Consider the following 72,089-nt stretch of genomic DNA (forward strand, 5'->3'; position numbering starts at 1 on the left):
CACATGTGTGCCCTTGTGTGCAATGAACTAAACAGACCTATCCCAAACTTTTTGAGCCTTTTTCTCAAGAGAATTATTGTCTTTTGGCACCTCAAAATACTCTTCTCAAGGCAAACTTAGTGGTGGATGAATTGGTTCCAAGAACCTAAACAAAAACCCCCAAACCACCTAAATACTAGTAGGATGGAAACCGAATGACTTGTGTTTTGGTTGCACTTCTACACATGATTGAGCCACCACCACACACCAGCTCCCTTCTCTTCCAATCCCCAAGAGCCCCTCCAGTAATCATGGTGAATCTTGACTCAAAGCCACCCCAAATAGAGCTAAAATTGATTGGCTTTTTGTGCAAAACACCACTCGACAACCACCTCCATTTCACCCTTTTTTTTTATTTGCACATACATCATCACATGACAGCCATCCCTCTATCTTCTACCACTTGAAAAATCCTTCAAGAAGTGTTATTGAACCTACTCAAATGAGCCATGGAGATCAAACAAAGGGATGCATCAAATAAATTGAAAAACTTTCTAGATTGTTCAGAATCTTACACGGCGACATCATGGCATGGTATCATGCCTTGGTTTTAATTTTTTTTCTTTCTTCTTTTTGCACCACGGTAGCCCTGCACCTATAGGGTCATTGTAGCACCTGACTTGATGAGACCATGGTGATTTTAGGGCACTATTCACGTATGCACAAGGTGACACAAAGCTAGAAGCTTGCACTCATCACCACCACTGCCTACTCGACCAATCACAAAACTCTCCTCCAGCTAAGGTTGGCGTCCCCCTCCCCTCTTGAGCACTATAAAAACCCCCTCCACTCCCTCTCATTTACTCCACACTTATTCTCCAAACTCTTTTTGAGTTTTTGAGAGCTCTTCTCCCTTTAGAGTGCAAGTGAGTGGAAACCAAGTACTCTTGAGTATTCTTGGGAAGTGTTTTAGAGTTCTTGTGTTGGGAGTTTCAAAGGGCCACGAAAATTGTAAGTTTTCTTGCCCTAGATCTTAGTTTGCATATTATGTGTTGCTTTTAAGTGTTGAAGTGATTTTTGGATAAGTTTAGAAAAAAGGTTACCATACTTAATTCAAAACTGAGTTCATTAAGGATGGATTAAGTGTTTAAATTGTTTTAAGTGAGAATTTTAGCTATGACATGTTTTAGCATATTTTGATATGATGTATAAATGTCTTAGAATGATTTTTGAAAGTTTGATTTTGAGGTTAGAAGTATGACATGATAGGTTTTAATTCTATATTATGTTGATCATCAAAGCATGCACGGTTTGATTAAATCATGCTTAACTTATGGAGTATTGATTTATTTCACCTAGGCTTGAAATATGAGCAATTAGAAAATTTTGTGATTGGGATAAGAAGGAAAATGCATGATTTAATTTCAGTCTTTGAAACCTTTATTGTTGAAAAAGATTAAGAGATATCATGCATGCTTAAGGACTAGTTTAATAGAAATTAAGGTTTTTAGCCATGATTAAGTATTGGGATGAACTTGTTCACTTAAGATTAAACTTTTAACATGTCTTTAGGGATGATAGTGATTATTTGTAATTAAAAAAATCAAATATGCATTTATTCATAGGGATCAATAGTTGAAATTACATTTAAGCATCAACTAGAGTGCATGCCACGAGTTGAGTGTATTTGGACTAGTACCACTTTGCATTTTTGGAATTTTAAAGGCATAGATAGATGGTTTTAGAATATGGAAAATATGAGGTCTATGAAGTTTGGTTAAACTTGAAGTTCTTTTGCAAATAGTGAAAAATTAGGGCTGTAGTGGTAATTTTTGAAAGTTTAGGGGTATTTTTGTAAATAATTATTTTTAAATCCTTTTGATTATGAACATCTTCCGTAATAATTCAAATCCTAACTTAATACGACTTTGATTACAGCAGCTACTTTTTTTCGAACTCTAGTAGTTTGTAAGTTGATCTCTAACTTAAACCTCGATAAGTTATTTATGATTTATTGATAAATGTCACATTCATATTATAATTGTCATTTTGAGTATAAAATATCATGTATTGAGGACATGACTACTTGCATACATGACATGTGGCATTTTTCACCATTTTAACATATTGCATATAAATGTCATTTTCATATAAAAGCTTGCTACATATATGCATATGTCATGAACTATATTTTTCAAGTATATCATGAAAATAATCTTGTCATGACTCCAAAGGTTAGGATGAGAAATTATCGTAGCGGAATTCTTTTGTCCACTCTGGAGTGAGAAAAAATAGAGTGGTAACTCTTGGGTTGATGAAGAACAGTCAACAGACTTCGAATGAGTTCTTTTAAAGAATACCAGAGCGAAGTCAAATGTTATTACATCTAAAACTGGTCGGTGTACAATGATATTATGATGATGTTTATGTTATGTTACCAATATATTGAGAACTAGTCTGTAGACAACGTAGTCTCAACGTGAATTGTACTACGGTCATCAGTATGTGCTCATAGTGCTTATAGGAAACTATGACGATACCATATATTATGATGTTAATTTTATGATTAAATGAGAATTACTAATAATGATGAAATGTTATGAGGAAATTATGTTTCTGACTGTTGAAGTGAAAATGTTCTCTATAAGAAAATATGTATTTCAGTTTTTTGAAAATGTTGAGGAATTTGGATGGGAGATACATACTGATTTCTCTGCATCGCATGCATTTCATATTTATTATTCATCATACATAATTTATCGTTGTGCATGTTGGTTGTCTAACTTACTGAAATTTCAAATAAATCTCATCCCTTGTAAACCTATTATCATTCTAGAAGTTGTGTCAGAACTTGACGAGGATGGATCAGATGGACCAGTGAATCTGATTGATTTAAGAGAAGCCGGACCTCGACAAAATATTAGACCTCATCTTGATGTTTATAGCAGTGTTTTGAATTTCGTACCGTACCGTCCGGTACGGCCGAAATTTTTCGTACCGGCCGCTGGGCCGGTACAGGTACCCTATATGTTACGTATCGGCCTAAATACCGGCCGTCCGGCCTCAATTTTGGCCTATACCGGCCTATATTTTGGCTGGTACCGGCCGATATTTCGGCCTTCAATTTTTTTTTTCATTTTTTCAAACTATAAGCTTATTTTTTGACCCTCAATTCAGACTAGACTATTTATAATATATATATATATTTATATATAATTTATTCACATATAGACTATTATTTTAGAATTTAATTTATATATATAATTTATTCATATATCGACTATTCCGAAACGGTACCAATATCGAAATATTTCGTTCCAGTGCCTTGACCAGTACGGCTTTCGATACGGTATTCAAAACATTAATTTATAGCCCTAACCTTCCGTGCTTTAGAGAGTATGAAACAATTGATTTAGCCATGGAGACTTTTTAGCAAGAATATTTGTACTAAAATTATGCCACTTATTATTTGAACTAATGATGGTTATGAATGATATTGAGATGTTTTAGTTTATTCTGACATAAGTTTTATTTAATTACCCTTATCCTGCTGCGGTTATTACATACTGCTAGATGCATTTATAGGATATATTGCATATTAACTATCATGAACAGATGTATGTAACCTTGAGAAAAATAATAATTGGAAAATGAAAAATACTAGTTTGTCCCTTACTTTGCTCCCTCATTTTGACCGCTTGTGTATTTAAATTTTTTTACTTAATGATTAAGAAATTGATTTTTAGTGTATTGATGTATTTTTTTTTATTTTTTAAAAATATTTAAATATGTTAAAAAATATGAAAAGAAAAATGAGAAAAAAATAAAAACATACATTTGACCTAACGGTCAAATTGAGCGGGCTACTCTAGGCGGTAGAGTAACCTGACTCTTTTTTAATATAAGGAAAAAACTACTTTGCCTCTTAATTGTACTGCTCAATTTGACCGCTTGTCAATTTTTTATTTATTTAGTGATTAAAAAAGTGATTTTAAATGTATTGGAGTATTTTTTTAAAAAATATTTAAATATAATAAAAAAATGTGCAAAAGAAAAATGAAAAAAAAAATTAAAAAGTGAAAAGCGGTCGAGTGGGCTACTCTGGGCAGTAGAGTAGCTCGAGAGGGTACATTTGGTTACTTAATCTATCTCAACTCATTATTACAACTTTTTCAAATTTCAATATAAAATATAATAAATAATTTAACTTTTTTAAATTTTAAAATAATAATAATATTAAAAAATAATATTTTAATAATATTTTATTATTTCAACTTAATTTAACTCAATTCATCTCAACATCCAAACGCATAGTAAATATAAAACTCCCACAAAACCAAGGTGGGAAGAAAGAAGAAATCTAGAGAAAATGAAGACTATTCCTCTGCTTTTGATGGGTTGCGGTGGAGTTGGGCGGCAGCTCCTACAGCATATTGTCTCCTGCCGATCTCTTCACGCCAATCTGGTCACCATTACTTAGAGAAAATCATTTATTTGGTGTCGTGATTTCTTTGTGTATTCAGAATCAAGTCCATTTCGTTTTCGAAGTGATTTTGTTAATGTAGAATAATATCCCAATGTTCGTATTGTTAACATGGAAAGGATTTTGCTTCTAAAAAGAATAGTGCAAATCTTCTTTCTGCGTGTTGCAGATGCTGGAAAACACCAATAGTTTAATAAACTACCTTCAAGGTTATTATATTGATGCTTGGATGTAGACAAACCTGAGTACGTTTAATTACTTATCACCCAGGATGGCTAAACTGTTGGCTGATTTGATATAGCGATATATGTGTGTGTGTGTGGTATTTTTGTATGTATGTATGTATTTATGTATGTCTATGTGAATGCATGTATCATTATTAGGTTGCTTTAATAGACCAGGTTTGGTTGGCAGGGAGTTTACTTGAGAGTTGTGGGGTATGTGATAGTAAGTCGTTGATTGTTGTGTCGGATGAGTTGTCAATGGAGTTGGATGACGAGTTTCTATTGGAAGTTTGCCGAGTGAAGTTGAATGGTTCTTCTCTCTTGACACTCTGTAATTCTGGTAATTCGATTACTTATCTTTGTGTACTGAAGTGGATGTATTATGACTGTGTGTCTCTCTAATACTTATTGTCTTATCTTTGCTAAAGGTCAGTTTCAAGCACTCACCAATTCAGGCTCAACAAGGAAAGTTATAGACATTGCAGCCGTTCTGGGTAAATCATTAGGTATGTGGCTTTTGAAGCTCTAGTGCTTTTGTTTTCATATTTCATCTTTACTCATGCTTAATTTCAGAAATTGGATTCTGGCAATAGAGATGTTCACGCTTTCTGCCTTGAATATATGACCTTATGTTGCTATTACCTGTAAAAGGTCTGGCTTTAGTCGATTGCTCTGCAAGTTCAGAGACTATTGGAGTATTAAAACAAGTGGTTGATTTGGGCTGTTGCATTGTCCTGGCAAATAAAAAGCCTCTTACTTCTACCATGGTAATTAACTCTTGTAGGTTTGGTAGATTGAAGCACTCATTTCTCATGTTTACCAAGAGAAACCATCCACATGTTCAATTCTTAGTAATATTTTTTAAAACAAGAGTGCCATTGTTGTCTCTTCATTCTTCCCATTCTATGATCACCATTCGTGTTATATGAATTTGTCTCTGAGATACCCAGTAACACGTGAAGTGTCTGAAAGGAACCTTTTACTTGCTGGGCTACAGGAGGATTATGACAAACTAGTTTCACACCCGCGTCGAATTCGGCATGAGTCAACTGTAAGTCATTATTTTGCTTGATGCATCATGGAGCCTTGTTTTCGTTATGGGTAATAGATTTAAAATATGCCATGTACCCAAGAACGAGAAGTGTCTTGGATATAAAGCTGGACTTTTAATAATTTTATCTTTGTTTTTGACTACTTGTTAATATTGCTGTCTAGTTGTCGTTGAGTTAAAACTCGACCATTCTTCTCTGGTCAGTATGATGATGCTGCAATTGCTTCCAATATTCTTATTAATAATGCACGGGCAATTATTAAGTTTTAATATATTCCCCCACTTCTCTCATAGTCGTGAGAAGCTTGATATACTTGTCAATTTATACACAGAGTGGGGGGAAGTGTAAGAGGGAAGTAAACGATCATGTTGACTAGATATGCTGGTCATTGGAATTTAGACCACAATAGCTCACAAGAACAACCCGAAAGTCGAAGTTGTAAGAGATGCAAAGAAAGTGGGCACAAAGATGAGTTTCAAATGTTGGGCTTGATGCTGGAGTCTTAGTTGTTGTAGCTTTTTGTACAAAAGAGATGGCCACCAACACCACCAAAATTGCCAGAAAGAGGGAAACCGGTTTTGGAACCTTTCATGACCACCCAATCAGATGGGTTTAGAAGAAGCTGCAACAGTTGTTTCAAGTAGCATCAACGACTTAAAAAATGGCATTTGGCTATCCCTCTCCAAGATGACAATGAAACAAAAAATGACACCTTAATTAGAAGAGCAAGATCTGTAGAGAAATAAGCAGAAGTGCAACAGACTTCTTCTACTTAAGCTGAATGACCTAGAAACAGAACAGTCTGGAAACTGAACAATGTTTAAGGGAGTAAATTAATGCTGAGATGGTTATCCAATTGTTTTAACAACCTGGAAACCTAATAGTTTTGATAACTTGGAAAATGAACAGATTTAAGGTAAAATTGAACTTAATAAAATCAAAAGTGTTAACTGAGACTGCAAGTGCAAGAGCCAGCTAATGAAGTGGTAATAAAGGGTACAAGCTGACAGAATGTGTAAAAGACGGGTTAATAAAGTGAAAATAAAGGGTGAAAGTGTAAATGTGGCTGTATTATAATTAGGGAATAATAAAATAATTATAAAATTAAATTAAAATAGTCAAATGCTGAGGTGGCGCAATATTTTACAAAGTGGATGCTTTAGCTTTTATTTATTGTAATAGATATCCTGACTATATATAGATATGTGATTGTACACATCTATGTATGCATTATTGCATTAGCTTCTTAAGTTTACATTTTCCCCGGATAGTCTAATTTAAGGGAACATTGGCCTGGTTTGTTTTCGCAGATGAGATGAGTTGAGTAGTGTTGTGAAAACAAACGAGGCCTGAGCTTAAAATGTCATTTCTACCTCATTTTGCAAATTCACCCGAAATTGAAATCCTAATATTACTTTCTAATAATATTAAAAAGAAAACTATGGCTCTTTAATATAATAAAGAGCAGTTTCTATTTTAGGACACTACTTTGAAAATGCGTTCAAGAAAATCACATCTTATTAATTTTTTTCTCAAAACACCCTCTCAATATGTTCTAACGATATAAAGGACCAAAAAAATGTAAATACACAAAATGACATCCCAACTAGGGTTGTAAATGAACCAGTTCGTATGATTGCTCATTTGATACTCGCTCGGTTAAACTCGAACCGAGCTTTGACTCATGAAAAAAGAAAAGCTTGATCATGAAACTAGAAACCTGCTTAATTAGTAAATGATGTATACCCGATTAAACTCGACTCGATTAAGGCTTGTTAAGTCCTTCTCATTTATGCCTGAGCTACATTCTTAAATATATAGAAATGCATGTATAAATATTAAATTTAATAATATAAGTACAGTAACCTTTATAATTAAATATGTATCATACAACCTAATTACTTATGCCTAGTCATTTATGCCTATATATTGAATATAGTCCATAGTTATATGTCGTTAGTTAAGTACTGTAATTAAATTATAGTAGCCGTTTTATAATATGTATAATGCCTAACTAGTAGTTTCATATACTACTGCGTAGGAACCATATAAGAAATGTTGATATATGCTATTGTATAATGTGTATACTATCGTACACGTACCATGTCACCATTGCAAAACTAATATATACAGATATAATATATATATTACTAATAAGTAACTTTTGTAGACATAAAATATGGGTTTTAAAAATAAATATTGACCAGTTGCATATTGTAATGGATAAATTATATTAAATTCTTATGATTATACTATAGTCTAAAACTTACATATGAATTTTTTTTTCTCATTCATGTAATTTTTGTTATTGTTATCCCATTTGTAATTATTTAGATAGAATTTAGAAAGGTGTAAGGCATTTTTTTTTTCCAAATTTTTATTCATTCATAAAACTTTTACAATCTTATAATTCAATTAGGGGGTCAATACAATGGTAGTAAAAATTTTATTATATTTAATCAGTCTTTTTTGTAATTTTGTATTTTTAATTATTCAATTTCATTAAAAAATAAATAAAAATATTTTAAGACTAATAATACAAAGATTGAGAAGTAACTTGACTCGGCTTGAGGTCATTAAAGAGTAAGAGCAAAGATTAAAAAAAATAACTCAAATTGGGCTCGTGTTTTGATCAACTCGGCTTGGCTTGGTGAGCTCCCAGCTTGAGATTGAGCTCAAGCTCAAGCTCGAGTTATTTGAGTCAAGCTCGACTCAATAACCCAAAATATCTACTCAGATCAGATCGATTATAACCATAATCCCAACTCAACTGTCTCACCATCATCAACCCCATCTCTACCGTGTTTCATGACCCCGTCACCATCACTCCATCTATGCCACATGGCATATTTGTAATAGATTCATAGGGTGCATGGGTTTTCATGCCAGCATCATATTATGCACTAGTCTTTTTATAAGTATGATGCACTAGTTCATATGCAGTCTCAGTGAATTCATTAGGAAGTAGTTAGGATGTGTTGACATGGAAGCTCCTAGTCAAGAATTAGAAATAGATACATGAAAATCATGAAAGTTGAGTTCGTTGAAGTCTATGGTAATTGCCCATGACATTAGTGAGTCAAAGAAGAAGTGTCTAAGTTCATCCAATGAGTGTTCCTTGCCTGCAAAATTCTAATCTTTCTTTTCCTTCCAAATGCACAAAAGTAGATGTATGTGGACCATCTTTCATATTGCTACAATTTGCGAGAAGCCATATAGACCTCTCCATCTGACAAGGAGATTGACACCCTCCCTCATAACCCATGCTAACCCCACTCTATTGAAGAGATCATCCCATTGGACCATAGCCACCTCAAAGTGGAAGTAAACGATCCATTGTCTCTCCACTTCTCCTACCGTGCAACATTAGTCAATTACTATGATTTTTCTTTTTCTTAGTTTGTCCATTCTCAAAATCTTCCTTAAAAAAGCAGTCCGAATGAAGAAAGTGGCCTTAGAGGTGCCTTACTCCAAACACTCCAAGGAGAAGGATTATGGTGCTGACTAGTGATGACTTCATAGAATGAGCTGACAGAGAATTTCCCATTTTTAGAAGGTATTCAAAACATGTTATCACTTCCTCCAGTCCTAACTCTCGTAGAATATAATAGATTAAAGAAGTCAGAGAATACACCAATTTGCTAATCTTGGGTTGCCCTAAGAAAATTGACATTCAACTGTGAGAACCTCCTGAAACTCCCAATAACTCAGCCGTTGAGGCTTCTTGGTCACATGCTATCTTGTACATAGCTGGAAAAAGAGTTTTACAACATTGTCTCCACACCATATATCATGCCATCTAACCTTGGAGCCATTACGCATCAAAAATATGATATGTCAATTGAAGACCCCCCATCTTCTAATTTCTTCCACAACCCCACACCATATGCCCCATTTTCCATATTAGAGGACCCCCCAATGCTCCATCATACTTGAAGTCAATCACCACTCTCCATAATGCATCCTTCTCTTGGTGCTAATGCCACAACATTTCCCTAGAAGTGTCTGGTTGAATATCCTCTAAATTTGAACCCTCGACCCACCACCAAATATTGGATCTCATACCTTCCCCCAATTGGCTAGGTGGAATTTGAATTCCTCGCTTAATCCACTCCACAAAATCACGTTGAAGTTTCTCAATACATTTCGCCACAATTGTGAGTAAAGGAAAAAGAGAAAGGAAATAGGTGGACGGATTGGAGAGAGTAAGCCAACCACCTCTCGATAGGTACGCCATCAACCCCAAGGGGTTGGCCCAAGTGGTGAAGGCCTTGGTCTTGGGGTATCACTCTCTTCAAGGTCTAAGGTTTAACATCTCATGGGTACAAACAATCCTTTGGGCCCAGTTCCATGTAGGAAAACTTTTGAGGGTGCGGTGCATGAGACCGGGGTTTATTCTGCAGGGGTGGGTCCGAAGGGCACTGCTTTGGAGAGGTTCCCCGACATCAAAAAAAAAAAAAAAAAGGTACGCCATCTTCCACCTGCCAACCTATTTTGATTTGCTTAATCACGTTGTCCCATGTGGCCTTAGCTTTGAATTGTGCTCCCAAAGGAAGACCAAGGTACTTCATAGGAAGAGAAGATACGTTGCATCCCAATATGTTAGCCAAGCTCCTTATATTGTGGACACTACCGATCGGAACCAACTCTAACTTCGCAAAGTTTACTTTCAAGCGAAAGACAGCATCAAGACATAGAAGAAGTGCCCTCATGTGATTATGATTCACATCACTAAATATCAACGAGTCATCTGCAGACAACAAATGGGAAATATTGAAAGTACTGCTGTTAGTATCTCCCACAAAGAAACTCAAAAGAAAGCCACCTCCAACTGCTATTGACAACATTTTACTAAAAGTTTCCATGACCATAACAAATAATAAAGTGGACAAAGGATCCCCCTGTCTCAAACCCTAGGAGCTGTTGAAGAAGCCAATTGGTGTTCCATTTGTATACTTCTGTGCTTAGGTATCACCCTTGTTTGGTTATTAATTAAGTTTAGCTCATTTTATAGTGCAAAAAGAAAAAAAACAGTGAGCACCCAGCACCCTTATACTATGTATCTTAACATTCTTTTGCCCCAACTCTTCCCCTATGCTTGGAGCTTATGTGGGCTTTCAAACACTAGATGCATTGACTGTCTGAACATAGGTGCTTTCTGTAATCGACCATTGGTGTTCCCTTGTTCCACGTTTTAATGACATATACGTCAAATTGATGATGCCATTTTTGTTGTTATATTAACTTGCTGTGCTCTTTTTCTGTTTAGTGATTTGAAGATGCTTTGCGGTGTGGTAGATGTTTATAGCAAGTTCGTGTCTATGTGGACTTGAAGTTAGATGATCTGTAGTCTTTACTGTCTGGACCAATTGGGATTTGCTTCCCTATGAATGAGAGTTGGTAGGTGAAGTCAGGGCTCAATTCTGTATACATGCTTGATTATATTCGCATAGATAGGCTGTGACAGTTTGGCTATGACTCCGATAATGAGGATACATGTGTAAGTGCTAGTCGTATGCTTGAATGCTGACTTAATTATTCACATGGATGTTTTGTTTGTGATTTCTTTTGTTCATTTTGTATTTCTCTGCTACTTTGAGTTTTATATTTCGTACAGCCTCATCTTTATAGATTTAGTATATCATTGCTTCATCTGCAGGGAATTGATCACGATGATTTCAGTTCCTGAGTTTTGTTTCCACTTTGCCACTTTAATCATTAATGAGATCAGTTCTATTATGCTACTTTCTGGTAGAAGGTGGTGATTTAAATGGATTCTTCAGTATGATTGGCATATGCTTGATTTATTAATATTATGCTATTGGGTGTTTGATCTGGCTACTGGTGGCTTCCTTATTGGTCTTGCTAAGCAAATGTCATCCATGTGTTCTGATTTATCAAATTCAGAATATAGTGACATCTGCAGTGAAATGGCTTAAGCAATGTCCTCTTATTTGGTTTCAATTTTCTTGCTAGGTTGGTGCTGGTCTTCCGGTCATTGTATCCATAAATCGTGTAATTTCATCCGGAGATGCTGTCCACCGCATTGTTGGGAGTTTGAGTGGTACACATAAAGCATGTTAACTCATTGCTCGTCTTCTGTAAATCACCTCCGAGGATTGTTTGCATTTGTATTCTGGGTATCACGTGCATATGAACAATGCTACTGATATCTCATATGTTTGTTGTAGGTACATTGGGGTATGTAATGAGTGAGGTAGAAGATGGAAAGCCATTGAGCCAAGTTGTTAAAGTTGCTAAAAGCTTGGGGTTTACTGAACCAGGTTTCTATGATCTTTTGCTTTGCTGTAAAAACACATTCATGGCCTATGAATTTTGTGGCCAACTCACAGTAGGCAGTCTAGGAATAAATAGTTTCCACTTTCTACTTGCAAACAGGGTAGTAATTTTAATCCTGGATGTGCTTTTTTTTCCATTGTTGGTTTGTCTTGATGCTAACATTCAATACGAACATTACATTTTCTTTTCAGAATTTTGCAGTTGTAATATCACTTATGATCCATTCATTACTCTAACGCTGTATTCTTCACACTATATATAGAGGATGGGATTGGACACGAGATCTCATGCCTTGCATTGATGGCAATGAAAGTTATGCAGATTACCTTTAAGGGATATTTGTAGAGAAGCATCTAATATCCCACTTGCTTGGGTGTACCAGCATGATTTTTGGGCTTAAAGTTGTGTTATGTCCCTTTTGAGTATTCTTTGGAATGTAAAGAACCTATTCATATAATTTAATGATGTATTTTTTACTTAGAAGACACTTCCATTCGGTTGTGGCAGTGGATTGTTATAATTCCTAGTGTTTCTGTTTTTTCTGTTCTTTTAATCTTTCTTTGGTTAGTAAGATTCTTGAATGATTTAAAAGAAAACACATGCTTGCAGGTATCCCTACGAAATTCACTTATTGAATTAGTGTGATTTGTCATGTTATTTCATGAGACTTCTACTCTTCTTTGTCTCGAGAAGTTGGTGCTTTGCATTAAGAAGTTAAGTCTTAGATATTTAGTATGCCAGTATGATTATCTCTGATTGGATATCCTTGTTGTAGATCCTCGTGATGACCTTAGTGGAATGGATGTTGCAAGAAAGGTTAGGACTGTTTTTTTTTTTTTTTTGTGCCTGATATTATTGTTTTTACATTCTATTTATTACGAAATTTCTAGGCTTCTGGCTTTGATGTCATTTGTTCTAGGAGTATGCTGACTGTTAGACCTTGAATAAGGCTGACAGAGGGACAGTACATAGTGGATGGTTACTTTGCATATTCATTTTAATTTTTGGATTTTACTATATGAGATAATCTCTCACAATTTGGAACAATCATGGCGAGAAGAATGTCTCAGATCTTGATGAAGAATAAACAAGATAAAGTGATCATGTGTTTATGTTGCATTTGTCAAATGTGAATTCAATATGTCCACAATCGTTTTTTTATGAATAAATGTGTGCACAATCGTTTGACTGATGCTATCCATTTATCCAATCGAGAGTTTAAATTCTGGAACTAGTGCCTGCCCATGGTTATAACTTTTTTGTACCTATTCTTAATTATTATTTCTACTTACAGCCCTCCATCATATAACTATTGAAGTTATGGGGAGTCATTTTAAGTGATGGAGGGTCATATAATGGGCAACAGATATAATCTGCAAAGCAGATCTTTCCTGTACGTGGTTTCCATTATAGAAGCATAATTCATACGATATCCTCTTAAGTTTTTCCTTTCGGTGTCATAATGCAGGCTTTGATCCTTGCTCGACTTCTTGGTTGGCGGATTAACTTGGATAGCATTAAGGTAATAAGGTTAATGCAATATTGCTCTCATCTTTACGTGTTTTTAAATTAAAAAGAAAACTCAAATTAACAATTTGGTAATATATATATGTTTTTTCAGATTGAGAGCTTGTTCCCTAAAGAAATGGGACCCAAGGCAATGTCTGTTGAAGACTTCCTGGACTCTGGCCTGTTATTGCTTGATAAGGATATCCAAGAAAGAGTTACAAAGGCTTCTTTCAATGGAAATGTGCTACGCTATGTCTGTGTAATTGAGGGATCAAGGTAATTTTTCTATGCATCTTTGCTGTTGCTCAGAAATTTAATATGTTGAATATATCCCGAGTAATTCACTTTATGAAGGATATGGCTCAAATATTTAGATTGCCGTAGTAGAATACTTCTCACACATGATGGAACAATGAGAACATTTTTTTTTCAGTTAGATGTGTCTGAGATTATTGTCTGGGGAGGAATGGCTGAAGATGACACAGTATTATGATGGACTAAAGCAGTGGTAACATCATTATAAGAGGGAGACGTAGCTACTCTGGAACATTTTAGTTGAGTCATGCTTTGTGATGCTTCTAGTCTCTCCATAAAGTATAGACTAGACTGTAAATGTGACATTTTTTCCAGTTAAAATGCAACACAACCCCTCAACTTCTGTTCGGTGGCACTTAAACCCCTTGAAATAAGGGATTTGGTCCTGAAACTTTGGATATTTGTGCAATAGGTCCTTCCAATTATGCATCATTCTGAGTGGTAGCCAAAAATTTTGCAAGATATTTATGCAGTTATAATGTAGGATTGGGCATAAGGAAAAATAGATCTTAGTTTAAAAAAACATTTTCATTGATGTCCATGGTGTCCTAGTTTGCCTCCCTCACCAATCCCACCATTTTTCAGGCTTGCCACAACAACCAGCTACTGGTGTAATCAACTATGGCGAGAAAATCCACTCAAATTCCTTTGAATTGTGGACATCTAAGTTTTTTCATCACATAATTCCTTCGCAAACAAAACAATGCAGGGGTTGCTCAAGAATTACCAATCAATCTCTCAAATGCAAATTTGGGCGGGCTTGGATGTAATAAGCTGGAGTTGGGGAGTTGGGGGTTGGGAGGTGGGGGAGGCGGATGCTTATGTTCATCCCCTCCAGTTTTGGCTCATTCCTTGTCAAGCTTAAACCTTAACATTTCTTGTCTTTTGTTCAATTCTTTTTTTTTTCTAAATCAATCTGTCAAATGAATTTCAGTTTTTTTTTGTGGTGGTGGTGGGGAGGCAGACAATTATGTCACCCCCTCCAAATCTAGCTCTTACCTTGTCGAGCTTCACTTGTGCACCCAACCTTAACGCCTCCTTGCCTTTCCTTCAGGTTTTATTTTTTGTCAATGGATCACCCAAATGCAGGGGCAAAGCTGGGGTGGGGTAGGATATAATAGGCTGGAGTTTTTTTTTTTTTTTTTTTTTTTTTTTTGGGGGGGGGGAGGCAGACACTTTTGTTCCTCCCCTCCACCTCCAGATCTGGCTCTTCACTAGGGGATTCAACCTTAACACTTCCGGTCATAAGCAAAGCAACCATTTGTCCCAGCCCCTCCACAATGCATTGGCGAGCATCATCGAGGTTGATGACCTCCAAGTGCTCAGTGATGAAGCAAAACGCACACGGAAACAATGGTTACCCGAGGTTTATCAGCTTAACCAACGGTATACTTGGTAAAACAAACATCATAGGGAGAAGCAGAGATATAGTTATTCCTCTATTCTTTTTTAACATGTTAAGCTTAAATCGTGAGGAATGCATGCATATCTTCACAATTGGTAACCCAAAAGCAAGGCATCACCAACCTACTACGCATCAATATTTCAAAGGTAACAAACCAAATCGCACACAGCATGCTCATGGTCATTAATCACACCATTGTAAGCATTGTCGCAGAGGAGAACCTACCTCGGCAGTGAGTTTTCACTGAGTTGGTCGTTGGCGGGCTGGCTTCAAGTGGTCCGATGACTACCTCAGGCGCCTTAGTGAGTCTAAGGCCTTGTTTGGATTCAAAAACCATCTCAACTCATCTCATTTCAACTCATCTAATCATTACAACTTTTATAAAATATAACAAACAATTCAAAATTTTCAAATCTCAAAACAAAAATAATATTAAAAAATTATATTCTAACAATATTTTATTCAACTTTCAACTCTCATCTCATCTCATCTCAACTCACTATCCAAACCTCCCCTAAGACTTTGAGAAAATGGTTGCTCAGTTTTGAACACAGATCAGTTGAGAGGGAGAGAAAAATGGAAGAGAAATTTTTTAGTGATCTCGGGGAAAGGCTTTGAAACAGAGAAGAAAGTGGTGACGGTGAGAGAAAAGGAGAGGATGCAGTCACGGCGACTACTTACCCAAGCAGTGAGTAACAGCTGTGCTTGGTCGTCGGTATGTCGATTTTCTTGCTATTCGACAGTGACTTCGGGCGTCCAAGTGTGTGTGAGTGTGTCTCTTTGATGAGCTAAGGTCTTCTTTTCTGGAAATGAGGGTTAGGGCAGACAAGAGTGTGAGAGAAAGAACTAAGGAAGAAGGCTTTTTGTTACATAAGCAAAGTGCTAAGAGGCGTGGGGTAAAAAGGAGGGAAAATGACTTCATGAGTGCACTGCCCTCTCATTGCTGGTTGGTCTGCTGATAAGTGAGCATCCGGCTGCCTAGGTGTACGTCAGATGAAGGGTGTGGCAGGCACGGACAAGACATTGTGCAATTTAGGAGCTCGGCCAAGGAGAAGGCAAACTCAATCTGCCGCTCGTGAATGTTGTCAAACATCGTGCTTCTCGTAAAACGTCGCTGTTGAGGTTGAGATTTCCATGAGAGTGTCCACATGCTTCCGAGCATTTTTGCTTGGCTTCTCCATACAGTGTAGGGTTGACTCTGAGCTTTAGCTTGGATGGAAGGTAGGGAGAGGAACACATCTTGGGTACCTTGCTTGGATTCGTATCGCTTTGCCCGTGGAACATGTTTCGAACTCCAGCTTGCTTACCTTTGCCCGCCCAAAGCTTTGCTCTCCCTTGAGTTGCCCGCCTTCATGCATTGCTCGCTCAGTGCTAATCTCAAATACCCCTTGCTCACCCTTGTCATTGCTTGCCCAGAAGTGATGCTGGCTTACTTCACTTGCCCAATATTATTGCTCGCTTACCCTTACTTGAGCCTTTGCTCGCTTAGTGCTGTGTTCGCTTAAGTCCTTGCCTGCCCAAGGCTTTGCTCGTGCTTCTCGTCCAGTGTGGCCTTCCCCGGCATCCGAGATTACGAGTTTCTGCAAGGTTATGTTGCGGGAGCGTGGGGAGTTCCTACCTATGATGGGCACACTTCTCACATTTTTCTTTAAAGTAGAAAAGTTCTATGAATATGTTCTTACCATGGTGAAAGGTGTCATCTTCCTTGGATGCTTGTTTGATTAGTTTACATCTAGATGGTATATAAAATGTAACAAATATATTTGGGATCCAGTTGTTCTAAAGAAAACGGATATATTTACATTGTGAAAAGCATGATGAAGTAGCTTCCATGAACATTTCCTGATTATTGAGTTTTATCAAATAGGATCGGCTCCACCTTTTGTGTACAAGTACGCTCATTGCTAGCTTATAAAAAAAGTGTGATCATGTCTTCTTGCATGCGCATGGCATTATAATCAAATTTGTGAGAATTGATGTGCTCTGGCTCTAATTTTGTAAATACATGCTTTCGTATTTATTAACTTTTGTTTTTTGGGTAGGTGTGAAGTAGGCATTCAAGAGCTTCCTAAGGACTCTCCCTTGGGAAGGCTGAGAGGAAGCGACAATGTGGTATGTCCTGTGTTTTTTCTCTTCATAGTTCTATCTTTTACTAGTTCACTAAAAGGCATCCTGAAGTAATAATAGGAGGCATTTTTTTTATGATAAGGAGGCAAAAGCCATAAATGTCGTCTTATTTTCCTTGGGACTTGCAAACTGAAATAGGGGTGGATAATGGGTCCATGAATGAAATATTCAATTTTTCTTGTATGTAACATCTTGATAGATCTTGGGATCTTCCTCAAATATAGTGAAGGTTCAAAAGGTTGATTAATTCAGACATCTAAACCTTTTTGGGAACCAGTGAAATTTATAGTCACTACCGATGGGGCAGGTAGGATTCACATTGTTCCTGGTCATGGCTGAATTTTACGAGATTATAAGCAGGTTTCCAGGATTTGATCCCTTTCAATTTCAGAACATGTTTTAGGAAAGAATGTCTGTAAGAGCGACGAGATGGAGGTCTCCCTTGTTGGAGAGCAAGGCCTTGTTATATTAGCATAGATTTCCTTAGCTTAAAGCATTGAAGAAAGAGATCAAAGGATATATCAAGAATTTCTTTGGGAATATTTTCAAAAGGGCCCTTCACTTGGATGGGCTGTAGACTTATTCCACACTAGGAGTTCCCTTAGCTTATCTGATGCATGTTTCTGACAGGTGGAGTTCCCTTAGGCTTATTACTCTCTGGGTACAAAGGCCATGCCTTGTTGAGGTTCCACGTAAAAAAGGGAAATTGAAAAATATCCGTTGAGATAGCTAAAGATTAGGCCAAGCAGTGCAGGACTGCTCTGAAATTTCAAGCCGGCCTAGGGGATGTCTTGCTAAACAATTCGTGATGGTTGTATGGTGTTTAGGTGAAGGGACGTTTCTAGAATATGGTTGTAAGGGGTTACCGATCAAAAAGAATATGTAAGGGGTTGTTTTAATTCACAACTCTCTACAGACAACTGACAGATATGGCAGTATAGAAGATTGGAGACAGAAGAAAAGAAAATGTGGAAACAATAAGAGTTAACTCGGTACCTTTGCCTCAGTATTCAACAGTCAATATCTCTTTGATCAATATCATAATTCCATTGATCAAAGCAGTAATACTCTTGGACCTCTTGGCGTTTGAACACCCTCTCCTGCCACTCTCTCTCCTTTTATTTAGTGTCTTGTGTCTGGAGTTTCCTGGAGAAGTTACAAATTTAATCATGACTGCAATAATTGTTCTGAAAATACCTCATCACCACAGGTTGACTCACTAAAAAATGAGCAGCACAATGATTGTCCCAAGTGCAGGAGGGTGTCGCATAATAAATTAGGAATAAAATTCCTAGATCGTTTCCTTGGGGAAAGTTGCTTAAAATCAAACTCGTATAAAATGATGAAAATATTCACAAAGAGAAAATAAAAGTGGTGATATGTACAATGCATGGAAGAGTGCAACGGAAATGAAAAGGGCACTGGTAGTGGACCAGATTCATATTTTTAGATTTTTGAGTGTTGCAAGGAAAAGTAAAAGACTAAGATGCAAAACAGTAAACTAATAACTAAACTCGCTGAAATTAATTAACCAAGAAGAAACTTACTAAACTTATTTAATTAACAGCACATTAAACAATAAATCCGAAACTAATTAAACACCAAATTATAAAGCAAGCTAACTAATCTAACTTTAACCAACTAATGAGGCAAAACAGAAAATTATATCTAAATTACCCACCTACTAACCAACGAAAATTGCCAAACTAATTGCAAGACTCAAAATTAACAACTAAATCTAACAAATTGAAATTAAACAATCAAGAAACCAACTAAGCTAAACAATCTTAATTAACAGAGAATTAATTAACAAAATTGAAATTAATTAAGCCCTAATTAACCCTTAATCAATCTAATGTCTAATGGAACTAAGAGATTAACAAAACTAAGCTAGATTAGAAAATAATTGATAAAATACAAGCTGGAAATTGAAAAACCCTAAAATCAAGATTCTAGGGTTCATCCTTATATTCAAATCACAAAATTTTCAAAATCAATCCATAACAATTGTAATACCTGTTAAAAAAAAGCTTAAAGTAGCAAGGAAAACAACTAACATCAAAGTTAAACAAGCAAGAAATAGAATACCCAAAACCGAATGGTTCTAAGCCAAAAATCTAAAAAATACACCATAAAATTGACACTAAAACTAAATAGAAAGTTAGGGAATGGAAAGAGCAAGTAAGATGGTTGGAGATGGAGACGACAAGCAATGGAGGAAGGCTGGACAACAGCGGTTTGGACCCCTCGAGGAGCTCTTCAAAGCTGGCGGTGCTTCCGAACAACCCTACGTGCATCCATTTTCCTCTCAGCATGCGTGTGTTTTATTTTTTTTCTTCTTAATGTCTTATGCTGTGCGTTTTGGAGAGGAGAGGGATGCTGAGACTTTTTTTTGTCTTTTTTTTTTTTTTTTTTTCTCTCTCTTTAAGCATCAGTGCATGTCTTGGTCTATATGAAAAGGTAGAAACCAGAAAAAAATTAAAAGGAAGAATAAAATATCAAAGATGTGTTGTGCATGTGAAAAAATATTGCACAATTAAATCACAAGTTATAAAATTAAGCATAAACCATGCTATCAACCAATTTAAATCACAACTTAGATTTATGCTTCTTAACCATTTTTCCATCTAAAACTAATAATAATGTCATGAAATAATTGAAATATATTGGTTCTAGATGTATAAAATATGCAATAATTCAGCTCAATCACACTTCTCAACTAGCATTTTGCTAATATCCCTGAACAAAATAATGAAAATTAATTGAGATAAATATTGCATAAAGATTGACATCCAAACAGAAGTAATCAAGCACAATTCTGAATTCTCACAAAATGTGACACGACTACTCAACCCCGGGAGCTATATCCACCAAGACTACCTCAACACATAAAATTGGGGCAAATGTCTTAGAACTCAAATGTGTGTAACTAAACTGGTTGTGTTCCTCATTACTAGCCATGATTTTTCCTAGGAGTTTTTAACCTTGAGATTAATCATTATTGATTCTAACTACCTTAAAACCCAAAGGACTAGCAGTTTTCACGCCAACTCTGTTTAAAGGTTGAACACTCAACCCCTAAAGTTTTGGGTAACTGTTTCTAGCCCTTTACTTAGGAAAGCTCCCTGAGCCGCCTTCATCCTTTTTTTTTTTCTTTTCAATTTTTTTTTTTGCAAATGGCTTGGTAGTCCTGTAGTTTACTTCTCATGTATTAAATCAGTGAACAGTAAATGAAGAACACTACAAGTGTAAGCATGTGCAAAATGTCCTTCAAAATTTGCCATTCGTTCTACATAAATCTTACCAAGTCTCATCTCAATAAGTATAGCATCCCGGTATTGTAAGCCACACATCAACAAAATATGATGCATCAGAAATCATGCTCTATGCTCAGGCTTGAAAATAAATCTTCTAAAAAATAATTCCGCTCAACCACTCCACCAAAATGCTCAAATTTCACAAAATGCTAGAAATAGAGTGTCAGTCATTTGTGTATCAGTGCACATCACATTAATGCAAAAATTGTGTTATCCTGTGCACACACGCTCCACCCCTTGACTAATGAGAGACATGGTCCTCAATGAATCGAATGAAAGAAAACAAAGTGTACATGAATAAGTAAGCAAAATAGACAACCTAGCATGTGATATAAAATCAAAACAAAACAACAAATATAGGTAAGACAAAATGCAATTAAAGAAAGCCGTAAGGGGGAAAAAGATAAAAAAACTTCCCCGGCATCTTGCACAAGCAAGATCTCTTCATTAGGATCAAAGGGAGTCATAAACGACTTGAGACGTTGTCCATTGACAGTGAAGCTATTGCCATTATTTAGATTGACAATGTCTAACGCTTCGTGAGAATGAACCTCTTTTACAACATAAGGTCCACTCCATCGGGATTTCAACTTACAGGGAAAAAGATGCAATCTTGAATTGCAGAGGAGCACTTTCTAATCAGGGACAGGATGTTTGTCTTAAATCTTCTTGTCATGCAAAGCCTTCATTCGCTCATTTGCCAAGCAGGAATTGTCGTAGGCCTCCCTCCTTGCTTCATCAAACTCTGAAATCTGCAACTTTCTTAAATCTTTGGCAGCATTAAGTGAAAAGTTAATTTGCTTAATAGCCCATAAAGCACGATGTTGAATCTCAACAGGTAAATGTCAAGTCCGACCGTAAACCAATCTATAAGGTGACATTCCTAAATTAGTTTTGAATGCAGTCCTATTAGCCCAGAGAGCATCAAGCAATTTTTCAGACCAATCCTTCGAGTGGGACGGAATGTTTTTTCGAGAATGAGCTTGATCTCTCTATTGGGCAATTTAGCTTGACCATTAGTCTGGGGGTGATATGGAGTAGAGACCTTGTGGGTCACTCCATATTTCTGCATAAGCGTTTGAAAATGTTGTTACAAAAATGCGAACCTCCATTACTAATGATTGCCTTGAGCATGCCAAAATGTGCAAACAATTCTTTCGAGAAACGGATGACAACCTTATGATCATTTGTTCTACAAGGTATGGCCTCTACCCATTTTGAAACATAATGCACAACAACTAAAATGTAGGAATTCCCAAATGAATTTGGAAATGGTCCCATAAAGTTAATCCCCCAACAATCAAATATCTCAAGTTTAAGGATAGGGGAAAGGGGCATCGTGTTACGTGTTGTGATTTTTCCAAGTTTCCGACAAGGCTCACAGGCCTTGTAGAAAGACTCCACTCTCTAAAAATGGTGGGCCAGTAGAGAGTCCATTTTGCAGAATTTTGGCAACAGTTTTCTTAGCTGCAAAATGGCATCCACAGGCCCAGTATGGCAAAAGTGGAAAATAGAGGTAAACTCATCATTAAGAATACATCGACGCACCAACTGATCAACATAATACTTAAAAAGATAAGGAGTGTTGAAGTAATAAAATCGTACCTCTGCAAGGAACTTATGCTTGTCCTGAGCTGTCCAATGCTTCGGTATCCGGTTAATGACAAGGTAATTCACAATGTCCGTGAGCCATGGAGTGCACGACACTGCAAAAAGATGTTCATAAGGCAAATCATCATTCAAGGAAGGAGTCGGGCAGCTGTAGTCATGATAGGTGATTGGCTACCACATTCTCGACTCCCTTCTTATCCCGAATAGTAATGTCGAATTCTTGGAGCAAAAGAATCCAATGAATCAGCCAGAGTTGGCATTCTTCTTTGCCAACAAATACTTAATAGCAGAATGATCAGTAAAAATGATAACAGGGGACCCAATAATGTAAGAACGAAATTTATCTAAGGCAAACAAAACAGCTAACAACTCCTTATAGGTGGTGGTATAATTTTTCTGTGCATCATTCAAAATATGACTTGCATAATAAATGACCGAAGGCTTGTCCACTCTTTGGCCAAGAACGGCACCAAGGGTGAAATCACTAGCGTCGGTCATAATCTCAAACAGCAAGTCCCATCAAAGAGATTGCATAATAGGGGCAACTGTTAAGTGATCTTTTAGGGTCTCAAAAGCATGCTGGCACTCATCAGTCCAAACAAAATATTCGCATTTAATCTCTAAAAAAAAATCTAGGTCGGTTTGTTATAGAGGGAGGCCTACGACAAATCTCGCTTGGCAAAGGAGTGAATGAATGCCTTGCGTGATAAGAAGATCCATGACAAACATCTTGTCTCTAATCAGAAAATGCTTCTCTACAATTCAAGACTACATCTTTTTCTTGGGAAGCTGAAATCCCGATGGAGTGGACCTTACGTTGTAAAGGAGGTCCATTCTCACGGCGCAGTAGACATTGTCAATCCGAAGAATGACAATAGCTTCATTGTCAATGGACGTCTCAAGCCGTTTATAAATCCCTTCGATCCCAATGAAGAGAACTTGCTTGTGCAAGATCCTGGATAATTTTTTTGATCTTTTTCCCCTTTACGGCTTTCTTTAATTGCTTTTTGTCTTTTATCTATATTCGTTGTTTTGCTTTGATTTTATATCACATGCTAGATTGTCTGTTTTGCTTACTTATTATTCCTGTGCATTTTGTTTTCCTTCGTTTGATTCATTGAGGACCATGTCTCTCACTAGTTAGGGGGTGGAGCGTGTGTGCAGAAGATAACACAATTTTTGCATTAATGTGATGTGCACTGATACACAAATGATTGATACACACGATTTCTAGCATTTTGTGAAATTTGAGCATCTTGGTGGAGTGGTTGAGCGGAATTATTTTTGTGAAGATTTATTTTCAAGCCTAAGCATAGAGCATGGTTTCTAGCATCATATTTTGTTGATGTGTGGCTTGAAACACCGGGATGCTATACTTATTGAGATGAGACTTGGTAAGATTTATATAGAACGAAGGGCAAGTTTTGAAAGACATTTTGCACATGCTTACACTTGTAGTGTTCCTCATTTACTGTTCACTGATTTAACATAGGAGAAGTAAACTGCAGGATTACCGAGCCATTTTCAATAAAAAGAAAAAAGTGAAAAAGAAAAAAATAAGGATGAAGGCGGCTTAGGGAGCTTTCTTAAGTAAAGGGCTAGAAACAGTTACCCAAAATTTTGGGGGTTGAGTGTTCAACCTTTAAACAGAGTTGGCATGAAAACTGCTAGTCCCTTGGGCTTTGAGGTAGTTAGAATCAGCAATGATTAATCTTAAGGTTGAAAAATCCTAGGACAAATCATGGATAGTAATGAGGAACACACAACCAGTTTAGCTACACACACATATGAGTTCTGAGACATTTGCCCATAGCTCCTGGGGTTGAGTAGTCATGTGTCACCTATTGTCAGAATTCAGAATTGTGTTTAATTGCTTATGTTTGGATTTTATCTTTATGCAATATTCATCTCAATTAATTTTCACTATTTTGTTCAGGGATTAGCAAAATACTAGTTGGGGAGTGATTGAGCTGAATTATTGCATATTTTATACATCTAGAACCAATATATTTCATAACATTATTATTGGTTTTAGATGGAAAAATGGTTAAGACTTGAGAGGCATAAATCCAAGTTGTGATTTAAATTGGTTGAATGCATGATTTATGCTTAATTTTATAATTTGTGACTTAATTGGGCAATATTTCTTCACATGCACAACACATCTTTGATATTTTATTCTTGCTTTTAATGTTTTCTGGTTTCTACTTTTTCATCTAGGCCAAGACATGCAATGATGCTTAAAGAGAAAAAAAGACAAAAAAAAGGCTCAGCACCTCTCCTTTCCAAAACGCACAGCATAAGACATTAAGAAGAAAAAAATAAAACACCTCTTAGCCCAAGTGGTGAAGGCCTTGGTCTTGGGATATCACTCCCTTCAAGGTCCAAGGTTCAACACCCCATGGGTGCAAACAATCATTTGGGGCCACACTTCCTGGTGAAAAGCATGTGATTTAACTAGTTTCGTGTATGGAAACTTTCGAGGGTGCGGTGCACGGGACCGGAGTTTACTCTGCAGGGGTAGGTCCGAAAGGCCCTGCCTTGGAGATGTTCCCCAACATAAAAAAAAACACACACACACACACACTGAGAGGAAAACGGACGCACACAGGGTTGTTCTTCAGAAGCGTCGTAGGTGGGAAAAACACAAGCAGCGCCACCAGCTTTGAAGAGCTCCTCGAGGGGTCCAAACTGCCGCTGTCCAGCCATCCTCCGTTGCCTGTCGTCTCCATCTCCAGCCATCTTACTTGCTCTTTCCATTCCCTAACTTTCTATTTAGTTTTAGTTTGAATTTTATGGTGTATTTTTGAGATTTTTGGCTTAGAACCATTCGGTTTTGGGTATTCTATTTCCTGCTTGTTTAACTTTGATGTTAGTTATTTTCCTTGCTCCTTTAAGCTTCCATTTAACAGGTATTACCATTTTTATGGATTGATTTTGAGAATTTTGTGATTTGAATATAAGGATGAACCCTAGAATCTTGATTTTATGGCTTTTCAATTTCCAGCTCGTATTTTATCAATTATTTTCTAATGTAGCTTAGTTCTTAGCTTAGTTTTGTTAATCTCTTAGTTCCATTAGACATTAGATTGATCAAGGGTTAATTAGGCTAACATTCTGGACTGTAAAGTATCTTCTCTACCCATGAAATATCTTGGGTTACCTTTGGGGGATCCTCAATCTGTGTCTATTTGGGATGGGGTGATTAAGAAGATCGAAAGGAGACCAGCTGGTTGGAAAAAGCTATATTTGTCCAAAGGGGGAAGAGTTTAAAAGCACCTTGTCTAATTTACCCACTTATTACTTCTCTCTTTTCCCTATTCCAGCGGGGGTGGTAAAAAAATTGAGAGGGTTTTTAGAAATTTCTTATGGGATGGTATTGGGGAGGAACGTAAATCTCACTTGGTGAGTTGGAATAAGGTTTGTACTCCAATGTCTTGTGGAGGTTTGGGTGTGCGGAATTTAAAGCTTTTTAATAAAGCTCTCCTGGGGAAGTGGCTTTCGAGGTACAACAATGAGAGAAATGCATTGTGGAGACAAATTGTAGATGCTAAATATGGAAGGATGTAGGGGAATTGGTGTTCTAATGAAATAAAGGGGTATTTGGGGTGGAATTATGGAAGTCCATTCTTTTGGGATGTGGGGATTTTGTCAAAAACATTAATTTCAAAGTGGGGATTGGGACTAATATTTTCTTTTGGCACGTTGTTTGGTGTAGTGTTTTACCTCTTAAATTAGCATTTCCTAGTCTTTTCAGGATTGCTAAAAACAAAGGGGCTACTGTGGCTGTTTCATATTTGTTTCCTAACAACATGCTGAATTGGAATGTGGAATTTACTATAGATTTACAGGACTGGGAAGTGAGTGAAGCTACTGATTTCTATGTAAAACTTTATGATTCGAAGATTGATCTAATCAGGGAGGATATGATGCAGTGGGTTCATGATAATAAGTCCTTATTCTCTGTGAATTCCTATTACAAGGTGTTAAATAGTCATGGTAATAAAACATACCCCTGGAAATGCATTTGGAAAGCTAGAGTGCCTAGTAAAGTTGTATTTTGTTGCTGGTTGGTGTCGCTAGAGAAAGTTTTAACTACTGATAATTTGAGGAAAATGGGTTTATATGTGATGGATTGATGCTTTATGCGTAAAAAAGATGGGAAATCTGTTAACCACCTATTTCTTCATTGCGAAATGGTGACTGCCTTATGGAATGAGTTATTTGCAAGGGTAGGCATTGCTTGGGTGATGCCTTTTCATGTGGTGGATTTCTTGGCTAGTTGGCAAGGTGCTGCGGGATGTGGAGGCAATAAAGCTAAGTGGAGGATGATTCCTTCGTGTTTGTTCTGGTGTCTATGGCTTGAGAGAAATGGGAGGTGCTTCGAAGATTGTGAACGCACAATGGGGAATTTAGGTTTTTTTTTTTTCTTTAGCACATTAAACTTTTGGGTGAACAATCTAGTGAGGGATATGAATATTTGTAATGCTTTATTTTAATTCTATTTACTTTAGTTTGTATTTAGGTGTATTCTCTTGTATACTTCATGTGTACTTGGGCTATGCCTATTTACTTGGAATAAAATCTCTTATTACCTATAAAAAAAAAAAGGTTAATTAGGGCTTAATTAATTTCGGTTTTGTTAATTAATTTTCTGTTAATTAAGATTGTTTAGCTTAGTTGGTTACTTGATTGTTTAATTTCAATTTGTTAGATTTAGTTGTTAATTTTGAGTCTTGCAATTAGTTTTGCAATTTTCATTGGTTAGTAGGTGGGTAATTTAGATGTAATTTTCTGTTTTGCCTCATTAGTTGGTTAATGTTAGATTAGTTAGCTTGCTTTATAATTTGGTGTTTAATTAGTTTTAGATTTAATGTTTAATGTGCTATTTATTAAATTAGTTTAGTAAGTTGCTTCTTGGTTAATAAATTTCAGTGAGTTTAGTTTAGTTAGTTATTAGTTTTTTGTTTTGCATCTTAGTATTTTACTTTTCCTTACAACACTCAAAAATATGAATCCGGTCCACGACCAGTGCTCTTTTCATTCCCGTTGCACTCTTCCATTCATTGCACATATCACCATTTTTATTTTATTTTTGTGAATATTTTCACTATTTTACACGAGTTTAATTTTAAGCAACTTTCCCCGGCAACGGCGCCATCACAGGTCATAAGAAATTGCATCCATTTCGATTTTCTCCATGAAAGAGCTCATAACTTGATCAAATCTATTGTGATCCTCATATATTTTATTCACTCAACATTCTGAAGTTTGTTCTAGCTACGCATGGTCCTGTTTAGCGGTCAGTTGCATTACGCAATAAAATATTGAACTTAACAATTTTTTCCTTTGACTCAAATGCAGTTAGAGATATACAGCCGATGTTATAATGAACAGCCACTGGTTATTCAAGGTGCTGGTGCTGGCAATGATACCACGGCAGCTGGAGTCCTTGCTGATATCCTTGACATCCTGGATTTGTTTCCTGAATAAGTTATTTGTCTTGCATAGAAGAAACTCAGGACTCAGAGATGCCAATATTTGGGAACAATAATAGTAGAATACTTTCTCCCTGGAAAACTCCTACTTAAAATGGATCCACCCCCGATTTTAACCGTTTCGGGTGGTTGAAACTATTGATGGAAACATTGAAAATGGTGAAAATGGGTAAGTTTTATTCCGAACTAATTTAATAGCCAATTTGCTCCGAAAAATCTTAAAATTGGGATCAATTTTGCTGAGAGATGTGCATGGCATGCTTTTGGTTTTATGCAATAGGATTATTTGGACCCATTTGTTAATAATCATCTCTCTCTCTCTGATTTCTTACCTTTTTTTTAGTTTGTTTCCAATCACAGAACAGGTTGTCAGAGCTCTGCTTAGTGCTTATGGTGATACCTTAAACGATCAAATATCTCTCTTCTTTCCCGTTTGCTTTCCTTTTATTTGCAAAACACTTAAAAGGTAAACAAACCTTTAGCCAAATTTTCAACGGTGAAGCAGAACGTAATAGTACTTTGCAGTAGCGGAATGGTAAATTATTCTTGACTTGCTGTGAAAGGAAAACGACTATAAATCAAAACTCGGCAACTTGAGTACAATCGAAGTAGCATCCTGTAGGGCCACCATCAGGTAAAAGAGCCAGCATTACTGGGCCTGTAGCCCCCTCTTCTACAGTCATTATTCCTGTGTTCCAGTTCAAGTCCGTCTTGACAAAGCCAGGATGAACGCAATTGATACACATGTACGGATACCTCTTGGCAAGAATTCTAGTGTAGGCATTGAGGGTGGCCTTGGAGATGCTATAAGCAGGCAGCATCAATGCCCATTCATTGCTTTCAAGTGCATTTTCTTCCAAGTCATGCCGAAATTTTCTTAAAATCGCATCCACTTTCTCTTCGGTTAGAGTTTCTATGTCTCCCAGTTCTTTTCTTATATGCTCACCTGGAATCCTCTGATTAAAGTGATGCTTCTGTTAGATAAACTGTATATGAAAGTGGTGCTAGGACCCAAAAGGAATAGCTGCTAAAAATATGGCTCTCTCCTAAGCAGTGATTAGTATGAGCCAAGGATGTTGAGGTCAATGACAACTTTCAATGGGATGTTAACATGAGAGGAAGTTAACAAAAAAGTTTTCTTATTCAACTCATATCGGTTTAAATGATCCGTGTAAAATTTAAACCGCGTTAACTTGTCTAAAAACTGCCCTGTTTGGATTGAGAACAACTCATCTCATTTCATCTTTACAACTTTTTCAAATTTTCATACAAAATATAATAAATAATTCAATTTTTTCAAATCTCAAAATAATAATAATATTAAAAAATAATATTTTATTCAATTCATCTAAAACTATCTTATCTAATCTCTCAATCCAAACGGGGCCTAAAGGTCATCGGAGCATTGTGGTCATAGCATTTTATAATAAATGCCTTTCTGGATATCAAGTTCTGTAATCTCGGATGTATATATGCATAGGTAGCGGAAGATTGGCATTTACCTTTAGTTCACTCCTGAGGGAGGTCACATTGACTACCCTTGCTCCTGCAGGGGAAAGTTGTAATAGTGGGAGGAGAGCCTCTGTTAGTCTTTTCACACCATAGTAATTGGTATTCAAGCATTGTTCTGCCTTCTCAACAGTTTGTTTGATAACTCCTTGAACCAAGTTGACAGACTTTCCTGAGAGCTGAAATCAAGCAGCTAGTTATGGGTGCCACTGCCAATCTGAACAAACTCATCGATGATAATTTACTGCATCTATTCCATGAACTTACCCATGATGTGGGATCTATGTTTAAGGCCCTTAGGCCTTCCTCATCAACTACAACACCACTAGCTCCAGCATTATTAACCTGCAGAATTCAAAGCACGAATCTCAAAATAATAAGATAAGTTTGATCATATGATGAGCATTACTCCGCTGTTCCCTGCCACTAACGATCAGAAAATGTAATTTGCTAAAAGAGATGTAATTTGGTCGTAATTCTGTTATCATAAGATACCAAATTGATATGATTTATCCTTTACCAAGATGTGGCAAAATGGGCTTTTATCTTCTAACATATATGGCTATATAGCAACTAATAGCGATTATTATTTTTTAGATTAAGGAAGTGAGTGCTAGTGAAGTTGAATATTTTTTTATTTTTTTTAATGATAAAATATGTTAAAAAAATATTTAAAAAATAATAATAATAAAAATAAAAAATTTCAAATACACTATATAGTAGTAAACGAGCGGTAAAAAATAGTAAGCTTATTATTATCCTGTTTCCAGATTCTATCCTTTCTTTCACTTTGCAGATCGAGTATAACAAACTCTGTACTTTTTTTTATATTAATAATCTCATATTTTGCAAACAAATACCAAGATATCGAGCCTGCCAAATTTTTCCTGGATGAACTTGGCCAAGTTGAGGATGCTGGCCTGATCCAAGACATCAAGCTGATGGAAGACAACATTTGACAAACCAGACTCGTGGAGCTTTGAGATTGCCTCCAACCCCCTCTTCTCATTTCTAGCTGTCAGGACAACCGTGACTCCTTGAGACGCCAGTTGCCTCACTGTTTCAAGGCCGATTCCCTTGTTTGCTCCTGTAACCACTGCATACCTATAAGAAAGAAAAATCCACAGCTGAAATCACAAAAAACCATGAAAGATGTGCTGTTTTTGCGAGGAAAAACTTCAGATGTAAAAATTAAATGCAATCCCAAAATGGAAATTCGTACCTTTCTGCTGTATGCTTTCCATTGCTTCCCATTTTTGCAAGGATTGGATGACTCGATGATCTTCCTCTTATGGCTTCTAATTTCAAACTGATGAGCTCTCAGCAAGAGCAGTAACTTTTCACCCGTGTCCTGCACACCTAGATCGAGTCAAAAATATTTATATTTTTAAATAATTTTTTATAAAAAAAAAATTTACAACGTCATTTAAAATATTTTTTTAATTATTAAAAAAAAATAAAAAAGGGTAGCCGTGACTTTTGCCAGTAGGATAAACATTACCCCTTTTTTTATTCCCACCGATCTGTCATTTCTTGGAAAGTTAAGGAAAAAAATAAAAAAAGAAGGGATACCTTAGCAGTGGCGGTTATTTGCCGATAATGTTAGACTTACAACTTTTTTATTATTATTTTATTATTTTTAGTGTATTTATTTTTTAAGTATTTTTTTAATATCTTTAATTATTAAGAAAAAATTTAAAAAATATATAATTTTATTAATAGTTATTTTTTTAACTATTAAGTAAAATATTTCTTTTTAAAAAAATTAAAAAAAATAATAAAAGAGTAGTAGAAGAGTAATAAGACTATTATTATTATTATTTGCGAATTGGTCCACCCTCCCATGAGTATCTTCCTTCAAACTTACCCGCTATTCCAAATTGTATTTTTTTTAAATATCTTCAAATATTTTAAAAATAAAAAAATACACTTACTAATAGTCAATTCTTTAATAAAAAATAAAATAAAATATTCAAATAATAACTTTGAAGAAGCAAACTCATTTTCTTTGAGTGCTATTAGGGTGCTGCCCAGCAGTGACCGTTGGGTGTGCCTCTAGACAAAATTTATTTTTTTAATTTTTTTTATTCATATTTTTTTAACATTTTAAAATATTTTTAAAAAAATATTAAAAAAAATATCAATATACTAATAGTTAGGAGTGGGTAGTGGGGCCTCGTAACCCGCTACCCCACCCCGCATGGAGAAGGCCTAGCTGGGGCGGGGGGCAGGATGACCCCAGTAGTGCCCCACCCCACCCCCGCTCCACATATATAATTTTTTTTATATATTTTTATATATATAAATATATTGTATATAGATATATAAAATTTATTAAAGAGTTGAAATTATATTCAAGTCATTAGATTGTCTTGACTTCCTATATAAAAGTTGGTCTAAGAGGACAAGACAATCCAAAATCTAACTCTAATGAGTTTAAGTTTTTTTTATATTTACAAATTTTAATTTATAATTTAATATGATAATTTAAGTTCTAATAGTGCGGGGTGGGTTACGGGAAAGGGTACCCCCGCCTTGCACTATGCAGGTATCAGTCCTACTAATAGTCACTTACTTAATTAGTAAGTAAAAAATATTTTTAAAAAGAATTAAATGTATGAACAATCAAAATAAAGGAATAAAATAAAATGACATAGCAACATTATTCGTTTTCTTTTATCATTCATCTCATCTCGACATCTATGCAAATGCCACGCTGTATAGTACCACTCCCGTAAACAGAAGGTGACGAGTGCCAAGTTTAATAAATTTTATAATTTTGATTTTTAGAAGAAATTTTGGTTAAATAAGTGAAATGATATTTACAGTTATGGTGTGCAAGTCTTATGTACATATTTAAAAAAATGAGTAAATACGAGATTTACATAAAAAATTATTTTTTAATGATAAGTTCCAAAACTTTTAAAAAGGAAATGTGCAAGACTTTACATCACATGCCTATATGTTTCCTTGTTTTGAATTCATATATTGAAAATTGAACCCAAGCCAGAAAATTATTGCCAACAAAGGAAAGCGGACATGTGACAGAAGTTCTATAGATCATACATATTTCTTTAGTCCAATTTTGGCACTTTTGCTATTAACTTATGGTATCTCATATTTATTTAATATTTATTATATTTTTATTATTTCTCAGTCTATATTCTTATTTTTTATTTTAATTTCATATTTTTAACCCTTTATTATTGCTTAATCAATAATTTCTAAATTAATCAAACATATATTTCTGACCTTTGTTCTCTCTTAATTAATTCATTATCTTTTATTTTCCTATTTTCAATACTTTTGGGCTTTATGAGAAATGAACAGTTTTTTTCCTCAAACAATATAATTTTTCATTTTTTGCTCGTGTGCTCCTAAAATGCTCGTGTGCTCCTAGAAAATAAACAATGGGCAAAAGAAAATATAATGTTAAGAATATGATACAAATAATTAAATATATTTCAACTTAAATTTGTAAAATAAATAATTATTTTACATAATATTAAAACTGAAGTTTGAGATCGAATCATAATTCTATACTCTATTGGGTGATGATGTGGACTGTTTGACTATTGGGTGATAATGTGGACTTCATCTCTTTATCTTTTTGGTGCGGCTCTAAAGCACGTTTTAGAATTTGGGTAGAAAAGAATAGTACATTTAGGCCTATTTAGATGATCTCATCTCATCCTATTTTAAAAAATTTCATAATATATATATTTTTAAATATTACTTAGATACAAAATACTTCTTAATTTTAAATTGTCTATTTTTTTATTTAATTATTTCTTAATCATTATCATTTTTTTAAACTTGCAAACAAAACACAAAAAGCAATACAAGTTTTTCAATTTTCAAAACAAGAATAATATTAGAAAAAGAAAAAGAAAATATTTTAGTTACAAAAGAATTACACAAAAGTAAACCCGTAAACTGATGTGATTTGATATTGTATGTCAGATTGTAGAGATATTTTTATTATAAAGTAGATCTAATAGATTTCATGAAGACATATTAGTTTGTGAGTTTACTTTATGTAATTTCTTTGTATCTGTAGCAGTTCTCTAATTTCATTACTATTCACAGAATTATCATATCATCTCATTATCCAAATATAACCTTAGACTTAATTATAATAACGTTGAGGTTCATATTATCTATGGGTAATATTTAACGTTGGAGGGCTCATAAACATCGTTCTTTTCTCTTCAAATTATAGGATGTATTTATTTGAATAAAAATATCATAAAAACTCTTATTACGTAGAAACTTAATCCATTTAACATCATATTACGCGGTATCCAACCATGAGGGAAAGACTAATGCATTCATACTAACCAATTGAAGAAGAATAGTGTGGAGTAGAAAGCAACGAGATGTAGGCAATCCGAGTCTGATGAAAGAGTATGGAAAATAGAGGACTAGGAGCATTAAGGTTTGTCTGGTTAAACCTTAAAAAGAGAGCAGCCCCACCATTCCTTCTGAAAAATAGAGGACTACACCATTATGGTTTGTCGGCTTAAACCTTAAGAAGAGAGCAGCCCCACCATTCCTTCAAAGAGAAGATTTTGAGAATTGTGTTCTTGGGTGGTTTCATGCACTGAAAAGTGGTGTATTTTTTTTCCTTCTTCCCTTGGGAATAACGAAGAGCACGTAAAAGATCCCAGGCATAATACTTGATGCGCATCACAGCACGGTACCATATTATAGATTGGAAACATCGCCCCATCCATAGCACTCAGATTTATTTTGGATTTGAGAAATGAGCCTTGATACTTATACATTTAATTCATTCATTTCGCATATCACATTTAAATTAGGGTATAACCGGTTCGATTTTATACGTTTTTTAAAACTAAATTGGTATATACCAGTTTTCAAACTTTAAGAATCAATTCCGGACCGATTCACTATCAAAATAGAAAAATCGATCCGGTCCAGTCTAGTTCAATTTTTTCGATTTTACGGATTATCTATGTTAATAATAATATGATGTTTACATATACGTACTAAACTATTAGTCTATTTATAATATATTATAAGTACATTCTTTTATAATAATTAACACATACTAGTATAATATTGAATTTAACTATAGTCAATATAAGTTCTAGATTTTTTGTATAATTATATATGATCAAATGTGTAAAAAATAATATATATTATAATTTATTATGCAAAAAAATGTATTTATCCTTGATATATATATATATATATATATATATCAAAAGTAAGTTTAGATTGATAGCTTAATATTAATTTTTATTTTTAAGATTAAAATTCTACACTATATTAATTTTATATTATAAGATTAAAACTCATATGTTATATCAAATGTTATATTAAAAATTATAAGATTAATTTTATGTTATATCACATGTTATATTAATTTTATGTTATAAGATTAATAGACTTAAAAAATAAGATTGGAACTTCATGTTATATTAATTAGCAATATAGCATATAGGATATATGATATAAAAAATTATAAATATATATACTGGTTCGGTTCGGTTTAAATTGGTTTTTAAGATATGAAAATCGGTACCGCAACAGTTTCGGTTCTTAATATTTGGTACCACATCGAACTGCTTACAAACTGGATTGAATCCACCCACTACAAGAGAATTGATTTTTTTGGATGAAACATTTTGTCCCAAAAGACCCCCCATTTTTGTCTCAAAAAGCTTTTAGAGACGAAAAAATTTCATCTCTAATTTGTCTCATAAAGCCTGTCTCAAAAGACTTTTTGGGACGAAATTTGATTTTTGTCCCAAAAAAAAAAAACTTTTAGGTAAAAATTTGGGTGGGACCAATCGTGGGCATTTGAACGATTTTTTTTTTTTTTTTTTTGGAGATGAAACATTTTCATCCCAAAAAACCATTTGAATAGAAAGCCTCTCGTTTGAACATCCTCGCACCTGATTGAACGGTAAAGAAACTTGATTGGAACAACCGAATATATTTGATCATATTTGAATGGACAGAGTGTTTGAATTGATTAGGTTTGTTCGAACAAATAAATTGATTTCCAAACAAAATTAATATGGTTGAAAATGATTGTTGCTCTTTCAAATATAAAATGACTGTTTGAACAAGTTTCTGTTTGAATGGACTAGATTTTTCTCAAGTTGTTCGAATGGTTTTGGTTTCTGGTTTGACCAGAAGCTAAAATGCGCTTGCTGGTTTATAAATTGCAATTTACCGTTAGAACTAGATATTTTCTGTTTGAACAGTACTCATGATATAGAACTGATTTTAATTCAAAATACGAAACTAATATTAATTAATGTAATATACATCACATTTGTTCAAATTTTTTAGGACACAATAATAAAAAGAGAAATAAAGAAAATAAGTTCTAAGATTGTGGTGGCATAGAGTTTTGGGACATCATTGAATGTTATTGTTCAAACACTTTTTAGGATTGAATCTCCTACTTCTTCTGCATGTTTTCTTTTAATCTCACCTCTAAATCCACTGCCTAATCTAATTGGGTCATCAACTCTTTTTGATTGGGTCTCAAATATTCTATCTCAAGCCTTACTTCCTCTAATTTTTGAGAGTTGTTATTCGATCTGACTTGAGAATAGGATGATGATGTTGATGATGGCTTAATGCAACGTTTTAAGCCCCTCAAATATCCAGAACGTGGTCCAAAAACTTGATAAAAGATCTAAGCATCATTAATAGATGATTCATCAGTTGTATCCGTAGTTGTTTCCTTAAGTGATATAATTTTGTCCTATAAAAAAAATTAAAGTCAGTATAAGTAACAAAAATACTATTAGACAATTAAAACAAAATTTAAACTTACATAATTTGTTTCTGTTTTGGGACTCGTCCAAATACCATCACAATTTTTATATGTTTTAGCATACAATTGAGTCATATTATAGTCGGTATGACTTTCTTCTTCCAGCAAAAGGGAAATCTATATTATAACTTATATAAAAAAAACATATCTGTTAATATTTAACAGTGACTAGTATAACGTTATCAATTTTTTAGATAATCGATGAAAAGATCAAGAACTCGCATGATGGGGTATCGTTAAATTTGCTCTATTTATTTTGTTCATCGTACTGCGTTGCTAAAAAATAAGAAAAAATTATATCTATATGTTTAATACATCTATCATATACTATAAAAAAAGATAGCAGCAAACTTTCCTGATATATAGGATCTTCAAACATATCACAAACTTTCTCCCATTCGTTCAGTGGCATAGCTTGGAATGGATTTTGACGTGTCTCTGTTGCAGTACTGAACTTTTGATTATGTGCATGACATCGACCTTTATACCTCTGGAATGAATTGGATATTAGCACCTCAACCGTTAATTGATCATCTTGTTGGCCAACCAAACCCAGTACCGGATCTAAGCTAGTACCGATTTTTATTTTTATTTTTTTTATACCTATAATTTAAAGTATGCGACATTAATTGATATGATTGAAAATATTAAAATATTGAATAAAGAATAATATTACTTTTCAAATTTTATTATTTTAATAGAGTTAAATAGGATCACCTTCATTTTAACTAAAATATATATTCATTTAGGTGTATCTATTTCATCATGCAATAATTTTCGTAAACAGTTTTTCTGATTTTCCATTGTTTGGATGCGCTTGACCAAAAAAAAAAAAAAAACTGTTAATAGAGAACAAGTTCATTCAATGAAAAATCAAGCCTCCACTTTTGAAAATTGATTTCAGCTCAAAAATTTAGAACCATAAGTCTCAAATAACATTTCCTTTCTTCCTTCGATTCTCTCTTTTGTGTTTCCTTCCTTCCCCTAATCTTCCTCTTCACTCTCACCTTTTTTTCATTTTCTTTTTAACTCAAGACGTTAAAATGTTTTTTATTTTTTATTTTTTTTAAGTCGTGAATTACTTGCAAAGATGAAAATGCTTAGAGAATATTAGAGAGCATAGATGTGACACCCTGTTCCTAATAAGGTCTTTTTTCAGAAGTTTCAGAGAACTGGTATGTTACTAAACTTTGACTTCAAAACTTTTCATCTTAATGAAGTGTTACGTACGAAAGATCCTATAAATAAATAAATTCAATCTTTATTAAATATTTAAAATTTAAAAAAGAGTCTGCGGAAGCACTTATTTAAATTTAATAAAGCCTCGCGTGCTTATCAGAATAACTTATTAAATTTTAAATCATAAAACTGAGCATGACATAAACTATCTAGGTCTCTGCCTCGCCTCCCTTGGCTAAGTCCTATCCTACAGTCTCATCCTCATAAAATATCACCTAGGGTGGTTAAAATATAAAAACATGAAAAAATAAGTTGATACTTAATAAGCAACATATCATATATTAAACATAATAAATATAAGGGTTCTTTGAAAAATATGTGGACTTATAAATACATACGTCAATAACATGAACATCAACTTGTCTTTCACTTGTCATAGGCCGATACCCACTCCATTGAGTTAGGGTTAGCGATTTTAAGTAGATTCTGATTCTGCCCGTAGTCACGGGTTGTGAAATCCATATATAAGAAATACATATTGGGTGCACTATCAGCACGTACAACTTGGCAATGCAATATGCATATAACATATGGTACTATCTTCATAACATAACATAGGCTGTTACATATTTTATTATTCATACTTCATCATAATCATACTTGTCATATCATAGATTTAAAATGAAATCGCATTCTTTCATAAAATATCATGATACATGTTTCCTCACATAAAATCATGTATGGTTTTTCATAAATGTTTTAATGCATAAATCTCACATAAAATCATCAATTTTCATAAATATTTTGATGCATCATTCTTCACGTAAAATCAAAAATTTTCATAATTTTATCATGGTTTAGGTACGTAGAAAGGGACTTCCAATGGAGGGCATACATGCGAATATTTTTATAAAATACATGTTGTTTACCATACATATTAGGGCTGAGCAAAAATCTGACAATCCGACTCCGAATCTGACTCCGCTCCGACTCCGACTAATCGGAGTCGGAGTCGGAATTTTTTTCCTCTTAGAAGTTGGAGTCGGAGTCGGAGTCAATGATGAACCGACTCCGACTCGGCTCTGATCCGACTCCGACCCTCTTCCTCCGAATCCGACTCCGCCTCCGCCTCCGCCTCCGCCTCCGCCTCCGACTTGGCCCTCCGACTCTGCCTCCGCCTCCACCTTCAATTTTATACATATTTTATAAAAAAAAAATGTGTTTTTCTATATATTAATCATTTAAATTTTATACAACTATATCTTATATAGTTAGTTAAACTTAATAATATACTAGTTAAATAATATATTTATACTATAATATATAGACTAAATTGACAATAGTTTAGTATATGACTATATGTAAATATCATACTATTACAAATTTACACTATTACTAATTTACTACCATGTAACACTAAATTACTAATGTATAAATATAATAGCATGTAATACTAATGTATATATAATATACTATAAACACTAAGATGCATAATAACAGCAACATGTAATACTAATGGATAAACACTAATCTATAAATTTATAATAACATTTAATACTAATGTATAAACTATAATAACTAAAGTATTATTCATATAAATTTTATATAACAATATCTTGTATTAATTATATTTTTTGACCTAATAAATTCTCAATATATTCCTTTTGATAAATATATTAGTAATACTATATTAGTAATACTAATACACACTATTCATTAGTATAATAATTAGATTTATGGCCTAATACTAATACTATTAGTAATCCACTTTAAGTCTATATATAAATTACTATATAAATCACTATAGTATTAATTACTAATACTATATTACTATATGATACTATTAACTATAGTGAATCAGTGATATACTAGTATTAGACTACTAGTATACTAATACTATCAGTGATATAGTTAGTATAATATTTATACTAATACTATTATATAGTTATACTAAATTAAAATCACTATAGCAAATACTAATATATAGTTATGCTAATCACTATAAATAATACTAATACTAATATAGACTATAGTTATAACTTATAGTATTATACCTATACTAAATCACTATAACTTATACTAATATAGTTATACTAAATCACTAGAACTAATACTAATATAGTTATACTAATCACAATAACTATATATAGTATTAATATTACTATTAGTATAATATATAGTATTAATATATATTACTTGTTTTATTTAGTTGTATTTTTTGTTATAATCAAAAGTTTAATAAGTTTAGATTGTAATTTTGAGAAAATTAAAATTTGAAAGCCCACAATTTTTTTTTTTTTAAAAGTGGGTCAAATATGAAGTTAGAAAAGACAAAAAAAAAAAGGTCCAAAAATCCGACTCCGCTCCGACAAGTCGGAGTCGGAGTCGGAGCAGATTCGGCACAGTTCGGAGTCGGAGTCGGATTCAACCTCCGACACAGTCGGAGTGTCGGAGTCGGAGTCGGAGGATGGGCCCTCCGACTCCGAAAGGGTCGGTGCTCAGCCCTAATACATATATGTAAATGTATGATTATGCTACTTACCTCACAATGTTAATCCAATATTTCTGGTATGAAATCCGTCACGTGAACTAAAAGGAGAGAGAAAACGTGAGGGATGCTAGTGAACTAGAGGTGTTTTGCGTGATTTTGGGTAAGCAGAAACTACACTAGGGCTTGAAGAGGAATGAGATACACCTAAAGTGCTTGAGACTAAGTGTGTATATAAGTAGTCAGTTTAAGAGTTTAATATGAAGATGATTTGTAGAATTGTAAGAGAGTTCTATTGAGGCATGAATCCTAGTGGAAGACTGAGATGTGCATGACTTAGAGTTTGAGAAGGCAGTCGGTTAAATAGTTTTAATGTGAAGATGACTTGTAGAATTGTATCCTTGTTGGAATAGCATGCCGACAAGTTTGAGTTCGAATTCGAGTTGGAGTTGGACTCGGTCATGATTATTCAAGAAAAAAACTTGAATTTAAAAATATGATCTAGTAATTCATTCAATGTAGGATTAACAATGACTGAGACTGCGTATGAGACTTCAATCAGTGATATTTTAAATTGAAATAAATTTCTAATGGCCGATCTTCAAATTTTAATAGGAGTCTAACTTTTTCAATAAATAACAAATGAGATTTAATCTAATTATTTAGCCTAATTAAAACTCTTAATCAATCTCAATAATTTATCGTTCATGGATTTATTCAATATGGCTCATTAAATATAATTTAAATCCAATAAAAATTATCAATATTCCGATTTTAAAATTATTGGGTCGGATCGTTACAGTAGCAAAGTCAAAAGACCTATCCACATCCATGACCTACAATTGAGTGTTTTTTGGGACTTTCCATCAAAATTTAGCAAAAAAAGTCGATTTAAAAAGATGAGGTTGCTCTAACAAGTCCAAAATAAAGGACTCAAGCTTTGCCCCCACCGGTGATAGGGAGGCCAATGCCCAGTAAAGAGAGAGTCGAAGTATAGTATCTTTACTCTTCAATCATATTTAAAAATAGTTACAACTCTTTAGTTGTTTATTTTTGGACAAATTATACATTGTTAAGTCAGACTTCTAAACACACACAACACACATATTAGGTAAGAGTTTACGCGCAAGATACGTATTCCTTGTCAAAAGTGTTATTGCATTTTTGATATGATAAATATGAATTTTAAGATACATATCAATTGGAACAACAAATATGATAAATGTAAAAATAATCATATATCTATTTAAACAAAATTAAAAATTATTATAATTATACTTGAAAAAAATGAACGAAACAGAAAATGTTTAATTATTGAACACATAACAAATCAAACGTTTATAAATTATTATATTAAAATCGCAATACAACATGCATTGCTCCCCTTGTTATAAGACCAATTAGACATTTACATAATAATAATAATAATATTGTTCTTTTAAATGAAAAAAATAAAATAATATTATTTTAATTGTTTCAAGAAACTACTGGATATAATTATTATTGGAATGATAAAGTGTAAAAATAGACTATTCATTTGAAATTTAAAAAAGTATAATGTTTGTTTTTCAAATGAAAATAATATTGATTTAAAAAGTGTTATTCAATACGATTAATTAATATGAGAAATAATATGAAGACAATTATTATTTTTTTGAAAAGATATCTTAAAATAAAATATTATTCTTTCAAGTTAAATATAATATTATTATATTCAAATTTGAACTTAAATATAATATTATTATTTTCAAATTTGGGATTGCAATATCGATCTTAGAAAATAAAAAAAATGTTCTTACCAAAGTAATTCTTTAAAGGATAAAAATTGTTATTAAGTATTTTAATAATAATTTAAAAAATTCATTACAAATAGATTAATATGAAATGCATTGCCATAAAAAATAAAATAATGAATATGATAAATTAAATACTAATTATAAACTTATGCATAAATTAAATACTAATTATAAACTTATGCATAAATTAAATACTAATTATAAACTTATGCATAAATTAGAATCTAAAAATAATAATTACATTTTGTAAAATGAAAATATTATTAGTATGATGACTATGATTTATTTTTGTGAATTACTATAAAAAATAATATGAAGATAATTGTCATTTATAATATTATATACGAAAAATATTATTATTCTTAAATCTAAGAAGAAATATAATTATTTGTAAGTTCATTATTATGATTATTATTATTGATTAATACTAGATACAATCATGAGTTGTTTAAGCATTGAGTACTTATTTTAAAAAAGAGTGAGATTCATTATTAAAAAATTAAGTTTTTCATGTAGATTTCATATTTATTTATTTTTTTTAAAAGGTGTGCATTGCATTTACACACTCTATGATGAAAAATATTATTTCTTTTGTGCAAATGAGGGCAAAACTATAATTGTGCAAATAGATAAACAAATAACACTGTTCGTTTCACTGTTCATAAGGAAAATATTATAATAATAGGAAACTTAATTATATTTTTAATGATGTATTAGAAGAAAAAAAATATAATTATCTAAATGAGAGCAAAAACATAATTGTGCACACATGAGAATAGTGTAAACTCAAATAAAATCTATTGTTTATTCTAATGGGAAATGTGACTTTGCATTCCTACACTATATACTAAATGTGATTTATCATTTTTATTATTTTATTTAAACATATATATATATTTAGTCATTAATATGTGTGTATTTAAAAAATAGAATAAAAATAATAAATTACATGTTGATATATGATGTAGAAAATAATAAATGAATTTTTTTTATTCCAATATTCACGGCTATCGCCTATTTTATCGCAGAATAGATATATATTTATTTTTATATGTTTTTGATATTTTGTATATTTAGAGAATCAGAAACATGCTTGGTACGTATACACCACTAGTTTTAACCAGTCCGTCATTTATGTTTGGCAAGTGAGATCAAACATAGAATTTTTATTTTATTATTATAATTTTTTTAAATTTTTACTCAAAATATAATAAAAAATTTAATTTTTTTAAATGTCAATTTAACTTTTTCAACACTTAAAATAATAATAATATTAAAAAAATATATTTTAAACTTTTATCTAAAATAAAAAATCTTACTGTTTAAATTTAGAGATGAGTTAAGATGAATTGAATAAAATATTATTATTATTATAAAATTTAAAAAAATTAAATTATTTATTATATTTTGAAAAATTATACTCTCAGGAGTCCGGAATAAACGCTGCGTAAGCGACCGCTGATGTGAAAAAATTTAATCGATACGCACTGTATCAATTCCACTCTTCCCTCCTCTATATTTTCTTCCCCATTCCCCTCCACTCTGCATCTGCGTTTCCTCTCCTCCTTAGACTAGAACTCTCTCCCTCGCTCCTTCCACGATTACAGTACTGTCGAAGACGGCGAGTTCATCCCCTTGAAGCGCCTCTGTCGAAGACGGCACATCCCGGCGAGAACAACAAGTAGGATGAAATTCTACTTGTTGAAGACTCTGAAAACAATGACCCAGCGATTAGGGCTGAGCACCGACAGTTTCGGAGTCGGAGGGCCCAACCTCCGACAAAGTCGGAGTCGAATCCGACCTCCGACTCCGACATGTAGAGAATCCGACTCTGATCCGACTCCGACTTGTCAGATCGGAGTCGGATTTTTTGACTTTTTTTTAAAATTTTTTTTTAACTTCATATTTGACCCACTTTAAAAAAAAAAATTGTGGTCTTTCAAATTTCAATTTTCTCAAAATTACAATCCAAACTTATTAAACTTTTGATTATAATAAAAAATACAACTAAATAAAACAAGTAACATACTAACATACATTCAAAAAATAAAAAGAAAGTCATATTTTTACATGTACTCCCATCGTCCATGATTCCATATCCACATCCAACTAATCACTACAATAAACAAAGGCACCGTATACGAAATGAAGATTAAAAAAAAAGCACCGTATAGTTACTATAGTATACTATTATAATTACTATGAATCTATTTTTAATTATATTATATATATGATATATATTATTATATATGAATATTAAAAAAAAAAAGGCACCGTATATGAAATGAAGATTCAAAATATAGTATTACTATTTTATATATAATATAGTATTAATATATTATACTATTAGTCTATTACTATATCTTATAGTATAATTACTAATACTATAGTATCATACTATTAGTATGTTAGTGATTTAATATTATATATATTAAATCTCTAATCTCTTATACTTGATATATATATATTAAAATATATAAATATTAGTAATACACTAATAGTATTAGTATATTAATATTAGTATTAGTTATACTAGTAGTGACATTAGTTATACTAATAGTTATATTAGTATTAGTTATTATTAATACTATATATTATACTAATAGTGATATTAATACTATATATAGTTATAATGATTAGTATAACTACATTAGTTTTAGTTATAGTGATTTAACATAACTATATTAGTATAAGTTATAGTGAATCAGTGATTTAGTGTAGGTATAATACTATAAGTTATAAACTATAGTCTATAAGTATTAGTATAAATATTAGTATTAGTTAAAGTGGATTACTAATAGTATTAGTATTAGACCATAAATCTAATTAATATACTAATGTATATTAGTATTACTAATATATTTATCAAAATGAATATGTTGAGAATTTATTAAGTCAAAAAATATAATTAATACAAGATAGTGTTATATAAAATTTATATGAATAATACTTTAGTTATTATTCATTAGTATTATATGTTATTCTAAATTTATAGATTAGTGTTTATCCATTAGTATTACATGTTGATGTTATTATGCATCTTAGTGTTTATAGTATATTATATATACATTAGTATTACATGTTATTATATTTATACATTAGTAATTTAGTGTTACAACTTACATGTAACATGGTAGTAATATTATAAATTTGTAATAGTATGATATTTACATATAGTCATATACTAAACTATTATTATTTATTAGTCAATTTAGTCTATATATTATAGTATAAATATATTATTTAACTAGTATATTATTGAGTTTAACTAACTATATAAGATATAGTTGTATAAAATTTAAATGATTAATATATAGAAAAACACATATATTTTTTATAAAATATGTATAAAATCGGAGGCGGAGTCGGAGGACCAAGTCGGAGGCGGAGGCGGATTGTCGGAGGCGGATCGGAGCGGAGTCGGAGTCGGTTCTTCAATGACTCCGACTCCGACTTCCAATAGGGAAAAAACTCCGACTCCGACTCCGACTTGTCGGAGCGGAGCCGGAGCGGAGTCGGATTCGGAGTCGGATTGTCGGATTTTTGCTCAGCCCTACCAGCGATGTTGCTCCGGCCTGTGAGAGAGCACCTTGCGAGCGGGGCGAAGTGATGCGCTGTTGTTGTCATTTCTTAGGGATGTTTTCACCTGCAGCTCCAAGTCCCTTGACGATCTCTCCCCGCGAAGTGAGTGGTGGCGAAGGGCCTTTCCGTTTCCAGTGTCCAAGCCGTGGCCTCCGGCGGCACCCTTGGGACTCATTTCGGGCATGGCTGCATCGTTGACAGCGAGCAACTCGATTCTGGTAGTCTTCTTCTCGGTGGCAACCATGGGTCAGTGCTGAGCAGTAGGGTTAGCCATGATGGATACGATGGAAGTTGACATTCGGTTGTCAAAACTAGGGAAATCTCAAAATCATGTTACTCAGATTAAAGAGGGAAAAAGATGTCTAATCTTTGGGTGTTTTAATGGACTCCAAAAATAATTCAGCCATTAACGAGGTAGTTCAATAAATTGGTTTTCTGGACCTGCAACTTTTTGATAAAGGAAAATTTTATTCCAAGACCTTAGCTGAAGACGTTGCTGTACTTTTTTATTGTAAATATTCTTCTGGAGTTGATTACCTTTCTGCAGAGTATGGATTATAGAGGTGATGAAGACAGAGTTTTATCAATCATGTTCATGGAGGGTCTTGATAAAAATGGGCGTTGATGGGTTATAGACGATCGAACACGAATAAAAAAGCCAGACAAAATCGCTCTGTTTTGATATTTCTTCTTTCTTATTTCACTCGTTTTGTCTTGTTTTTTTCCTTTTCGGCTGATGTGGCAGCGACTCTCACCGCTTGAGCCCAGTGACTCTACATAGAAGAATTGTTATATTTTATGTTATTATATAAAAAAATTATAATAATAAAATAAAATAAATTGAAATGAGTTTACAGAATTCTCTTATCCAAACAAGGATGCGAGAGAGATTCTTTTGTCTGCTTCCGTGTCAATTTCCTGGGTCTCACGTCATAAGGACACTCACACATCCCTGGAGCTTGACACCTAATTCTAATCTCTCTCTCTCCCTCTTTTCCCCACGCAATTGCTTTTTCCTTGCTTGCCCTCGGAAGTTAAACATTCCGTGAGGCCTAAACGAGTCGCCAAAATTCCACCTTATTCTTCTGCCGATAGATATTACGGGGAGGGAGAGAGAGAAAAAAACTCCAAGCAAGAGGCAATCCATGGACTCAGTGGCTCCCTTAAAGCTCTCCCTTTTGCTTTTCCTTGCGTCTATATCTTTGGTTCTCGTACCTTTCGCTCAAGCCACGAATGTCAAATACTGCGGTCAGTTTTTCCTTTCCAGATATTTTTTTGGCTACAATGTTATAGACCATGGGTTCGGAATTATTTTCTTTTTCTCTCACAGATTTACTTCGCGACCAGAGAGAGTAACCTATCCTATTGAAATATGTAATTCTCAATTCACAAATGGTTTGGCGCTGTGTGATTGTGGGCCTAAATTTGTTATTGTTGTTGTTGTTGTTATTATTGTTATTATTACTGCATTTAATTTATGAATTGTACTTGGGCACTGTGTATAAGATGGAATATGCTTTTCTTCTTCTTCTTCTAAGGGATTCTGTGGCATGATGCAGATAAGAAAGGTGGCTATCCTGTGAAGGTCCGAGGTGTTAAGATATCACCCAACCCCGTGGTGCCAGGCAAACAAGCCACCTTTAACATCTCAGCTTCAACCGGTAATTTTTCGATTCTTGGTGTTTTTCTGTTATCCTATCATCAATTTTTTTTTTTTTTTTAATTTATCTATGGCTAGTCTGCAAAATGCAGTGGGGATTGTGCCCCTAATCGCCAAATAGTTTGTACCCACTCGATAATCGCTACCTGATTTGTACCTTAATTAAGTTAGGTCAAAATTAAACATTATACACCTAAAAGGGTGGGGAAACTATTGCCACTACATTTTCTTTTAAGGGAAATTTGGTCACACACCCCTTGTGTTATACCCCCCCCCCCCCCCCCCCCCCCCCCCCCCCCCCCCCCCCCCCCCCCCCCCCCCCCCCGACTTTGGATTAGCTTTCTTAGAGTGTTTTTTATAGGAGGGGCGGCGGGCTGGATTAAAATGTCTTTGTACTATTTTTGGACATGGTGTTAAGTTATTGAATATTGATAAACAAGTGAAGTTGCCAAAAGGGAAATGACTACCACCGGATCAAGGTCGATAGAGTGAGCCGTCGTGGACGTCGCATTTGGAAGCGTGGTGGAATGTTATAATACAGAGAGTTAAAGGCTTTATCAAACTAGTATCCAACAGTCCTAGGATTTTTGGATCAATAGTTGGGCCTTTAACAAAACACATTTTAATTTGTTGACTTATATTTCCATCGTTTAGGTTTTGTTTGTGCAAGGAGCCATCTTCTTAGGTCGTGATTGATACAAGTGGAGTTATGTTGTTACTTTATGATGTAAGGCATCTTTTGATCACTCTTAAAATGAGAGCATCCTTAATCACAACCCAGGGACATGCCAAATCTGCATTATACTCCAACAATACTAGTCAAAATTCTAATTGGACCTCTTGGAGACATCATGAAATGCCTTCACAGTTCACTCGTCTTTGCATTATAAATATAAATGTCAAGAAGTTCTCTCTTCAAAGAAATGTGGGATTTCATTTTTGGCTCTTCCTATACTCAATTCCGGTTGTTGTAGGACCATTGTTTTGAATTTCCATATCCTGCTTTACTTAGACTGAAATCTCATCCAAAATGTCATTTTTTTTTTCATTGCACGTTTACTCTTCTTGTACTTCAGTTAGCGCATTTTCTCTGGACGTTTTTTGTTTTGGCATTTTCAATGAACGTACATGATATCTTTCATATGCAGGCAAAGTCATTGATGGTGGGAAACTGGTCATTGAGGTTTCTTTCCTTCGGGTGCCTGTTCATACTGAAAAGCATGATCTTTCTGAGGAGATATCCTGCCCTATTGCAGTAGGCAACTTTGTCCTCTCACATACCCAAACTCTACCAGTATTCACCCCGCATGTAAGTTTGTTTCCCTTTGCTAGTGTATAACTTTTGCCCCATGCATGTACATTCTCAATGGATACACCTAAATGTACAGTATATTAAACTGGTACATTTCAGTTGGTGCTTATGATATGAACAATAAAGCATGAATTTATATCTACTATCCTTATTCGTTGGCGTTTAGCTATGACATTGAAAACAGTTCTATAATAACCCGGTTTGTGTATTGGAAGATGGTAAATGAATCCCATATTGCTTGGGAATGAAAAGTAAAGACCTTTATAATTATATCAACAATCGTAATCCTGACTAATCCTTTTAGAGTATGGACCCATATGTAGTAGCTATGGCACCTATGATGGATGGAATGGCCTGAGGATATCGGGGATTTAAGGGAGTGGGATTGCAATACCTCGGATTGTAGTGAATTGTGAATGAGATCCTTCATTGCTTAGGAGAGATGAGTTCAAGCTTGTAACGATTATGAGGGATTTTAATTGTTATCCTTGACTGGTCTTTTGGAATAAGGGCCCAAATGTGGTTTGGGCTTTCCTTATTTTGTTGCAAGTTCTTAATAGATAGAAATGGAATAGGAAAGAGAGTAAAAGAGAATTGTTGATTGTTTGACAAATAAGAAAGGAATAGGAAAGTGGAATAGAAGTAATTTCATTTGTATCTTTGTTGAAGCCTTGATAGATTTGAACATATATTTTTTTGATAGATTCGAACACATTCAAGGGCAATGATACAAGAAGTAATTTTCATTAGCATCCTTGTTGAAGCATTGATAGATTTGGACATATTTACAAGATTAATGGTACAGAAAAAAACTCCTATAACTATTTTAGGAAAACAAGTTGTAAAATAATTATAGGAGTCTCATTGTATTACGAAAATATTCTTCATTTAAAACTGCCTTGTTAGAAGGGTTGTCTTAATCATTTTTCCTATTTACAAACTTAGCTTCTGCCTTGTTTTACTAAGGTGTAAATTTGTGTTCAGTCGTCTTGTTTTAAAGTTCTTGGTGTTTATTTCTATATCATCCTTTACCTCCAGAATATGTTTCATACGTTTAGTGTTGCACTCACGCATCTTATTTTTTACTACTTTTTTCATGTTTTTATTCTTGAGATAGGAACTGGGAAGCACTCCAAAAGAATCAGCTTCTTGCCTGTTTAAGATGATGATGAGCGCACTTTGTCTACTTCTGTTTTTCTGTAGCCTTGTATGAAATTATTTTTGCTAACTTTCATGGTCTCACGGGTAGTCTTTAGCCTAATATAGCAAGTACATTTAACAATCATTGCAATTTTATTTTTGTGTTTGACGTCATGACTGATAGTTTGTGGTATCCACAGGGCCCTTATACGCTAAAGATGAAATTAGAGGATGATAAAAATCAACTGTTGACTTGCATTAGCTTCGATTTCAAAATTGGCTCTGGATCTCAAGAAGTCTTCTAGATTCAAGTCTTCTAGAATTGAATCTCCAGTCCGGTGAGCATATAGTGTACTTTTTAGTGGCGTGTAATCCCAATCCTGGTTGGCATTTGGTTGTTATTCTCAGACAAAAAATACCAACGAAAATAAGGTGTTAATCTCTCTAGCTCTAGCACTTAATGGTCAAATGTTAATGATGTCTCCATCGCATTCGAAACTCTTTTTCATTTAGTTCGCTGTTTGTGGATTACAATGCATCCTCCTCGTTGGCAAGCTTGTGTCACAGAACACAGTCAGGGAACTCTTAAATATGATGATAGAACTGAATGTAGAAAATAGCCGGAGAACTGGATCTCTCCTCCCCTATTGTTGGGTACCATAGCTACTATGGCTGTTCACCCGGGTGCGAATTCGATTATAGTCGGAATCCGGGTACTCGACTATAACTGGTTCCGCATCTGGGTTTACATATATGATCTGGTAAAAAATCGATTGTTCCTTTATTTGAGTTGTAGCCGAATACCGAGTTTAGTTATGACTGCATATGCCATTGGACTTATATTTTATGCGAATTGTTTTAAATTTTAAAAGGCTTTTTTATATAGGCCCTTCTTGTTTTCAATGATGAATATCTTTTTAAACAAATTCCAAAACCCATCGCAAAAAAAACTAACCAAATGCTATAAATAGAGTTTATAGCATGCGAGACCAAGAAAATGTGCACTTAATATTTGCTTTACAGGCAGTCGCTATATTTACAAGTCAGACGAAGAAAAGGAATGAAAGTATCTACAAATTAAGATAGAGAAGAGGGAGAAAATAAAAAGAACTATGGTTACAAGTGATCTGTTTGAGTGAAACAGAACAATTAAAGACAAGATTTGGTTTTGTAAACCCTATGGTCACCTTACTTGAATAAATTGAAGACAAGATTTGGTTCCCTGAGCACCAAACTTCCAATTCCATCAAACACAACCCCTGCAGAAAATGCAGCAAGTTACTAATGATCAGATTTATGGCAAATCAGCAAGGGGCAGAACAAAGCAGCAAGAGAAGCAGGAAATGACTCACAGCAAGTTAACTTGGTTTGGATAGAGAAATACTTCTATTTCATCCCATCTCATCTCAATATCCAAACACCATAAATACAAACACTTTTCAATTTCAAATCTTAAACTTTTTCATCTAATCATTATCTAATTATTACAATTTTTCTAAACTTCTAAACAAAATAAAAAAAAAAAAATCAACTTTTTCAAATTTCAAAACAAAAATTATATTAAAAAAGTATATTATGATGATATTTTAATTTTATAAATTATTTATTTAATTATTTCTCTACCATTTTTCAAAATCCCATAAAATATTTCAACTCAAACTATTTCAATTCATCTCATCTCAACTCAAATACCTCACACTATTATTTATAAACAATTTCAACTCATCACATCTTAACTCACTATACAAACCAGGCCTTAAATCCTGTTATGGGGTAATCAGCTCTAGTCCCCTTGATTGGACATGACTCACACCATCTTTGCCTAATTCTGCTTACTCCAAATTTCTGGCATGAACTCAACCTTCAATAACACATATATTACAGCTCAAAGTAGTGTAAAAGTGAACTTACTTTGAATTCAAATCGTTAAGTTGGATGGAAAGCAGAAAACATCAGTTCAAAGCGAAGGGAAAAAAAAAAAAAAAAAAGCAGGGAAGAGGTATTAACCATGAACATGTATATATTAAGTTAAGGATCACTGCAACACCAGTGTAATCTTCAACATCGAAATAAACTAATCTTTCCTCTGGCAAAAGAGGTCAGATTATGTTATACGTCTGCTGGGAATGATGAAAAGGATAACTCACTTCAAGGGTGAGACCCTCCAGAGAAAGGAAAAAAGGAAATATTCTTTGTATTGATTTTAGATAACTAAATCCCTCCCTCATGGAAAGCTATATGCTCCCAGACTTGCAACAAATTGTAACTGACTGAAATAGTAAAGCTAAAGCTACCATGACTAATAGGATGTAAAGCAACAGACAGAAAGTCATAGTCTACGTCCCTTTAAAAGGGCTCACAACAGACTATGGGCTAAGCCCTTACTTACACAACAAACCATAATGGCCCAACCTTATTATGTATTCTAACCATTACTGCTACAGGCTGAGATCGAGCCCAAGGTCCACGAGCCCAAGGCCCACAAGCCCAGAACACACGAACCCTAAATTCCCTTTTGGTTCCTTCCCGAACATTTCCCCTTCACTGCTGCTGCCTCCTTTGTCGCCCCTTACGCTGTCGTTGGTTCCCTAGCCACCGCTTCTAGTCGTCGACTTGTTATAGTGCCCTCCCTTTAAAATACCTTGCTTGCAAGGTGTGGGAACGGTGCCTTTAGTTTTTAGAAGTTCTCCCAGGTAGCTCTTCATCTCTTTGCCCTTGTCATTTCAATAGTAATTCCACACGGGTCGGTTGTTTAGTGGTCGAATCCTTCGAACTAATACTTTCGTTGGCTCTGGTTGCAGGATCCCTTGTTGGTTCACTGGTGGCAGCACTGTAGCGGTCATGATTTGCTCTCCCAAGCGTTTCTTCAGTTGCAAGAGGTGAAATACCGGGTGTATTTGGGATGTCTCTGGTAGCTTTAGTTGGTATGCAACTTCCCCCACTCTGGCTTCCACTTGGAAAGGACCATAAAAACGAGGTGATAATTTCAAATCCCTATGCTGAGACACAGAGACTTGTCGGTAAGGTTGTAATCTTTTAAGTAAATCCAATCTCCAATGGTAAAGTTTTGTTCTTGGGCTCTGTTGATATTGTGTCGGAGCAACTGCATGATGAGTGTTCTATTTTTGAGTTCTGTTTTTACTTTTGCTACCTTAATTGTTCCTGGAATGTAGGAGGTTAGCTTAGGATTTTTGTACCCATACAAAGCTTCAAAAGGTGTGAGCTTTGTAGAGGTGTGTTGAGTGGTGTTACATGTTGTACCACCACTCAGCCAAAGGCACCCATTTTACCCAATCCTTCGGGCGATCCCCCACGAAACACCTTAGATAGGTTTCCAAACTCTTATTCACAGCCTCCGACTGCCTATCTGTCTATGGGTGATAAGCTGTGCTAAACTCTAAATTGACCCCTGAGCCTTGAAAAATTCTTTCCAAAAGACACTAGTGAATTGATTGTGGTAAACCATGCAATTTGAATACATGTTTTACAAACAATTGGGTTACTGACTTAGCTGTATATGGGTGTCCACGAGGCACAAAATGGCTGTATTTAGTTAAACGATCCACAATCACCCACAGTGTATTGAAACCACTAGCATTTGGTAATCCCTCAATGAAATCCATGGTTATATGAGTCCATGGCTGAGAGGGAATAGGAAGGGGCTGAAACAGACCATTAGGGAAACTATGGTCAGTTTTCTGTTGTTGACAAGTCTAACAGTTCCTAATAAAACTCTTGACTTCAGATTTCATGTTTTGCCAATAAAATTCCATGATTACCCTATGAATAGTCTTATCCATTTCAGAGTGACCCACCCACGGGCTGGCATGTAAAAACTCTAAAAGTCTTTTCTTCAATTTTGAGTTGTTGGCAATATAAACTCTGTTTTTATATTATAACACCCCTCCCTCACTGAATAATGATTGGGTGCTTTACTGTCCTGACACAGTAATAACATCTCTAGTGCCTTAGGGTCTCCCTTATACCCCTCCTTAATGTCCACCAGCCACTCTAAGATAGGTACTAACAGCAAAACTATAGAGATTTCTTCCTTTTCTATTTGTCTAGAAAGGGCATCTGCTACCCTGTTCTCAGCCACCTTTTTAAAATCCACCTTGTATTGCTCCACTGTACTCGTTTGTCTTAGCTTAGTTAATGCTTCCATAGGATCATTATATTTACTAGGGCCAAACCTTACAAGAAAAGCCATAACAAACCCTTCCCAATCACCTATGGATCCTGACATTTCATCCAAAAACCAAATCATGGCCTTCCCTTCCATGTGGAAGGAGGCCACTTAAGTTTCTGACTTGGTAATGTATTGTAGAATAATAAAAACTAATTGGTTTTATACAACCAACCTAGGGGATCATCCCTATGAAAGGATGGAAACTGTAACCTTATTGACCTTGGACTCAGTTCCACATTGTTCTTCTATCTGTTGTGCCCTCCCGATAACGATCCTTCAGATTGATTACTAGCATTCTTTTTCTGCAGTTCCAATGTTAACGCTGCAAGCTGCTGGACCACTACATCAGACTGCTGTTTCAACACCATCATCTCTGTTTCCAATGTTTTGAATTGAGATTCTGTGGACTTCTTCAATCCATTGAAGGCATCTTTCAACTGGTTCTTTCTAGTACCTTCTGCCATAGAAAATGAAGTAACCAAGGATAGGCTGGCTCTAGATACCAATTGTTACACGCCAGCTGGGAATGATGAAAATGATAACTCACTTCGTGGGTGAGAGCCTCCAGAGAAAGGAAAAAATGAAATATTCTTTGTATTGAACTGATTGAAATAGTAAAGCTAAAGCTGTAACACCCTGTTCCCATAGGATAAAGACGTTACTAACATTCATAACATAATGCCCTGGTAAAGAGATTCATATCCTAAATTACCTCATTTATTGAAAAACATAAAAAACTGAAATGAACATAGTGTTTCGAAACTGAACGTAAAGTGAAAGAACATAATCTAATCCTACGAATGACATAAAAGAATTCTAGTTCTTATGTGAATATCACTTATTCCTTCCTAAGTCTTTGTACTACATCTACTCCTGACAATCCAGCTCTGTATCATCATAATCACCATTTGTAAAAATTAGACATAGAAGAAAACAAGAAGAAAAAAAAAATGAGTCGAATATTCAGTAAGTAGCAAATCATATCGTAAAATATAATTTAGCCTAGCATAGACATAATAATTTCTGAAGACTCTTCACCACATTCATACAACATCACATATTCACAATCATACGCGTACATAACTTTCTGAAAGCTTTACATACATACTTAATCATGGCAAACATGTATCGTGAATACATAATAACTTATTTATCTCGTCTTAACATGAAGTGAAACACGCTCGAGTCCGTGTTTCACCTAACTTGCATAACCTGGAGAGAAATACGCTTGATCTGTGTTTCACTTAATTGGCATAACATAGAGTAAAACGCACTTGAGTCAAGTCCATGTTTCACTTAACTGGCATAACATGAAGTGAAACACGCTTGAGTTCGTGTTTCACTTAACTGAATAACATGGAGTGAAACAAGCTTAAGTCTGTGTTTCACTAAACTGGCATAACATGGAGTGAAACACGCTTGAGTCCGTGTTTCACTTTACTCGTGGTTAACCATGCTCGAGTCTGTGGCATTGTCTCAAAATTTCTTATCTTTCTTAATGCATGAGAATTCATTAGGCTTTATGAACTTTCTTGACATGACATATTATTGTTCATGACAAAAAAATAACATGACATATTCTTGTACATGGCATAGCATAACATGGCATTTTTTTGTAGATGGCATAACATATCATGACATGAGATTACATGACCTGAACATTTTAAGACATTCCATGGAATACATGATCTAAGTACTATATGAACATGGCATACATCATCTAAGTATTACATGAACATGGCATACATAATCTGGCTATTCTATTACATGGCATACTAGACTTTAAATTACTGCATGAATATCTCATGGCTTCCATATGATTTTAGTAACATTCATTCATTCAAGCATAATCTTATATTTCATCAAAGATCGTGAAAGGAAATCTAACCTTGACTTGACTCTTAGAGTAACGTAGATAACCATCATAAGCACATCATATTTTTATACATAACAATAATATTCACAGTGCGTATGCATTTATATGATCATACTATTTACCTTTTAGCGCTGCTTCCTAATTCCCACTTTGTAGTGCGCTACCTATACGGGGTATTGGATGTTACTAATTCCTTAGTGAACGTGTTTAACATTCTAATTACTTAAAATCATACCATAAAGATAATTTAATACATATTCAATTAAAGAATATTGCATATTAATATTATTCAAAGTCCATAACATATCATTAAAAATATAATTTAATAATTGTATTAAAATATCTGAAGGCCCAAGGCCAATTGGGGAAAATAGTCCACTTAGAATTTTAAAGAGGCATTCGGCTGAATGGGCCTAAGGCCTAAGGTCCCATTCTAGATTAAAAAGGAGAAGCTTCCTCTGGAAAGCACAAGGCTAATGCAGAGAGCTCATGAATGTGGGAGGGAGTCGTGCGATAGCTTACCGATAGAGGGGCTGAGTGCGATGGCGGCTCTGGGTGGTTGGACGCGACGGCGATGCAACTGGGAGGTCCCTATGGTGGTGCGACACCTAGAGAAAGAGAGAGAGAGAGTTTTAGAGAGATGGAATTGAAAACTCAAATAATTGAGAGGGAGGAAGGGTGAGTGCGATGATAGGGGCTTACCTAAGGGAGTGAGTGCGACGAAACTAGGTTGGCCTGCAGTTTTTGGCACCGTGGGTGGTGCTTCGACGTCCTAGGATGGCCAGTGGTGGCTGGGCAGAGAATAAGGCTTATGTGAAAGTGAGTTCTTCCTCTAGGTATTTTCTTGTGTTTAACTCTGAGGGTTTTCATAGGATTTTATAGACGATGGGGAGGGGAGTGGCATGAGTCCTCAAGAGGTATGCTAGTGTTTGAAGTTGACTACACTTAGGAAATTATTTCTACGAGGATATGGATTCTCATAGGATTTTGAAGAGTCGAGTTGGAGTTAGTTTCAAACTAGGAAACTAATCTAATGTGGGAACCTAATGGATAACTATACGAAGGTTTTGATAGGCAAAGAATCATTATTTTAATTTATCTGATAGCATATTTCCTAAAACGATAACAAAAATAAATAAAAAGAAAAAGAAAATATAATACTAGTTTCAAGCCCTAGATTGGACCTGTATGTTACAAAAGCTACCATGACTAACAGGAAGTAAAGTAATAGACAGAAAGTCACAGACTACATCCCTTTAAGAGGGCTCACAACAGACTGTGGGCCAAGCCCGCCCTTACACAACAAACCATGATAGCCCAACCTTATTATGTATTCTAACCATTACTGCTAAGGGCTGAGATCGAGCCCTAGGCCCACGAGCCCAGAACACACATGGGAACCCTAAATTCCCTTTTGGTTCCTTCCCGAACATTTCCCCTTGACTGCTGCTGCCTCCTCTGTCATGTAACTCCCCAATCCCAGAGGTTCAGAGAGTTAACTCTTATTACTCAATATCAACTCAAATATCACAACTATAAATAATCCAGAAACTCCATAAAATATTCAACATAAATATCCACGTTCTTTCATAGGGATAACAAAGAAACTCTTAATAAAATAAATTAACACCTCCCAAAGACTAAAAAATATCCTTAATTCATCATATCAAAATAATCAGAACTAATCAATTTACTAACTATAACTCTCGAATAAGTACTTGTACCCTCGAACACTTATTTCTCTATGAACGTCAAACCTCTCTAACACTGCATACTCTTGCTCTCTAGCAGAACCATCAAGATTATTTGAAAAAAATGTTTGGAGATAAACGGTGAGTTATCAACAACTCAATAAGCAGATAACATATACGTATGCAAACATGAGCACTTACAAAGTTCAGAATGCAAAACAAGACACTTTTTATTTTCAGAATGCAGAGTCAGAACATGTTATCAAAAATATTAAAAAAAATTAAAAAAAATGTTATAAAAAATGTCAGAACAAAAGTTTAAAAATATTCATAATCAAAATCCCTTTGGCATAAAATAACTAAAACATCACATCCTATTTTATCATATCAGAACAGAGACTATGTTTAACCCCCGTGGTAGGGTTGTGCAAACCCCGCTGACCAATGAAGCAGAAACAAAATGTGAATCTTTCCCTTATTATTCTTGAAGCCCCGAGTGTGTACACATGAAAGACCACCAAAAAATCACTTTGCTTCCAAAGTGGGTGTACTAGAATAAAAAAGTTGGTACCAACCCAAATAGAGGCCACAATTTTACACCCATGGTAAGGTCAGAATGGAATAGAAACAGAATGTTATGCCAGAGGTTTTCAGAAATCACATTATATCATATCACAGTACTAAACATCTTCAGAACAAAACAGAATCAAATCACAAAAGTATAATTTATGAACAAAATTTCATATTCGCTCTCTTTTGCACAGTTCAGAAACAAAATGCCAAAATAGCTTATGTCTACACCAGTCATGTCAGAAAATACTTTATTTTTAAACAGAATCTCATGAGTAATGCAAAACAAATAATTGAGGTAGTTCAAATTAGGGATGCTACTCGCATGGTGCGGGGCGGGGGCAACCCCTCCCCGCCCCCGCCTTGCACGATGTGGGGCTGTGTGGTTTCAACCCGCACACAGCCCCCGGCCCCGGTAGTGGGCGGTGGGGTTGAAACCGCACCCCGCCCCTCCCCCTGCTCAACCCAGTGATTCACTAGATCTATAATTTTTTTGGGGTCTAAATTTTTTTTAGAATCAAATTATAATATAATATAATTATAAATTTTATTCAAAAAAATATAAACTCATTAGAGTTGTATTTTTTATTGTCATGTCCTCCTAGGCCAACCTTTATATAGGAGGCTAAGACAATACAATAGTCATTCTTAGGTAATGTGAGACTTACTGTTAAGTCACACATTGCCTAAGAATGACTATTGTATTGTCTTAGCCTCCTATATAAAGGTTGACCTAAGAGGCCAAGGCAATCCATTAACTTGAATTCAAGTTTTTAACAAATTGTATATATTTATATACAATATATATTTATTTTATTATATTTGGGGGGGTGTGAAGTGGGGTGCGGGGCGGGGCCCCGTTGGGGTCAGCCTGCCCCCCGACCCAGCATGGGCGGTGCAGGGTAGCCAACCCGCCCATGATGGGGCGGGGCAGACGGTGGCAGGGTAGTGGGGGGCGAGCCCCCGCTGCCCACCCCTAGTTCAAATTTCTTTTCATAACCAAACATGCATATTTTTAAAAAAAAAACTTCGCTAATTTTATTTTTATCCAAAGTCTAGCAAATGGACCCTGCTTACCTGGACTTTTTAATTTCTCTGAATTTTCTCACAATGGTGCCAACGGAAAAATAGATCATCACCTATAAGACAGTCATGCATAACTTTCGTAAATTTTCTGTTGAATGCATATTTCATTATCAACACCCAAGTTCTACAAAATCTATAATTTCCTATTGTCTAAAAAATCCGCCAAACCTTAAAATATCATGACTCTCCAAAATACTTTAAAGACACCTAAAATACTTGTAACTTCCAACATCTAATTTCTCTTAGTCTTATTACAAATATATCATTATAAATAACAAACACTGGATCACTTACTAAGAGGGGCATACATGTAATTTACTTATAAGGGGCGTAACGTCTCAATAAGTGAAGTGGAGGAGAGTGACTTACGCATGGGCAGTGCATGCATGTGACGAGCGTTGTGGGTTCGGCCATGAATCTCCAGCATGGTTGAGTGACGGTGGTTGTCCCGGGCGGCAGAGCCTGAAAATGTGAGAGAGAGAGAGAGAGAGAGAGAGAGAAAGAGAGAGAGAGAGAGAGAGAGCGGAGAGAGAGCACGGCGTGAGGGAGGAGTAATAGAGAAGATAACAGTGGATTACCGTGAGGAAGGGTGGCGGCATCAGGCGGCAGCAGTGCAGTACAGTGGTGCAGGGTAGTGCTGCGGTGGCTTGGATCACAACGACCACCCCTTTCGGTCACATTGGATTGCTGTGGTGAAGGCTCATTCAATGTGTGGTTTACTTTGGGGCAGGTTCTGTGCGACGAAGGCTAGTAGCTTGAGGAACTTTCATGACTTACGACAAGAAGGAACTCGAGAGGTAATATGAGAGAGGTGGTTCGTGGAGGTGCAGTTGGTGTCGGTTTTAAGTGGCTGGTCATGTGTGGGAGGTATCTGGATCGAGAGAACAAAATTGCTCTATTTTGGAGCTTCAAAACAGAGGAGTAAATGCAACGGGGAGGTTTGCTGGGCTGTTTTCATGGAGTCTCTAAGGTGAAGCAGTGCCTTGTGAGATGGTTGGAGTTGCCTTGCTTGAAGGGATTCAAGTGTGGTGACGACAGCTACGAGGTGGAGATGCTTCACTGAAGCCTGAAGGTTTACGACAATGGTGGTTTTTGGCTCAAAAAGGAGGCTTGAGGGTTTATGAGGGAACTGTGTAACGAATATATATATATATATATGAGATTGCTAAACCCTAGAGAAAGAAGGAAGGAGGAATGTGAAAAGTGCATCGACAAGCCGTGGAACACGGAAAAGATCGAAGCGTGCATGAAGTGGAGTCTGGCTTTTTTTTTTTTTAGATGCTGTGAATATTCTAGGTGGAAGGTAACGTGCATGGGGCACTAGGCATGACCTGTGAAGTGAAAACTTATAAATATATAGTGCTTATCGTAACCCTAGCGGGACAAATGTGTATGCTATGGGGTCCGATACAAGATCTCATGGGCTTGGGCTTTTGGCCATATCAACTATTCGGGCCCACGTCTTGAAGTGAATAAGGAATAATAAGTGGGTTTTTTCTTTGAGTTTTGGGCCTTAACTCAACCTTTTAAAAAAAAAACCAACTTGTCAAAAAATTTTCTCAATCCATCAAAAGATTTTTGCCCTCATAATCTAACCCAACCAAAAACAAAAACATAATCTGCCTAAATAAAAAAATTAAGCCCGCAATACAATCTAAAAGGGCTTTTCATACAAAAAACTCTATAAAATCTTAGAAAGCAGGCTGGGTGCTGGACTGAGGTATTACATGTCGCCCCTTACGTTGTCGTTGGTTCCTTAGCCACTGCCTCCAGTCGTCGGTTACAGATTAAACAATAAACATTGACATGCAACTTCAAATATACATGATTTTCCATCAAGAAAAATGATAGGGAGCTCGTTTTGGGCTCCTGTTTATTTTGCCCGATTTCTTTTTTTATTTTTTTAGTTTTTATTTATTTAGTGATTAAGAAAATATTGTTTAATAATATTGTGATTTTTTTTAAAATATTTAAATGTGTTAAAAATATGATGTGAAAAAAAACTTTAAAGAATTTTTGTTTTTGTTTTCACATTATTTTTTAACACTTTTAAATATTTCTAAAAAAAGAAAAAAAATTATAATATTATTAAACAATATTTTCTTAATTACTAAGTAAAAAAAAAAAAAAAAACTAAAAAAAAGCAATCAGACAAAATAAACGGAGCCCAAAACTAACTCTAGCATTTCCCTTTCCATCAATGCCACTTATTACCCGAACATAGATATCAAATGCGAATAAAGCTAGTCTGTTGCCCCAATTTGACCGCTCAATGAATTTTTTTTTTAATAGCTTAATGATGAAGTAAGTGATTTCAAGTGTATTGATGTATTTTTTTTTATTTTTTAAAAATATTTAAATACATTAAAAAAAGTGAATAGAAAAATGAAAAGAAAAAGTTGCTTTTGCAACTATCGATCAAGTAGAGTGAGCTCCTCTGGGCGGTAGAGTAGAACGACACATCAAATGCACGCTTCCCAAGGTTGCTATATGTTTTGTCTTTCGTAAACACTATTTCTACTAAGTGGAGATTTATGGAGATAATAGTCATGATAACTATCGATCACTTTCAACTCATTTCTTTCTCTCCTCTCCAAGATTAGCTTTCGGAGAATGAAATACTAGGTGTAAATGTGTGATGAGTGTATGAAAGTGCACTTTAAATACCCTATTATTAGATTAAAATGCTAAAATGTAAATAGAAATCATAAGAATTAATGTGTATTCTTGAATTGAGTTTCTATTTACTTTGGGATACTTCTGAGCAGATTTTTATGTTTAATTTTAGAGTTTATAAAAGAGCAAGTCCAAACCCAGTCAAATTCAAAAGACTTTCAAATGAGCAAGACGTTGGAATAACCTAAGAACTTTCAATGAGTGTAGGACTCTTCAAATAAGGATAATGATGGCGTTTGAGAGTAATTCGGATCAAGAGAAAAAGTCAGTCCGAAATTTGCTAGAAGACAGCTTGTACATACTTTTTTATTTTGATCATAACTTTCAACTCAAATATCGAATTAATGTGATTCTTGATGTGTTGAAAATCTATCTTAAAGGGATACAAATTTGTCTCTACTAAGGAGTTCTAAATTTGAACTCCTAAAGGGAGTACGTGACTGCCAAGATGAGTCATAAAATTTAGTCTATTCTGTATGCATGAATATGAAGATATTATCGTTTTTTTCCTACCTTATATAAGCATTTCATTTGCATGAAATTAAGAGTAGGAGAGGGGAGATGGCTCAATTTGAAGAACGAACAGATCTGAAATTAATTTCGATGGCCTCTGTTTGCTCTACTTTTGTCTTGAGATTTTTGTTGTCCATTATATTTATGGATAACTAAATTCTCAAATAGGAATAGGGATGAACTTGGACATTAGATAATATTTTTAATTTATATATTTGATTTTCAATGAGTAAACTCTTTTGTTTTATCATTTCCAATTCATTGTTGATGTTTTCTTCTCCGAGTAATCATAAAATTTATTCTGTTTATAGATTCAATCATGTTTTTTCTATTGAATGGATTAGCTCTTTGATTATGTTTGGATCAATTATTTATCTATATTGATTTAATTCTTTGCTGCAATACCGCTTCTTGATATATTGTCGTCGTTAGATTTTCTTAATAGTGATAATAATTTACGTATTTTAAAAGTGGTGAATGATTTTTCGAAGGGTTACATTTGGTTTAATTTTGGTTTATAAATCTATACCTTCCGATTAGAAATTTTGGGAATTGAATTCCCAATTGAGTTATTCAAAGAATTAAGAATAATTAAAATATCAGATTTGTGCAAGGGATTCCCAATACTTTAATGTTTGTCAAATTTGAGTACTTTTTCCGTTACTCACTCTGCTTCACTTTAATTTGTATTTAAAATTAATTTTTGTTCTCCATTAATCATTTAATATTTTTCTTTAGTTTCTTTGTTCATTCTACAATTCTTTTAATTTGTCTCTTTGTGGAATTGACACCATAAAATTGTGCTACAACCACCGTGTTATTATTTGGGCGTAATCAAATTTTAGCGTTGTTGCTAGGGAGACTGTAGAAGAATTGCTAAATAGTTTTTCCTTTCAACAATTTTTAGTATTTTGTTACCTTGCATGCACAAATATAGAGACATATTGGGTAGATTTTCTTGTTGGCCTGTGTTAGACTTATAATCAAATTCTTTAAATATTTTATTTGACAATCCATCTAGTCCCGAAAAAATGAGTGAACACGAAGATCAACCAACTAGAACTCTTCAGGATTACCTCCACCCTACACGCACAACCACACCATCATGTATCATATTTTCAGCTAATACTCGCCAACTGGATTTTAAAACAGGGATGATACAATTACTCCCTACTTTTCATGACTTGGAAAATGAAAATCCATATGTGGACATTATGGAGTTTGAGGAAGTAGTTGTAACTTTCCATAGTCATAATGCTACAGATGATGTGAGACTTAAGTTCTTTCATTTCTCGTTGAAGGATAGAGCTAAGAGTTGGCTTTACTCGCTGAGACCACGATCTATTGGATCATGGAATGAGATGACTCAGGTCTTCTTTAATAAATAGTTTTCCCAACATAAGACCAATACTTTGAAAAGGCAAATCTCCACCTTTACACAAAAGGACAGTGAGACTTTGTATCAATCTTGGGAGAGATTTAAGAAATTGTTGAGTATGTGTCCTCACCATGGGTATGAGAATTAGAGCTTAGTGAGCTATTTTTATGAGGGACTTACACCTAGACAGCTTCAATTTGTAGAGATGATGTATAATTGTGAGTTCTTACAGAAATATCCTAATGAGGCCATAGAATACCTCAATGAGCTTGTAGAAAAAGCTCACACTTGGATTGGACCTAGTGCTATTGAAAGCACAAATAGGTCACGAACTACAGAAAACCCAAATGGTGGTGGAATTTACTATTTCAAGGAAGAGGATAACCTAAATACTAAGGTTGAAATCCTCACTAGGGAGCTAGATGTGTTAAAGACTAATGATTTAAAACCAACACATATGGCTACTCGTGTTGAGTCTTTTAGACCATATTTTGTGTGTGGCGGGGTAGATCACCTAGCTCGAGAGTGTCCCACACTTACTGAGATAAGATGGATGTATGAGGAACAATGTAATGCCTTAGGTATGTACAAGAAACCTTTTACACCTTACTCTGATATCTATAATCCGGGGTGGTGTAATCACCCCAATTTTAGCTGAAAATCTGAAAACCAGCCACCTACACAACCCCTAGATCATATTTTGCACCATATCATGCACCTTCATCTTCTAGGAGTCCTTTAGAAGACACTTTGTATTATTTTATTGAGGCATAGAGTAATACTAACTAAAACTTTAAATCTTTGATTACGCAGGTTGTTGAAGAAAATAAGAAGATAAAGAGCCAAGTGTCCAAATTGATGAGCTTCTTGAGTGTGAATGAGCGAGGTAAGTTCCCTTCTCAAGCTCAATTTGAACCCCATGGTCAACACATGGTGCAAGAGAATTTAAAAGATGTGAATGCTATTGTGACGAGAAGTTGTAAGTCATTACACATCCCAACAACAAACAAACCAGAGCAGGGTGTTACATTACTTGTGATATTGCATAAGAAAAGAATTAAAGGGTCAAACTAAAGAAAGATGGCCTAAACTCATCTTTTGAGGACTAGAATAGTTCTTCAATAATCATGACTTCAAGATTTTCAAGTGTAGCATAAAATCTGATGTACTCTTAGTGTTCAACCAATTTGAAGAATAATGAGACTGAACGATGAAATATTATGCGCTTCCAAATGAAAGTACGAAGTAATTTAAAATAACCCTCTCAAATGAATGGATTGGCTCAAAATCCCATAAGGGTTACGTGTCTCCACATGCTATCTTCAAGATTTTCAAAATCATATCTATCTTTCAACCAGAATTATACTTGTGTGGCTAGATTGAAAATGGAACATGAATGGGCATGAAAAATAATGAAATTCTTAAGTAGAAGTAGCAGAATGAACTTTTCAATACTCGTGCTAAAGTAACAAAAATAAAGAATAGAGATAAAAAAAAAATTGAAAAGCAAACATAGAAAAATGGATTGAAAGCAAAAACAACATGCAAAGAATAGAGATGAAGAAGAGTACCTTGAGGTGATGACCACAAACTAGAACTTTTCTATCTGCATAAAAAGTAAAAAGCAAAACAAAATGGAAAAACAAAACGAAAGCAACCTAAACTAAGACACCTACACTAAAACTAATCATGTGGCTGGTCGTGATGAATAGACTACTTCAAATTAATGGACTCTTCCTCATGTGAAAAATTCTCAAGAAATGGCTTAAGATGCTGTCGGTTCACTTTAAAATTATTTCCATTCTTGGGGTTCTCAATTTCTATAGCACCATGGGGGAAAACTCTTTTAACAATGAAAGGTCTAGTCTACCTAGATCTCAGTTTTCCTGAAAATAAATGCAACTTAGAATTATGTAATAAAACCTTCTGAGATGGTTCAAAAGATTTTCTTAAAATGTGTTTGTCATGAAAGACCTTCATTCTCTCTTTGTAAATCCTAGAATCGTCATAAACATCCCTGCGAATTTCTTCCAACTCATTCAATTGCAATTTTGTTAACAGGCTAACCTCTAAATCAAAATGAAACATTTTAATAGCCTAATAAGATTTATGTTCTAACTCCACAGGTAGGTGGCAAGTTTTTCCATAAACAAGTTTATAGGGAGACATACCAATAGGGGACTCAAAAGTAGGACGGTAAGCCCAAAGAACATCAGTTAGTCTCAAAGACCAATCTTTGCGGTTTGGATTCACCCTTTTTTCCAAAATTTGTTTTATTTTCCTATTGTCAAGCTCAACTTGACCACTTGTTTGTGAGTGATATGGGATCGCAACTTTATGATTAATGCCATATTTTCTCATCAAAGCCTCAAAAGATCTATTACAAAAGTGTGATCTCCCATCACTAATAATGGCTCGATGTATTCCAAACCTTGAAAAAATATTCTCATTCAAAAATTTCAAAACATCTTTGTGATCATTAGTTTAGCAAGGAATAACCTTTCCCACTTGGAAACATAATCTACAACTACTAGAATGTACAAGTATCCAAAAGAGGATGGAAAAGGATCCACGAAACCAATGCCCCAACAATAAAAAATCTCAATGACTAAAATTGGGTTCAGAGGCATCATATTTTTACGAGTCATTCAACCCAACATTTGACAAGGCTCAAAAGATTTTAAAAAATTATGAGAATCTTTAAACATGCTAGGCTAATAAAAGCCACATTGCAGAATTTTTGCAACAGTTTTTCTTGAAGACAAATGGCCTCCACAGGCTTCATTATGACTAAAGGAGATAATACTATTTATTTCATTATCCAGGACACATCTCCTAATGATTTGGTCAGGACAATACTTGAATAAATAAGTATCATCATAGAAAAAGTTATGTACCTCAACCATGAAACATTTATTGTCTTGGGCATTCCAAAGAGATGGTGTTTTACTCATGACAATAAAATTGACAATATCAGCATACCAAGGTAAACTAGCAATGGAAAACAGTTGCTCATCAGGGAATGAATCCTTGATAGACAGAGCCTCCATAGAATCGTCAAAAGGCGTGACAGATGATCTGCCACCATATTTTCTACTCCCTTTTTATGTTTGGTGGTAATGTTAAATTCTTGGAGTAGAAGGATCCACCTAATCAATTGTGGTTTAGCATCTTTCTTCAAAAGAAGATACTTTAAGGTTGCATGGTCAGTAAAAACAATAACAGGAGAGCCAAGAATGTATGCACAAAATTTATCTGGAGCAAACACCACATAAAGTAATTCTTTTTCAGTTATAGAATAATTCATTTGAACACCATTTAAAGTCTTACTTGCATAATAGATCACATATGGCTTTTATCCTTATGTTGCCCTAGAATAGCTCCTATTTCATAACCACTTGCATCACACATAATTTCAAAAGGCAAAGTTCAATCTGGTAGCTTCATGATTGCTGCAATGGTAAGTTGTCCTTTAGCTTATCAAAAGCTTTTGGGCAACCTTGGGTCCATTCAAAGGGAGTGTCATTTGTTAGAAAGTTGCATATAGGTCTATATATGAAACTAAAGTCTTTTATGAACATTCTATAAAATCTAGCATGCCCTAAAATGAGCTAACATCTTTAACAGTCTTAGGTGTGGGCAAATTAGAAATTAGATCAATTTTTGTTTTGTCAACTGACATGTGTTATTTTTATGTGATTTTGATCACTCTTTTATTTATGAAAAATATCATTTTTAGTTCAATACTATTGATACTATTTTATTTCTACATATTTTTATTTATTTTTCTTGGATTTGAAGGAATAATAAGATTTAGTGCAAAATGAGAGCATTTTTGTATAAAAGAAGAGACTAGGGATCTAGACCGATGAAATGCAAAATGTGAGTAGCAAATAGATCTTTCTAGCCCAAAGCCCTGAAGACTTACCTCTCGGTAGGCTAAGAGACTCGCGACCAGAAGGCGCGACCAGAAGACGCAAAGATTTGGCGACAAGGCTTTAGGCAGTTAGATTAGACGACTAGTCTAAACGACCAAGTTAAAAGATCAACCTAAACGATATCGTGGGCAATAACTAGAAAAGGCGAAATGAGTCTTTCATCCCACTCAGGAGTCTTTCCACTCGGTAGGTGGAGGAGAGGTCTATTCCTTTGTGACCTTAATGCCCATGCATTTGTGACCTTTACGCAAGTTATATTCAGCGCACATGGCATCTACTCGGTGGGACCCTTCCTAGTTCCGTAATCAATCTATTAGTGACCAAATCCTCCTGAACTACGCAATTCAAGCTGCATATCACTGAATCTTCAATTTTAGATAACTCTGATATTCTTGGGGTAATTTCCTTTTATGTTAACATCTATCTTTAGAAATTATTTTCTAGATTTTTAGCCGCATTTATTTTGTTTCTGGATTTGGTTTTGACATTTATGTAATCCCGTCTTGTGAGATGAATAGGGAGTCTTTGGCTTTTGAATCTTAGTTTGAGTTTTAGGTTTTCGATTATTCCATAGTTATTCTTTAAGTGTTCTTTTGAGAAGGTGGAACTGGAGGGCAGAGAAAGCCGCATGCTTCATCAACCGATTTCAACGAAGAATACCAATTTTATTCTTTTCAATTCGATTATGAACTAATTTTATTTTTTAGAACTTTGATGTAGCCTAACATTGAACACAATTTATATTTCAAGTTATTTTATTTTTAATATTTCCATGATTGAGTGTTTATTCTTTGTTCTTAATGCTTACAATTTTCTAACTAACTGTTGTTCGATCTTTTAGATTGCAATGAGACTGAGAGGTGATTTGTCATTAAAACTCTAGGATTAAACACCATTAGTTGAGCGAAAGCAGAAATACTTTACCGTGACTAGTGTGATTTTCAAGAAAAAATACAAAGAACTTAATGAGTTTCCAATTACTTAAATTCACATAGAGATATAGAGATATTTTTGGTATTATTCGAGAGAAGATACTGAATAGTTAAGAGATTTTTATCATTAACTTGGAAAAATTGGGATTCTATAATAAGAAAGAATAAATTGCGTAGAATTTGTTAGGTGAAGTCAAATGCTCTAGATCTATTCTTATTATTTTTAAAATCTTAATTTTTAATATTCTTTTCTTCAGTTTAATTTAGATAAACCATTTTTCAAATTCCGATTTTTCAAATAGTAATTAATTTAGTCAATTTCAATACTCAATAACATAATTATTCCCTATGGGTTTGATAACTGTTTTCTTTAAAATACTTTACTACTTATTACGATTATGTGCACTTGCAGATATATTTTTTTCATAAACATCAACCTCTATGCCCTTGGAAGACACAATATGGCCTAATACAATCCCTTTTCTCCCAATTTAACAACAAATTCTTTTCTTCACACCTACTTAAGATGGCTTGCAAGTTAGAAAGACATCCATAAAAAGAGTCACCAAACACAGTAAAATCATCCATTAAAATCTCCAAATAATGCTCTATCATATCACTAAAAATAGTCAACATGCATCTTTGAAAAGTGACAGGTGCATTACATAAACCAAAGAGCATCCTCTTGAATGCAAAGGTACTAAAAGGGCAAGTGAAAGTAGTTTTCTCTTGATCTTTAGGTGCAATTTCAATTTGATAATACCTTGAGTACCCATCCAAAAAATAATAATATTCATGACCAATTGTCCTCTCTAAAATTGGATCTAAGAAAGGCAAAGGGAAGTGGTCTTTCTTAGTGACATCATTCAACCTCCTATAGTCAATACAAATGTGCCAACTCGTGACAACACAAGTTGGAATTAACTCATTATTCTCATTCTTGACTAAAGTTATTCCAGATTTTTTAGGCACAACTTATGTAGGACTTACCCATTTACTATTGGCAATGGGGTATATAAGAACCACATCTAACAATTTTAGCACTTCAGTCCTAACTACCTTTTTCATTCTAGGTTGCATCTCCCTAGATGGTTTAGCATCGTCCTCTAAATAGATTTTATGAGTGCAAACTAGAGGACAGATACCCTTGATGTCAGCAATGCTTCACCCTATAGTACTCTTATGCTTTTTCAAAATATTCAATAATTTACTCTCTTGCATATGGTTAAGTTTAGAAGATATTACCATAGAGAAAGTCTCATTGGGTCCTAGATAAGCATACTTAAACTCCATAAGTAATGACTTCAACTCCAATTTCGGTGCTTGTTCACATGAAGGTATCAAGTGATTCTTGCATGGCTGCAACTCCTCAAATTTTGGTTTCTACTTGTTCATCTCCAAATCTTGTGAAGAGTTTAAGAGAGAGTAGATGATGAAACACCCCGGTCCTGCAAGGATTGAAGAGTTACACCCTATAACTTAAAACTCAGAATTCCTCAATACATTTACAAACTCCAAAAATATAAAGTTATCAGAATACTACAAAAATCTCTTAATAAAATTTGCCGATTCTCAGAAATCTTCTATGAGTAATCCATTATGCTTAAATAATCATCTAGCCGATGCTCCATAATCCTGATCCTTAGCTGAATTATTCAAAATCATCTAAAAAATATATGGAGATAAGGGGTGAGTTATCAACAACTCAGTAAGCAGATGACATATACTAGCATGTAAACATGAGTGTTTTCACAGAGTTCAGAATGCAGAAACAAAACATTTCAGTATCAACATGGAAATCTTAAAAATACATATTATTAGAAAATTAGGGCGACTTTTCAAACATTTTATATTCAGAAACCAACTTTTCATATTCAAAGACTCATTTGGCACAAAATGACTGAATATCTTCGTCTTATCATGTCATATCAGAACAGAGACCATGTTTAACCCCCGTGGTAGGGTTGTGCATCCTGCGGAAAGCCAAACAGAACATAAATCACCATATTACCAAAGCGATTGCACTTAGAACAGAAAACCACTATTATATCCCGTGGCGAGCCAGAGGTCACTATTGTATCCCGTGACAGGGCCAGACATCAGAGCAAAACAGAATCAGAATCACCATATCAGAATCAGAATCAGAGTTAGAACAAAATCAGAGAGTCATGCCAAAGGTTTTCAGAAATCACATCATATCAAAGTACAGAACATCTTCAGAACATAACAGAATCATATCACAAAACATAATTTATGCACAAAATTTCATATTCGCTCTCTTTTTCAAAGTTCAGAAACAGAATGTTAAAAATAAGCTCATGTCTACACCAGTCATGACAGAAAATACTTTCTTCTTAAACAGAATCTCATGAGTAATGCAGAACAAATATCTGAGGTTGTTTTCAATTTCTTTTCATAACAAAACATGCACATTTTCCAAAAAGGACCTCAGTTCATTTTATTTTATGCAAAGTCTAGCATAGGAACCTCACTTACCTGGACTTCTTAGCTTGTCAAAATTTTTCCATAGCAGTACTGAACAAAAATCAATCGTCACCTATAAAATAATCACGTAATTCTAGTAAATTTCTAATAAATCACGTATTTCGATATTTAAGCCTAAACTTCTAAAATAACCTATTTTAATTCCTCAAAACTTAAAACTACAAATGATCACTTTCTAAAATCATCGATGTTGATTTAATAACTATGACTAAAACATTTAAAAGTTTGACCTATTTATTATTGAAAACAACCTATAAAGTTTAATACTAGATAGTATAGTTATCCCAAATCTTTTTGAAAAAAACCATAACTATTTTTAAATATACTAAATCATATCTAAAGTGTAAAAATAACATTACACTAATATTATTTACTCTTAAAATAAATCTTTACCTAATAACATATTAAAATACTTAAAAGTTTTCTGTAAACCTAAACAAAATGAGTCTACCAGTATATATATTAAAAGTTTAAAACATATTTACATAGCTTTTACTCGAAGGGTAATACTGTAATTTCATATCCAAAAATATGAAAAATTAACTTTACGTAAATTCTTGAGAAAACGTTGAATGAGTTTACGGTGCAACAGTCGGCGAGGCGGGGCGCGAGATACTCACCGAGAAGAGAACGAGAGACACAACGGCAGTGCTGGGCGGAGGTCGAAGGTGGTCCACGAGGCGGTAGAGCACTGAGATTGAGAGAGAGAGAGAGGGAGAGAGATGAGCGAGAGAGAGAGAGAGACAGAGAGAGAGAATGAAGCTCACCGTGAGCCTGAGGTGGCGCTCGGCAGACCAAAAGGGCTAGGCGGAGGTCGACAGTGGTGAGCTCGATGGCTGGGCAATGATGTTGCTTGAGGCTGAGGCAACCGGCGTGGAGGAGTTGCGGTATGTGAAACGCTCTGTTTTTAGTGGTGAAAAATAGAGGTTCACTGTGTGACTGCTGGTGACTTGGTGGCTTCCTTGCATGGTGGTTACAAGGCTGGATCCGGTGGCTGGCCAGCAGTTGTGAGTTGGTTGTGAAGGAGCTTTGACAGTGGAGGTGGTTCATGGTGATCTGACCTACGGTTTCTGTAAGGGTGCACTCTCCACGGCTGGGTTGTGGAAAGGAGGAGGTGTGTCCGGTTTGTTGTTGATTGGGTGGACGCTGGTGGCAGCGGCTGAGGCTATGAAGGAGGTGGTGGCGCACGGTAAGGCTTTAAGCCTTGATGATGGTCTTTAACGGTGGAGGGATGGGCGTCGGTTTTACGTGGAGATGGAGGTTGGCCTCGAACTAGGAGGGGCTGGGTGGTTCTTGTGGCTGGTTGCAGCGATATAGGGTAGTTTTTCAAAGGTATAAGATGAAAATGTATATTTATATGGGTGATTTCTGTGATCAAAATAGTGGGCGGCTGCTGAAAACCCTAGATGCGCAGATCACGTACGTGCAT

At 34.6% G+C, this 72,089-nt stretch overlaps 4 protein-coding genes and 1 non-coding gene across 6 annotated transcripts; 2 read left to right on the top strand and 3 right to left on the bottom strand.

Moving 5' to 3' along the window:
• Window positions 1–4,299: 4,299 nt before the first annotated feature.
• Window positions 4,300–28,015, top strand: LOC121239604 (bifunctional aspartokinase/homoserine dehydrogenase). The gene is given in 13 exon segments (XM_041136877.1): window positions 4,300–4,444; window positions 4,877–4,892; window positions 4,895–5,026; window positions 5,115–5,192; window positions 5,338–5,453; window positions 5,684–5,737; window positions 11,715–11,802; window positions 11,930–12,022; window positions 12,814–12,854; window positions 13,507–13,560; window positions 13,660–13,823; window positions 17,310–17,379; window positions 27,687–28,015. Coding segments are annotated over 13 exon segments (1,131 nt in total). The 5' UTR covers window positions 4,300–4,348; the 3' UTR covers window positions 27,816–28,015.
• A 272-nt stretch (window positions 28,016–28,287) lies between these two features.
• LOC121239606 ((+)-neomenthol dehydrogenase-like) lies at window positions 28,288–30,699 on the bottom strand. Its single transcript, XM_041136879.1, has 5 exons — window positions 30,552–30,699; window positions 30,190–30,433; window positions 29,597–29,674; window positions 29,323–29,508; window positions 28,288–28,776 (listed from the first exon to the last, which is right to left on the bottom strand). The coding sequence occupies exons 1-5, from the start codon at window positions 30,581–30,583 to the stop codon at window positions 28,399–28,401; spliced, it is 918 nt and encodes a 305-aa protein (XP_040992813.1). The 5' UTR covers window positions 30,584–30,699; the 3' UTR covers window positions 28,288–28,398.
• A 12,479-nt stretch (window positions 30,700–43,178) lies between these two features.
• LOC121238147 lies at window positions 43,179–45,453 on the bottom strand. Its single transcript, XM_041134988.1, has 2 exons — window positions 45,169–45,453; window positions 43,179–43,337 (listed from the first exon to the last, which is right to left on the bottom strand). Exons 1-2 carry the CDS (start codon window positions 45,436–45,438, stop codon window positions 43,179–43,181), a joined length of 429 nt encoding a protein of 142 aa, XP_040990922.1. The 5' UTR covers window positions 45,439–45,453.
• A 672-nt stretch (window positions 45,454–46,125) lies between these two features.
• On the top strand, window positions 46,126–49,818 carry LOC121239608 (putative phosphatidylglycerol/phosphatidylinositol transfer protein DDB_G0282179). Of its 2 annotated transcripts, none has more exons than XM_041136883.1 (4): window positions 46,126–46,442; window positions 46,754–46,855; window positions 48,003–48,163; window positions 49,507–49,818. In XM_041136883.1, exons 1-4 carry the CDS (start codon window positions 46,340–46,342, stop codon window positions 49,609–49,611), a joined length of 471 nt encoding a protein of 156 aa, XP_040992817.1. In that variant the 5' UTR covers window positions 46,126–46,339; the 3' UTR covers window positions 49,612–49,818. The 2 variants fall into 2 exon arrangements, with proteins under 2 accessions (XP_040992817.1, XP_040992818.1); XM_041136884.1 differs by having other exon boundaries at window positions 46,137–46,442; window positions 49,491–49,818.
• A 13,496-nt stretch (window positions 49,819–63,314) lies between these two features.
• LOC121240140 lies at window positions 63,315–63,424 on the bottom strand. The gene has a single exon (XR_005935467.1). It is a non-coding gene; the product is annotated as a small nucleolar RNA R71 (small nucleolar RNA).
• Window positions 63,425–72,089: the final 8,665 nt, after the last annotated feature.

The sequence above is a fragment of the Juglans microcarpa x Juglans regia genome, chromosome 7D (assembly GCF_004785595.1).
Source record: "Juglans microcarpa x Juglans regia isolate MS1-56 chromosome 7D, Jm3101_v1.0, whole genome shotgun sequence".
Classification (NCBI taxonomy): domain Eukaryota; kingdom Viridiplantae; phylum Streptophyta; class Magnoliopsida; order Fagales; family Juglandaceae; genus Juglans; species Juglans microcarpa x Juglans regia.

What these genes read in the sequence shown, in the direction of transcription:
- LOC121239608 (XM_041136883.1), top strand. Translation starts at nt 46,340, where the DNA reads ATGGACTCAGTGGCTCCCTTAAAGCTCTCCCTTTTGCTTTTCCTTGCG. An exon ending in CACGAATGTCAAATACTGCG is followed by an intron (nt 46,443 to 46,753) that starts GTCAGTTTTTCC and finishes GGCATGATGCAG; the next exon opens with ATAAGAAAGGTGGCTATCCT. An exon ending in TAACATCTCAGCTTCAACCG is followed by an intron (nt 46,856 to 48,002) that starts GTAATTTTTCGA and finishes TTTCATATGCAG; the next exon opens with GCAAAGTCATTGATGGTGGG.
- LOC121239606 (XM_041136879.1), bottom strand. Translation starts at nt 30,583, where the DNA reads ATGGGAAGCAATGGAAAGCATACAGCAGAAAG. An exon ending in ACATAGATCCCACATCATGG is followed by an intron (nt 29,509 to 29,596) that starts GTAAGTTCATGG and finishes GCTTGATTTCAG; the next exon opens with CTCTCAGGAAAGTCTGTCAA. An exon ending in CCCTCAGGAGTGAACTAAAG is followed by an intron (nt 28,777 to 29,322) that starts GTAAATGCCAAT and finishes CACTTTAATCAG; the next exon opens with AGGATTCCAGGTGAGCATAT.
- LOC121238147 (XM_041134988.1), bottom strand. Translation starts at nt 45,438, where the DNA reads ATGGTTGCCACCGAGAAGAAGACTACCAGAATCGAGTTGCTCGCTGTC. An exon ending in GGCCGGAGCAACATCGCTGG is followed by an intron (nt 43,338 to 45,168) that starts TAGGGCTGAGCA and finishes CCCTAATCGCTG; the next exon opens with GGTCATTGTTTTCAGAGTCT.